The sequence below is a fragment of the Apostichopus japonicus genome, chromosome 9, assembly GCF_037975245.1.
Source record: "Apostichopus japonicus isolate 1M-3 chromosome 9, ASM3797524v1, whole genome shotgun sequence".
In the NCBI taxonomy this organism is placed as follows: Eukaryota; Metazoa; Echinodermata; class Holothuroidea; order Aspidochirotida; family Stichopodidae; genus Apostichopus; species Apostichopus japonicus.
Genome location: NC_092569.1, coordinates 24,340,866 through 24,409,856, shown reverse-complemented (window position 1 = coordinate 24,409,856; position 68,991 = coordinate 24,340,866). Strand labels below are relative to the sequence as shown.

Sequence of the window (68,991 nt, the reverse complement as noted above, 5' to 3'; positions counted from 1 at the left end):
CTCAGAAATGTTTACAAGGGGGGGGGGGAGTCAGTAGGTCATAAAGGTGTAACAACACTACTTGATACTATCTAAGCGGAGCGCCACCATCGGTTGGCGCGGAGCGCACAACAATTTCTTTGCCAACAAATACTCCTATATCGTCGGAAAAGACACTTCCCGTTCAAGTTGCATTATTTTACACATCGGTTATTTTGAGATCTCATGTCTTAGGATTTTGACTTTCAGTTATGCATTATGGGTCCGTACGAAGACCTAGAGAGGACATGGTTAAAAAAAAATTATTACGTACGTACGTAGTAATACTACGTACGTACGTAATAATTATCACGTACGTACGTGATAATACTACGTACGTACGTAATAATATCACGTACGTACGTGATAATTACTACGTACGTACGTAGTGTTATTACGTACGTACGTAATAATTACTACGTACTTATGTAGTGATTATCACGTACGTATTTGATCATTATAACGAATGAAGGCCTACTTATAGGCCTACCGACTCTAAAAACAACCTGGTGAAATTTCACCAGTTCCTGGTGAAATTTTCACCAGGAGTTGCGTTTATATGCTACCCTATATATCCTGGTTGTTTTCACCAAGTTGCCTGGTTAATGAGATTTTAACAAAATCCTGGTAGATATAACCAGGAAAGCACGGTTAAATTTCGTGGTGAAATTTTGACACTGTCCTGGTTAATATCAATGGGTATTCACCTCATTCCTGGTGATATTGACCAACATTTCCTGGTTGATGCTAATACTGTCCTTGTTAATATCAATGGGTATTCACCTCATTCCTTGTGATATTAACCAACATTTCCTGGTTGATGCTAATACTATCCTGGTTAATATCACAGAATGTTCCACCCCTTTCTGGTTAAATTAAACAACATTTCCTGGTTGATGTCACCATTATCCTGGTTAATATTAAACTGGAGTCCACCTCATTCCTGGTTAAATCACCCCTTTCCTTGTTAATATGCCACCTTATTCTCCATGCATTTACGTTGCAATGCATTCAAATTGAGAAACAGCAAAACATAAATGATAAAACAACATCATCAATGTTACTGATAGCTAACTTTATTTGCATCTCCATTACTTTTGAATTTTGAGTACTAAGTGAACTTTTGCAATTTAGTTTAATTAATTCCTCAAATATTAATACAATGAATTAATATAAGAAATGCAATACTGAAATCAAAATTTTGAGAACATATTTACAGCATAACCATCGTCACATGCTGAAGCTCTGATTGCTCAACATCAACTGTGAAATGTAACAGGGATACCAAGACCTTGATCAGCACTTTTGCACAAGGATTCAACTTGGAAATCACTTGAACAGTTTTCAGTACAGAACAAGAAATGGACCCTATACCTGTCTCTTGAAATACTTGATCAAAGCCTCTCTCCCAATAACCTTTGTTACGACAAAATTCAGCCCTGTGTCAGTAGCTTCTTTTCTTTAAAGGTATGCTGTATTAGCCCCAAATATGCTAGATATTCAAATGTGGTCACCTTTGGTCAGAATTCTACTGTTTTTATTACAACCTTTGAGGAAATTTTCCCATTCAGTCATCTTGTGTGTCCTTAAAAATGTTTGAGAACAATTGGAAGGTACTTTTTGAAAACTTCTTGCCATTATAGTGTGCTATAATTTGGGGCATATACTGACAACCATTAAACTAGATAGGAAGGTCTTAGAAGATCTTTGTTCACATTGTTAATGATAGGGATGACCTAATACCAAATTGATTTGTTTAATTTAATTATTTACTTATTGGTAATTATTTCATATTTTTAATTTAATTACAATTATATTTTACCACTTTGCACAGACAAACCGAACATCTGCAAGACAATAATTAGGCTTCCAACGATACCATAAATGTTTTAGTAATAAGCTCATCCTTGGACCTCACATACTTGTGCAAATTATTTTAACTCCAATAGAAAGTGGTAAGTTAAGCTTATTATAATCACAAGAAAGATTAATTTGAAAAGATTTTGAGCTAACAGTTAAGTAGTTAAAGTATAAACCAAAGTGTCCTTGAACATGAAATTTCTGATACTCAGAGCCCGAATGACCATAATTATGATCACGTTTTGCATACATCCACATGTCCGTCCGTGGACTCAGGAAGAAGCGTTTCCAAACAATTAACTAAACCGACCCCTAAATGACCTTTGACATAAAATTCCTGAGCACTTCCACAAGTCTTTTCATCACAGGCCACCTCTATGCAAGTTTCATTGAAGTTGTACCAACAGGTATTATCAATTGTGGACAGAGAGATGAATTGAAATGCAAAACATCGAATTGTTTCTCATAAAAACAGCGACAATCACATTCTTGATGTGCATCATCCAAGCTACAGACATCCTTCTACTATTGCAAAGCTGTGTTACTTGGTAGCCTCTCTCAATTTCTCATTTTCACCTCTTCCAGTTTGTACCAATCTAGGAAAGGAATGAAACAATTAAAGTATTAAATGGTGTGTTAACGAACTAGAATGAAAAGAAGATTAATCGCTTTCTTCAGTCTAATAGTTTGTGCCATGCTTTTTGAAAACCTAACCCTTACCCTAATTTAATCTTGGAATAATTCTCTGAGTTGGTCAGTCTTATTTCTGTTTGGGATTGTTTTCCACAGGGCATTTTATGTGGTTTTTAACCCTAGGCTCCTTTGACATTTAGTAACCTGTTAGGTTAGGTTTGTGTGTAAAGTAGGCTAACATTATACTAATACTAGCTGATACAATGAAGTGATTTGAGATTAGCAACTAACCTTAATTGAATTGAATTTGACGTGGTAGTTATTATAATAAATGGGCTAGCTGTTGATGCAGGAGGGCTACACGATATGATTATCAACATACAATTCCACGTTTATACTTTCAAAATCAATTTCAAGGCTAAATATAAACCTCAAACAATTATCTGTAGTGTAGGGTAGCCCTTTCCTACCCTTACCTAGCCTATAAAATGTGAGTTCAATCAGGGAGTTGTTCTAACAAATACCTTCGCCCATCTATTAGTATTACCCTGGCTATATGTGCATAGGCTGGGGAGTTTAAGTGATCTAGCAGGGAGTTGCCGTAACATCATCTTGGATCGACAGCGGCAATAGACACTACACAGGCCTTACTCACTGGCCTAGCCCATGACCTATCCACGTGAGATTCAATGAACACAAGCTTAACGTGAGGCCTAGGTCTAACATACGACAGACCTATTTATGCATTAATTGAGCCTAGGACTAATGATCCGGGAATGAGTTCCAGCACAAAATTGTGGCGGCTTAAGTACAGGCATACCTGTGGTGTTACTGTTAGTCGAACGAACGTACCTTAAATGTCTGTCTCCGGCATTTTTGAGTTAACTAGTCTATAGGCTGCATAAGCTTGACTTCTGACTTCTTGCATGTAGACAAATGTGTTACAGTATATACGTACCGCGTACCGCCACTTCTTACTATCTTCGGTATAGAACGTAAAATTATCACGTACGTACGTAATAAATGTTACGTACGTACGTAATAAATATATTTTTTTACCATGTCCTCTCTAGGTCTTCGTAGGTCCGTATGCAATGAACATAACTAGAGAACTTTCGGTTGGGGGAAATGATTGAAATGTCAAATGCTTAACTTTTTTTTTAATTTGTGATTTTCCAGGGGGAGTGGGCAAGTGCCCCCCTATACTGTATGGAGTAAAATGGAGACTACTGTACAAATACAGTAATCAAACCTTAGCATATACCTAATTTCGGCTGAAACTTTGTCTTCATCTAAGCCTAATTTCCCGTGCATTTTTACTTACCAGATACACCGAAGGCATCTTTATTCTTACCTTTTATATTATATTTATATGCAAGCCCTGCCTTCTTTTTCAAATGAACGCAGTTTCAAGTCTGTTGGGTGGTGGGTTATTGTTTTAGAATTTTTCAAAAAATCATATGTCCCGATGTTGTACTCAGTACAACATTGGCTGGAATTGGTTTTAAATTATATACTTCGTTTTCGATTATAATAATAAATTAACATAACTAGCTCGACACAGACATTAATACCCAATGAGCACATGATCATGATGTCCGTATTCCGTATCACGTGAAAATATGTATATTGTCTTGTTCAGTCTTTGCATGAGTTTTTCTTTCCCAGTAAAACGGGCCCTCCCTATCCAAAGAGGTATACCCTTTTTCTGTGCTTCAGTATAGCGGGCCCCCTTTTGGTCGGGGCCACCTGGTTAGCACGGTCTGAGCCCATAGGAGTTAGGCTACTTTGCCCCACATTCTTTTCGTTTCGAAAGACGCACAGTTTCAAGCTCATTACACACTGAAGGCTTCGATTCTTTATCTGCCTTCAGTTAAGGGAAGATCTTAGGATTTTCATCCCTATCGCTAGATATTGCTAGATATCCATACAGTACAGTGCCCTTTGGATTTCTTGGATTTTTCGGGGCCTGATCTTGGGAAATTGCAAAGTCGGAAGTGGTCACACTCTATGTAGGTCAGTTGCACGACCTCTAGACGTCACTAATATACCCGATCACTTGTTATCGATGATGTGGTGTGTTGTCGGATTTTTTCAAGGTCTTGGTACTACGGGCGAAGGTCATTAATTAAGTTTCGTAACTCTCGGGAAGCGATTAGAGGGGTGGGCGTATGTTTGTGGGCGCGCGTTTTCATGCAGATGGGAACAATCTCAAGAAGTGATGGGTTTGTCATGTTCCCCGACGACTCGGTCGAGTTCGAGACCAGCCACAGTTGGTTTCATAGCACAATTGTACAATTTAAGGCGTCCACACACTCGTTATCATATATTGTACAGGTATATATATAGATATCTACATTAGTGAGAGAGGAAAAATGGAAACGTCAAACTTGGAGTTGGTCGGTGTAAGGGGAAGGGTGAGGCGCACACCCCCTCCGTAATCCTCGATTCGTCACTGGCTACCCTGTGTATATAACAGTGATCAGCGCTGTAATTATGACTTTTCCTCTGCTCTTCCCGGTATCTTGGCGTTTATCTTCTACTCCCTCCTTTTCTCCCTTTTCTCTCTTTCTTCTTTTTCTTTTCCCTTCCTTCCTCTCCTTCCTCCTCTTTTTTTCTCCCTTTTTTTTCCTTTTTTTCTTCTCTTTTTTTCTCTCCTCTTTTTCTTACCCGGGGGGCGCGCGCCCCAACGCCCCCTGGATTCGCGCCTGAGTAGAGGGAAGTATGATGAAGAATGGTGGTCAGGGAATTTTCGAAAATTCAGACACAGTTTATTTATTGGTGTACAAATATTAAACCTCTAATAACGGCTACTATAAAACTTCGTTGAAGGAAATTAAAATATACCAGATATTTCCGAAACCGAACACTACGCACATCTACAGTTTGGAGGCTGTTCATCCCGGAACGCCATTTTCATGCTCACTGATATGATGTAGTATCTGCAGTTTGCTTTAAAAATTCGAATAATTGAAATGAGACTGAAATAAATATTATCTCTTTATTGTGCAATGCTCCACCAGTGGCGTAACGATAAGACGGGGGGGGGGGGCTCCTGGCCCAAAGGGGCCCTATCAGGAGGCCTAGCAAGGGCGTCCGCAGAAATGTAGTACAAGGGGGGGTCAGTAGGTCATAGAGGTGTAACACACTACTTGATACTATCTAAGCGGAGCTCCACAATTGGTTGGCGCGGAGCGCACAACGATTTCTTTGCCAAAAAATACTCCTAGATCGTCGGAAAAGACACTTCCCGTTCAAGTTGCATTTACAAATCGGTTATTTTAAGATCTCTTGTCTTAGGATTTTGACTTTCAATAATTTCAGTAATGCATTATGGGTCAGTATTTTTTAATTTTCCAGGGGTGAGCAAGTGACCCCCCTACTGTATGGAGTATAATGGAGACTACTGCACAAATACAGTTATCAAACCTAAGCATAGGGCCCATAGGAGCCCATAGGAGTCGCGCCCCACATTCTTTTCATTTCGAAAGACGCACAGTTTCAAGTTCATTACACACTGAAGGCTTCGATTCTCTATCTGCCTTCAGTTTAGGGAAGATCTTGGGATTTTCATCCCTGGATATCGCCAGATATTGCTAGATGTCCATACAGTACAGTGCCCTTTGGATTTTACGGGGCCTGATCTTGGGAAATTGCAAAGTCGGGAGTGGTCACACTCCATGTAGGTCAGTGCACGACCTCTAGACGTCACTAATACACAACCCAATCACTTGTTATATGTAGACGAAGTGGTGTGTTGCCGGATTTTGTCACTTTTTTTGGTTTTAGTACTACGGGCAAAGGTCATTAATTAAATTTTGTAACTCATAGGGCGGTGATGAGAGGGGTGGGGCGTAGGGTTGTGTGCGCGCGTTTTCATGCAGATGGGAACAAATTCAAGAAGTGGTGGGTGCGTCCTCTTCTCCTTTTTTCTCTTTCTTCTTTCTTCTTTTTCTTTTTCCTTCCTTCCTCTCCTCTCCTCTTTTTTCCCGTCTTTTTTCCCTTTATTCTTCTCTTTTTTTCTCTCCTCTTTTTCTTACCCGGGGGGCGCGCGCCCCCAACGCCCCCTGGATACGCGCCTGTATAGGGTATAATAACCCTATTGTCTAGTGTATTCAATACAACGTACATCTTCAAATGCCAGAAAGAATAGAATGCATGAGTCTGTACTTTCACAAAAAGTCAAACTGATTCTCTGCCTGATCTGGTACAGCCTGCAGATACCAGACGTGTACGCAGACCGTGTACATATCTTGCCTTCAGGCAATATAGATTCCACACACACACAAAATAAAAGATAAACTTTGAAATCTTTCACTCTATATGGAGTCACAGTTAGACCTTATCTGGCGACTTTTTAATCCCTACATTGTCATATGAAAATGAAAATGAGAATGAAAATCGATTATAGTTTAATGTTCACTCTCATCTTATAAAATAATCACATAGAGATTTAGCGGAAGACTTCCAACATGCTGTGACCAGGAACATACCTTACGTATACATATAATATTCACATATGCATATGGGAGATGTAAAATGGCTAATCTATTTGCTATCCCAATCTTACAGTTGTAGCTCAGTTTGGACTATTTTCGTAAGACCATTTCAGATCTGAAAACCGTGGATTTCTCTGGGATGAAAAACCCACCTTATACTTTGGCGACTTAAGGGGTCGAATCCACGACCTCCCAGAGGATACAGTAGGTTACGTTGCTGCTGTATATAACGTCACCGCATTAACATACTCGACCATAGCATTGGTATTCGATTAGGCAACGCTGCAAGTGAACTCTTGTAATATTTTCCAAATTTTTAGAGTTATGTCTTATTTACCAAAAATGCCAAGCTTTTGTGTTGTTTACCGAGTCATCGTAATTGTGCTTTTATATGTCATATAACATTTTCTGACAAGCTTGAGTGAAATTGTTCAAAGTACAAAAAACAGTGAGTTGTAAATATTTCGTCCAATATTGTTTTAAAGAAATTGTCACAGGTTTGTGTCAGTGAACGATAACAAACTGTATATCATGAGGACATAGGGGTTGATTTAACTGTTGCTCATAATATTTCGTAAAAGTTGCAGAGAGTCAGGGAAAGACCCACTTATTGTGGACATTCACCAACATTTCCAAAAAGGGAGTAGGCCCTATAAGTCTAAGGGGTGGTGCAGAGGGAAAAAGCTTTACGAGTGTCTTTGTGCACAATTCTCCAATATTACGATACACCCCCACCCCCTCCAACATATTTTGGCATACTGGAAATTGCTACAAGTATTCGAGAGCACTTAACTGGAGTTCCAGATAATTTAAATCACCCTCAATCATTTAGATAAGTATGTTTAAGTAGACAGAAAACAAAAACCGTAACAGGCAGGGTTAAATGCTTTGATGTTGATGGTAATATATTTGTTGAAGTCTGTTAATGTGTAGCCTATATATATATATATATATATATATATATATATATATATATATATATATATTATATATATATATATATATATATATATATATATATATATATATATATATATATATATATACTCTACATAACACCTTATTAAGGGTTTACTGATGTCGATATACCTGTTACCGTGGAGGTAAATCTGTTTTACCACCATGCTGTTACAGAGGGACCACAGGTACGCAGGCACAGAGGTGAACATAGTAATCACATGCGTTCACCGCAAAGAAGTCTTAAAGAAACTCTAATACTTTTAATGGAATTTCTTTAAACATTTAATATGTAAGCCTACTGCTACATTGCACTGCTACGCAGTAAATCAATGCATGATGAATTCAGAAGAAGGCGTTTTCCTAGTTAGAGAGAAAGAGAACTCGAAGAACGAATCGGATCTTGAGACACGGTGGATTAGCAATAAATTGTAAGATCGCTACTAAAACTTGATTGTACCTGCATCGTACAACGCGTAGATAGGTGTGCAACGGTACAGCTTCAGTTTACACTGTGGTTTCTACACGACTGTATTTGCTAAACTTTGCTTACGGTGTACCTGTTGCAGCGTCATGCATTTACACGAAATGTGGAAATATTATTGAACGTGATTTGAGCTCAATATAATAAATTTATAGATGACCGGCGCGTGCGCAGCTGAATACAATGATAAACGCATGCACACCCACGCACATTCTGTGGAAAATACAGACTGTTAGAAAAGAAAAGCCCCCCCAAAAATACACCTCTTTTCTTCTTATCAATAATCATCGTAAAATAGGACGGGTTAAGGGGGGGGGGTCGGAGGTGGCGTATTTGAACTTTGTTTAAATTTATAATTAAAAAAACAAACATTCATGATTTTCGGTGAATAAAACTTTGATTGATCACTTTTAACCCAACGTTAACCCTTAGCTATGTAAAAAAAAGAAAAAAAGGAAGCGTGCAGTACTGAAAAAGGTTTCACAAAACACTATTCTTGCAAGCAGTAGATGCCATGGCTACACCTGATAGTACATATTACCTTCATAACTATATCCGTTGTTATTGGTGTTACATTGTAACAATTTTTATTTATTTATTTAAGTTTAATGTCAATTCCTACTCTAAAGTCACTGCATCCCTTTAAAGTAGCCCTACATTAAACATACATTTGTCATTGTTTGGTGCGTAATGAATTAATGTCAGGGAAGTTGACATTCAAAATATAACATGACCAAAAGATCATAACCAGATTACCAATCTACTTCTGGTATGCCTCGGCTGACAGGGTCAAAATCAGACAAAACACACCCCTGGTTGTGATACATGTTCATAAAACTGTTAGAGAATTCTACATTTCATTCTGTGCCACACAAGGGTTATTATTTTTGGATTTAGATGGGGTGACAATCTGGCAACCCCGAAACTTGCTATACTCCTTTCATTGTGCTCTGTATTGTGTTTTACACATTCTCTGAAATGAGAATATATGAGTATTGAGCATATAAAATTCTTTGGAAATCCTCAATACGTATATAATTTTAACAATAATATCAGTACCCAGGCTGGGAACGTTTATACCACAGTGAATTCTGTACTACATCGCAATACACATAACAGTGGAGAGGTCATCTGATGATCACTTGTGCGAAGTGCAATGTTTATTAGACCTACGAAAATTTGACTTCTTTTGATGGGAGCGTGAATTATAATGATACCTATAAAACTTGTGTTTACTCGATAGATTACACCTCACGGATTGTCCAACAAGCGGAATCACGGAGAGAGATAACAGAACTATATAGGATAGCCTAGGCTTATTTGGGTTCAAACCTCTGTCCTTCTGTCCCTCGTTCAAATAGTCATGGCTATGCAACCTATGTTACGTTTTCATATTCGTCCGGTAGCCGGGAAAATAGACCAGTATCATAGGCAGGCAACGTACTTGATGCCTGTGGGCTACAGTGACACTTTCTTACGCAGAATTGGTACTAACGGCTAGCATCCCCTAACGTATGCTAATTGGTGAAGCCCATTAACATCGGTTAACAAGTATATAGAAACAAATTATTCCAATCTTATATCTTCTAGAATGATAATGAATTATACATTTTGACATATGATTATACGCCTCTTATATTACACTTACCTAATTAATTCCGTTCAGTGCTTTCAAAACAATTAATTTGAGCTACCTGTTACAGGAATACATGTGATGTATTGTAATTCTGTGTTGTAGACTCGTTGGAGATTACGTCATGTTGAAGAAACTGTCACTGCTATCGAACGCCAATCAAGTGAAATGTCGTTGAATAGAAGTCATTGTCGTACAAGAAATGTTACAATATTTATCGCAAGTTGTCACGAAAGTCAACATAAATGTCGTTGACTATGTCAATAAGAGAAATTAGGTTGAACAATGCATCAAATGCAGTTGCTGAATATTTGCCGTCTGGAAAGATGTATACATGCATCATGTCGTTACTGATCGTCTTTAGTTGTTGATGTATACAGTTGCAAACAAGGCGAAGTTTCTTTTAACGTTGCCCTTGAAAAGTTGTTGCTAACGATACTTCATGACGAGAAATTAAAGTAAACTTTTGAAAGCCAGTCTTGCTCGCCTATTTAAAACATGGTAAGGCAGACAACCCCGAAATGACAATTTTGCAGCTTCACTTTGTTGCTCCACAAATGAAAGAAAGTGAACAGCATTTATTAATCAAGTACGAAAGAATACAATAAGAAACAGAAAGAAAATAGCAGCAATTTGCACCTTGGAAAATAGAAAGTGGTCATCGACCGGTAAATGACACAACAATATAAAGCTTCGATATAACTCAATATTAAGCAGTAGTTCGTCGTTAAATCGCATATTAATAATTTTCTTTTCTGAGTACCAAGCGTTTGTCAATATTTGTATGAGTGAGATTTTATTGCTGACTGAAATCAGGTATTTCTGCGTGTAAAACAAATCATTCGAAATTTTAAATATATCATCTAGCAAAACACTTTCATAATTCAATCAGGGTCGATTTACTAAGGTTATGGACTGCCGTACTAAGGAGGGGGCGAGGGGATGGTCTCCCTCTCTCCTCTGAGAAGTTATTGAATAAGCGAGGGAGTTTAAATGCGAACTGGTGCGATTCATGCGTCAGCTTGTAAAGAAGATTTATATTAATTTTATATTACACATCTCATCACTACACAAAAAACATATTATAAGCTACATCTCGCTGAAGGGTGGTGATGGTCGTAAATTTGTTCTCCCAGTATAGTCCGTAGAAATTATCATATCAATTGTATCCTTGAGCAAAGTAATTGCGTTACTTTCTTTCAAAATTATAATACCTTACTAACAGATTTATTATGGCCTACATTTTCTCCTTTCATTGACTACCTAAACAAATTTCCGTGAAGTCGATCAAATACACAACAAACCCATAAATGTTGTCGAGCATCATCCTGACACTCAGCAGAACTAAGCTGGCATGCACTATGAGTTAGTCACCAAAGTAGACTACCTATATAGTGCTCCATCTGTATATCTAACAAAAAAAAGATGGAAGAATTTAACAGAAATTAATCTATTTAAAGTGATTTGGAAGATTAAAATCTATTAACTTGTGGTTCTAAATAGAACCCTCCACGCTTCCTTTAATGTCCTGGTATGATACTTCACAACTTCTGCCTACGTCTAAATGAGGATATGTATTTGCTATAGACTTACTGCACCTATTTTTGCATCCAAATATCTCTTAAAACAAAACTGTTGATTTTACATTTGCGAATACTTCTGCAAAATTTGCCTGCAATCTATTCAAAGTCTATTTGAGTTTGCATCATCCAATGAGAAGAGTTTGCGACACAATAACATATACATCCTAGTCATACCCATTCCCCTAATTGTTCGATTATCTGTTTGTTAGAAATGTTTTAAAAATAAATAAATAATGCTGACTGGAACATTTGTACACAATTGAAAAAGCAACGAAATGTATGGCTAGAACGCGATCAGGACCAGTGACCTCTGGAATATAAAGTCAGTCAAAATAAGCAAACAAATAGCTACACAGTGACTGCCACAAATATAGGCGTAGGAGCCTAATTTGATTCGGGGGTGGGGCTGTAACGGCTTGCCCGAAAAATACACTGATAGTGATAAAACTATTTCTATTTTCTTTCTTTTTTCCGTCCAAAGATAAAACAAAACCTTTATGTGTAAGGTGACCTACTCATCCAGGCTGTATAAAATAAGGAAAAATTCCCGAATCTTCTGCATCTTTATCTGATTTTGTTATGCTGAGGCTACGCAGTATTGGATAACAATCCCAAGCTAACACTTAAAAGTAATATTGTTATAAAATAGGCGCATAATGATGATATTCTAAATAAAGATCGCATTGGGAACCAAACAAACTATTGAAATCTATTAACGTACATTACAACAATATATTAATAAAGCTGTTCAAGATATATCTGCCATGGTGTCACCATACATATCGCAGCTATATAGAAAGGAAGGGTTTAAATCAAAGCAACTTGAACAACTTGATCGCATGTATACAAATTATTAAGTAGCCTTAACATGCCTTACTATGTAAATATGTGTCTAAATATTTGTTTTAATTTTCGTAGAAGAACACCACAATCCCCTATACTGGATTCGGCCTCAACGAATTCGCCTTACCCCCTCCTAGCTGCTTACAGGTATGTTTGACAACTGGTATTTACAATTTTTTAATTACAAAGGCACTCCTTGGTCTTTTATGCAATAATAATATGCTAAATCATATGATTGGAAATTAAAAAAAATCGAGAGGAATAGTAGTGGTAGACTAGTCTAAACCTTTTCGTTTTCTGGTTTAAAATTAAATGCAGAGCTCCCAACTGACCCGCAATTCGCGGGAATTAGACCCGCATTCTAACCCAAACCCGCTGACCCGCACAAGCGTCCGAAAAAACCGTATTGTAATTGTCAAGTATACATAAAAAAATTTGCATCAATTTTTGACTTAGCAACCATCATTTCTTTAGCATTTAGCATAATAGAGTATAAAACCTCCTTTACAGCATCATTTGAACCTCAAATTATATATATATTACTATATTTCTTTTCACTGGGGCGAGCAGCGAACATTTTCATGTCACGGGAAAGAATGAATTATCACCTACTATTCAATTTATTGATGTTACACACAAAAAAATGCATAATTCTCAGAAAATTTTGAGTGACAAAGGCCTTTCTAAGTGCCACCATTTTACATGTAGGCATCACCAGGATTCAAAAAAAAAATCAAAAGGGGAGGGGGACACCCCCTCCCCTTATACCCCTCCCCAGGGCCCCAGGACGGCGATTCGTGGCATGGACCAACATTTGCCTTCTCAATAGTTGGGAGCTATGTAAATGTATGAGCATGAGGATTTACAGTTTTACACCATTTTGCAGTTACAGGCTGGTTGTAAGAAATTTATAACCTAAGAGAAATAACATTTCTTGAGAAAGATGATCCCAACTTTGTTTTATAAATATTTTAGAAAATTACACCTGGGAAACATTTTTTTTAGAAGTAAATTAACATCACCATTGTACACTTTTGTCGCACCAAATTGCATCTGAGGGCATTCAGCAATAGAAAATTTTCCAAAGGGGAGGGGGGCACCCCCTCCCCTATACACACACATATATATATATATATATATGTAAATAAGGGGAGGGGGTATATATATATATATATATATACACACACACACACACATATATATATATATATATATATATATATATATATATATATATATATATATATATATATATATATATATATATATATATACGGCTTTGTGGGTGAATATGTAAGCGGACCATGCTAATTAACTCAACGATCGGGTAAAAAGCAACAACCCACGTTACAACTCCACGTTACCACTGAATACCAAGATGACATATAGTCACATGGTTACAGCAGAGGAGAGGACAATATTACAAATATATTGTACACTAAACGTTGCTTCAAAATGTTTTGCTCGGATATATACGGACCAGCGGCGATTACTAAATCTCCGTATCAGCATTGTCATTAGGTTGACTATTGCCCGTCATTCGATCAGTTTCTCTGTCTCCTCCGTCGTTTCTATTTTCCTCCTGATTTGTAGAACGTCGTGCTCTTATTTTGTATACTAATACGACAACGACGGCGGCGACGACGGCGGCGACGGCGACGACAATCCAATGTAGGCAACCTCTGTTGCAATCCTCTGTTGATAAAATACAATGAATCAGTTCCAGAAAATGTTTCAACATCATATCTCATTAAATTATAATAAAAAGATATACATAGAATATAACGTTATAGTTATACCGATGATTCACAACAATGGGACTTGTCGAGTGGGCGCGGGGTCGTTGCAGAAATCGCTGAAAACTGTTAACATTAGTTTAGGCCTTTCTGAATGCCGACAGAAAAAGTAATATTGTACTGCGCGATATCCTGAAAATCAATTGGTCGAGACTGATTGCTAAAAACATTGGCTAGTTCGTGGCCTGAAAAGGTTGCAGACCGCTGGTTTACAATAAATTTAGTATTAAGTACGGTATATCACATCATATATTTGTGGAAACATTCCGAATATCTAACAAATAATTTCTTGTACATGATACGGGTAGAAATCTAGGTGCAAGTGTTGCTACAGTCCTTTTATTTGATTAGTGTTATGATAACGTTTTTATGGCTACTTCTTTACAGACATAATGTTTAGTCTTAATATGCCTCGCAATGCACCCTTTGACCTATAACTTTTCACTTTTGTTCCCGGAGGAGGAACCCCAGCCCCAACTTCATCAACCATCATTACTTTAAAAGAAGAGCATCTAATAAATTGCTGCACATTTCCAAATTGGTATAAAGTCATATTTGATCTTACCTGGTTTTGTAGTTTCCGTTGTGTATGCAGTAGTAAATTGGGGCTCTGTGGTCATACTGCATGAATTATCAGTCTCTGCAATTATGAGTAATGGCGGATAGCAATGAGAATTTACTATTTAACTAACATTATTAAACGTATTTTTGGTTATTCTAGGTTGTAAAATGTGTGTGATACTATGTTTATTTTGCGCCTTTTAAACACGAATATAAAGCAAACGGTTGGTAAGTCACTGGCACAATTTTAGCACCGTCGTTCATACCATCATCATTATAATTTCACATACACTTTCCAAAGTAGACAATAAATGTATTTTCACAGTGGTGCTTAAATTTCCAAGATCTGGACATTACATAGGAATGCACATTTTGCAGATGAAGCTGTGAAAATTGAGTTTGAAAGGTATAAGACAATTTCAAGGGGGTCCTTTGTCACATTACATCTTTTCCATCTAGGACGAGACACTTCAGCTTGTCTTTCATAGTTTTAAAGTTCAATGTTAGATGGCTTATGTCGACAAGATTTCAAAATCTTATATGTACGAGGTCAAATTTTGTGTTTAAAGGTCAAAGAAAATGTGAGGTGTCTTTGGTTAATTTCTGGTATTTTTCAATATGCTTAGTTAATTATGATCTGAACATATATGATCCGATGATCTGGTTATGTCAGGTTGTGATATCAATGTTTAAAGTCTTGTAGAAACTCTGCAACTTGTCTATACGTACAGTGGATAAAACGGTCTTGTTTGCTTTCAGTTATCTAACTATCCTTTACTTAATCGACAGATGGTAATAACTCAAGATATCAAGCATGCAAGGACGTCTCATTTCTGTGAACGAACTACAGGAGACAAAGCTTTACTCTTCCGTTGATGGTGAACCTACAAGAAGTTTAACAAATCTTTACTGAAAGATATGTTTCACATGGTAATCTAATAGCAGGAAACGTACATTCAACAATTGGCCCAACCGCTAACCCAACCATCTGGCAACGTTTGCCCCCAAAATATATAATAGGCAAAATATTGGCTCGGCATTGGAACCAATTGTGTGCCCAACTTTTCCCTACGAGCAGTCGCCATACAGCACTCAGTGGCTCAACATTTCAAATCAATTTTGACAATGTTGGCCCAACGTCTTTATGCTATATGGGACTAGCATACACCTGTTGGTAAAACTCAAGGATTCATCAGGTATTGGAACATCCTTGATAAATTAAAGTTAGTTGAAATCGTCAAGTATTTGTCTTATGTACTGTCTCTGCTATCAACATTGAATCTTGACCCCTTTGGCGTGTTTCTCTTATCAATGTGATACATATATGAATACAAATAAATTATATGCCTTTCAGCCGAATGGAACATGGTGGGAAGGAACATGAAAAGTTCACATATATATATATATATATATATATATATATATATATATATATATATATATATATATATATATATAAATATATATTTATCCTTACCTACTTTGGCAGATTGTACAATACTGGTCACTTCACTTGGTAACGTGCTACGGCTGTTTGAAGTCGTTGGACCTTTCGGTTTAAATGGACACGCAAATAAAAAGTATGTATTTATATGTGACAGATAATTAAAGGCAAGTAACATTATTATAGGTTGTACACACCATACGTTACGAAGAATGAGAATTCGTTTTTTGGTGTGTTCGAGATGAATATTAATATAAATTATATGCCTTTATATATATATATATATATATATATATATATATATATAATTATATGGTAAGTAATTAATAACTTTACAAATTTTGAAAGTTGATACATGTGGGATCATCATTCACTTTGAACGTTCCTGAACATTTGAAGTTAGTTGAGAATATTACCGAACTATGAATGAGATTGTCGGCACACAGTGACAACCGAAAACTGCTGATGGTGATTCCGATTAAATAAACACGAATGTACATGGTTCAAATGTTAAAGCACGTTTTATTTAAAAATAAGATAACTTCTCTGAAAGGAGAGAAAATTGGTCCATCAGCACTTCATTAGTTTTAAAGTAGTATATCAACCAATGAAATGATTGATATTTTAAATTTATTCTTACCTACTTTGGTAGATTGTACAATACTGGTCACTTCACTTGGTAACGTGCTACCGCTGTTTGAAGTCGTCGGTCCTTTCGGTTTAAATGGACACGCAAATAAAAAAGAAGTGTATTTATATGTGACAGGTAATTAAAGGCAAGATACATTCTTATGGGTTGTACACACCATACATTCAAAAAATGAGAATTCGTTTTTTTGTTGTGTTCTAGATGACCTAAATATACTAAAGAAGTGGAAGTCGCTCTTATCAGATGGGGGGGGGGGGGGGAGGGTGACTTCATGTCTAACAAAAGTGAATGATTTTACTCTTTCAGAGCTAATTTTACTCAGACCAGCTTATAGTGGTCACCCTGAACACTCTCTAAGATTGAATTCCCATCACTTGTGAATAATATATAATAGGCAATATGTTGGCCCAGCCTTAAATGACTGTTGGCCCAACTGTTCGCCTAGGAGCACCAGCACCTTGGCACAACATTTCGGCAATTAAAGTTGACTATGTTGGCCGAACGGTTTTTGATATTTCAGACCAGCATACAGACGTCTCTTAAGATGACCCGATCCATTAATTGGTATATTCAAAGGATTAGTTTTAAAGTCTAAGAACTAATAAAGTAACTATACTTTCAATCAGGCAGAAGTTCAATTTTTACCTTACTGTTTTGGTAGATTATGCTTAACGTGGACACGGAAATACTAACATTGTATTTAAGCTCGAATGGCACATAAAGACAAGTAACAATCATAGGGGATGTACACACCATAATTCGAGAAATGAGAATTCTTTCTTTGGTGTGTTCAAGATGATCATTACTGACTAAAGAAGTTAAAGTCACTCTTATCAAAGAATGACTTCATGTATATTAATGTCTAACAAGAGTGAGTGGTTTCACTCTATCAGAGCTAACTTTACTCAGAACAGCTTGAAGTGGTCACCCTGAACACTCTTAAAGATTGAATTATCATTACTTGCTTAAATTACGTGTTTAGGAGATCATTTTGTATTACTTTGTATGGTGTTATATTAATTCAGGCGATTCTTGGAACCATTCTGATCATGGATACACAGTTTATATGAACTTGACAATTACTCACCTCTGACAATAAAGTTAACACGCAGATTGACTTCGGGTTCATTGACAGAAATTTGAAATGTGACTTGGTACAATTGTTCATGTTTGCTCTGTACATTCCTGATAAAAACGGATCCATTTTGTAATATGTCGTATTCATTACTTTCTTTACCAGATCCACTTATATATCGGCACTCAATTCTTATAAATGGATCATCGTCAGTGTCAGTGCCAATATACCAATATACGTTGTCTATGCCTTGATCGATGTTGCAGCTAATGATGCCTTCTTTTCCGAGGTAGCCATACTGGGGAGATGCGCAATGATTCTCTGCAAACACTAAGATTTGAAATTTTATATGAGAAATACATTGAAATAGAGTGAGACTACATCGTCAGTGACATCTTGAAATCTCATAATGTACCAATCACAGTTTTAAAATAGATTAGGGTTCCAAGTTAGAAGCGAGGAAAACAGCAACGTTTATTGCAGAGCAATTTAGAAATTCAGTTATATGAAATTAGTAGGCATACCCGACATTGACTGCATTTAGGATGGCATCACAACATGTGAAATTGCACCAAGGATTGAATGTGAGAGAAACCACGGACAGAAGAGGAGAAATGATTCATGAGATCCATATAATCTACTTCTTACCGTTTCCCGCAGCTGCTTAATCTGTTAATAGCTGTTCACATATATCTTAGATATTTCTTCATAAGTCAACGGCTCCGCCGAAGAGAAATGCGAAGAAAATAAATGCAGAACGAAGGCCTTTTTTCTTTTCGCCTCCCCTTTTCTATGGTGACAGGAATGCAAACATGTTCGAACTAAAGGACTCACAATGTGACTGGAAATACAGAGGGTTGCATAGAAGATAAGATCCATCGATGAAAGCAACAGGATGTTGGGCAAAACCCACTGGGCAGTATAGCACAGTACCGGGGGACAAGCTATTCCATTACAACGCCCTTCCAAATGGCCGGGTTGTGTCCCATAGATGTGCTTTGACTCACAAGTAATCTTTAACTCGTTGAACATAATGTCTTGAGTATATTCCATGTAATTTGTAAGCTCCTTAATATTGATTTATACTGTCAACGGGAACGTGGCTACTCGTGTATTCTCATGCCTCAAATCTAAATAAATTATATTTAAAAATTCGTTTTTTCTCTTGACCTACATTCAATTGTTCTAGAACAATTACACGTTAGCCACACATTTTCTAATTCTAGACACACATGTCCAATTTATAGACGCACTTGTTCAAATTATAGACGCACATGCTCAATGTCTAGACGGTATCCGTTGTTTACACTTGGATATTTCTTGGCCGTTCTTTGAATTGGCACTAAATTGATACTTTTGTAGGTGTGTTGTTGTTCGACATATCCCATCATTGTAATTCTGTATCGAGTCTATAAGCTCTGATTTGAATTATCACTATAATAATAAGTTATATTGCTAGCGTTTTACATTCTACATGTGATGCAACTTACTTTACAATTGGTTGAACTTAATCAGTTTTACATCTATATCACATTAATCTGAGGGAAGAAGAATGAGTAAATCTAATGAAATTAATTTGAACTTTTCATCGTTTACTTGGAGTGACGAATCGCAAATTTATAGTCTCCGCAGTCAAAAACTTATTAAACCCCTTTTCAATGCTACTGGGGCAAATGAAAAAAAGTCATATGTAACATATGTACAATGAACTTTTTGTCTGTGAGACGTTTCCTTCAGACTTACCGTGGGATGACTGAATCGAGATAGTAAGTGTAAACACTACACTCCAGACCAAGTATTTCATAAAGCGTTGATTACCCATAGGGTACCTAAAAAGAAATTAAAATCCAAAAGTAAAGTAGGGAATCAGAATTAAAATACATGGAAGCTATTAAGCATTGAGGCCCGCGAGCTGGCTAAATAAAAATCACTGTGGCTGCAAGATTGATTTCATGTCGATTATCAGCATTCTCTCGCAACAGTGCCCTAACAGGAGCAGTGTGCTAGTTCGCATAATTCATAATCTACGTAAAGTGAGAGTGTTTTTTCAATTTTTGGAGCTGCAAAAAAGTCATTTAGCTGCGTATATGCAGTGGCGTAGTTGCAATCTACTTATGGCTTGGGTTGGGGATGGGGAAGGCTGATGAAGTAAAGCAGATGGAACAGCTTATTTCATTAGCGCATACTGCGTTACATGTGTTTTGTAACCTACTGCTACGTCCAGAAATGCATGACACATTAAAAGAGCAGACGAGATTCTTTCCTTCAGTTTGGCAATTTTACTTTCTAATTTCTGTTCCTTTATATGTTGCACTTATATAGACACATTACAATACTGTCATGAAACATCTTCGATAAATATTGGTAACACAGTTCTTTTATATAAATTGGGAGATTTAATCATGTTTTTAATTTAAATTCTCTTCCTCGTTAATGTAGGCTATGTTTGCGACTAAGGCTCTTTACATATGTCGTGGTGTAAGCTTTTAACGTTCTTAACTAAGCCATTTCATCCCTAATCGGGTTTTCATATTCTCCAAAATAGTTCTAGATGATGCAGGCGTCACACTATCCCGAAATTGACACCAGGTGGCCATACGAATATGGAATTTTGAATTTCGCACGAAGATGGCCCGAACTTGATAGCAGCAGTCACACTGTCCCAAACTTGACACCAGATGGCCATACAAATATGGAATTTTGAATTTCGCACGAAGATGGCCCCGAACTTGGTCAACAGCCAATCAACAGCCTAAGCTGCGGAGGTGCTGAGGAGGTGCTGAGGCTGTATGTTCTCATGTTCTCTGGGGTGCATTAAAAGAAGCAATGTTGCTGCCTTCTTTTTCCTGGTTGTCTCATCACCAAAGTATGCTATTCTGCAGAGACTGAATTGTGATTAATTGTGATTGTAGCTTTGGGAGTTACACACGCCTCTACTCTGTAGAGGGGCTTAGAACTGACTGAGTAAGATGCTCTGAGGATGGCCTTTATATGTCCACGTTACCATGACACCTTGGAAACGCTTGAGGTACTCAAATTCGGCTGTCTTTGCCGAAACCGTGTTCCCATCTCGATGTCATCGTACTATAATGCGATGGCTACACGACGGCACTGCTAGGGCTTCACGTAGTCGTGTTGCCTTCCTAAGACAATCGGGCAGCTTCTTGTTTCCTTCGTATTGTCTTCGTGAGGCGAAAAAGCCCGATGGCAACGATTATCACACGAAGTAAAAGCGAAGATGACAGGATTTGACAAGATGCCCTCACGACGGCCTTACGAAGGGCAAAATGGACACACGAATTCAACACGAAAATGGTCTTCTGGCAACTTTTTGGGCATGTCAAAGATTTTGCCACCGCTCACGAAGTTGCTGCCGGAGCCTGAAACACTCCACCAGCGGTCATACGATGGCTCAAGATACCCTCATGAATGGCCGATGTTTTACGATCAGAGCCAAATTTGAACATTTCCTTTAACGTGTGTCCAATATTCCTATCATATTGTTTTTAAATTTTATTATTGCCATCTTTAATGAGGTTAGTCCTGCTCAGAGGAGCCATCAATAAATAATACATATACAATAATATGCAGGAGAAAACGGTAAACAGCCAAACGCACAAAAAGGACGGCAAAACTATAAACAAACAAATATCAGATATCTAAACAAAATATATAAGTTTTCATATTGCGTTTTAAAATATTAACATTTGGCAAGCATTTCAAATTTGTGAGAAGACTGTTCCACGACCTGCCTGTAAATCTAAAGGACTCTTTCTATTCCCAGATCTTACTGGAGCTAGTAAAATATTATTAGAGCAGGTATATCTAGTTTTGCACCTCTCAGTAGAATTGGATTATCAGTAAGGTAATCTGGGGCCAGGCCGTGGACACATCTACACATAAGAATATTCCTGAAATATAATGCACGTTGACTGACATTTAGTCACTTCAATTCAGTTAAATACTTGTAGTATGTACATCCTGAAGCCCACATCCAAGGACTAATCTAGCTGCACAATTTTGAAGAACATGAACCCGGTCAAACAATTTGTTCGTCGCCGTAGTCCATACGACTGAACAATAATCAATATGGGGTACAATTAGAGCGTTGTACGGAGTATTGCGTGTATGCTGGTCAACACACCAACAACGTCTTTGAGAATACCCAGTTCTGTGATATTTTTGACTAGGTCTAGGCTCGTCATTGCATTGGCTATGCAATTTTGTACTGTAGGGACCTTGGCTAGACTAGCTTTATTACCTACACAATCAAAGAAATATAGGAATGTAAGTTGTCATGCACCCATAACGTGGGCTGGCTTATACTTGTATTAAAGAATAATACAGTAGTCTAAAAACCAAGTGATACAAACTTATCCCACAACAACTATGCATAAACCTGATTGCCAATACATTGGCTACCTTTAGCGTGTGTCTTTATCGTGTCAGTTATTGAACAACTTTGATAATATTTAAAAAAGCTCTTGTGCATGACAGCAGCACAGTTTAACTTCGATAGGCTTACCAATAGTATGACACGGAACGAATCATGGCAGGCTGGCGGAAGGTGTTTTTCTCTCAATATGCCGTTAGTTCTGAGGTTCAATGTCTCTTCTTGGCAATCCAGTCTTCTTCAGCAAAGTTCCTCTGTATTCTCCAAGTCTGGTCACGAATAATAAAAAAGATACTGTTGTACGGTTCGATCATGTTATGCCTTTATCCAGAGCTTCTCTTGATCATATTTGTCTGGTTGACAAGCAACATGTTTTCAAATCATAATAAAAATGGTTGGATAATAGCTTATGGTACTATATACAGTGTCCAAAAAATATGTTATCAAATAGTAGGTTCAACTAGGCTGCCACCATTTTGTGGTGTGATCTCAGATTTCCCACACTAGGTAACATGGAGGTATTCCTCTTATGAAGGAAAAAAAGGGAAACATTTCACCACCTTTAGAGGTAACTTTAGGTTACCCCAAAAAGTAGTGGCAACATAAGTTGCATCCGTAAAAGCAGCGTAAACTCTACCTTACCCTATAGTGAGGGAAACTTCAGATTTCCCCTAAAACACAGCTATTAATTACACCAACATGAAGGAATTTATTTTCCTTCTATTGTTTGGAAACGTAGTTTATTGCCAACAACTGTTCAAACAAAACTTCATGAATTTTAAATACAAAATGCTGACATAAATCTGAGAGTGGAGCCTGGCATTGGATAGAACGATATATTTTATTCACAGTGAAGAATTTTCTTAATTGCACGGGTAAAATGCCCAAACATAACAAGACTTAAAAAATGGGGTGGGGGGGGTGGGTTGGGGCATGAGCTAATTGCTCACTATTTGGCCCCCAAATAAAAGTTGACCATAGCTGTACTCTCAAAGACGAGTTTAATAATAGACCTACACATCTCCCTAATTGGGTGGGGCTCAACCATCCATGCTTCTGGGATGAGACTGAGGCTCGCATAAAGTTCAGGGGGATAAATCATTTCTTTTTCTTAAACAGTTGCAAAGAAAACACAATTTTCATGTAAGTACATTGTACATTGTTCACTGTACATTGAAAAACAAGCAAAAACAAATTGCAATAAGGTTGGGGTAACCCACCATGCTTAAATAATATTGAATAATAAAACTAATATGTAAACATTTTTAACCCCTAAATTGCAGAGATAAAATGCACGGGGACAAACTAAACATAACAAGACATTAACAAATGGGGGGGGGGGGGGTAATCAAACTAACATGTAAATATTTTTAAACCCTTAAATTGCAGAGATAAAATGCATGGGGACAACCTAAACATAACAAGACATTACAAAATGGGGGGGGGGATACTAACACTAACATGTGAACAATTTTAAACCCCTAAATTTCAGAGATAAAATGCATGGGAACAGCCTAAACATAACAAGGCATTAAACAATAATGAAATTGCAATAAGGGAGAGGAGCCCACCATGCTTCACCGTGCTTCAATAATACTGAATAATATAACAAACATGCAAAATAAATTGTAAACATATAGCCAACATATGAGAATGGTGCTAAGTAAACAAATAGAGTAGGCAACCACTATCAATGCTGGATTTTGGTACGTCCTCAAAGGTCAATAAATGTGTCGTATCACTTTCTCATTTTTGTCAAGAAGGGAAAAAGCATTGCTTTTTGCCTTTCAGTCACTGGTGACAATCATTAACCCAACACTGTCTTACCATTACTGTTTGTAAGGAGTTTTGACAGAATAAACTGCAAGTAACTATTTAATTACCATTAAAGATTTAATTAATAAAGTTAAATAAATATTGAACAGTAATAATAACAAATGGAAACGTTTCTGTTAGCATTACACCATCATATGACATAGTGGTACGTGTAATACAAATACTGTGGGCTCCCATAACCAACACTGGATATATGGTTTGTCCTCAAAAGGATAGTAAATTTTACTTTCTTATTTTCTCATCAAAGGAAATTATCTTTCGTGGTGTTTTCTGTCTGTCTGTTATAACCATAAGGGAATTTATGGATGAAGGTGTCGGTGTCTCTGGCTTCTTCAGGGAATTCTAGGTTACAAGCATAATAAACCCCAAAGAGGCAACTACAGCCTTTACTACCGAATGAGTATCCATGGGGTTTTGCTGTTCTTCAATTATATAACAGGTTTTGAGACTTGTTACTCTACCAACAATAGCCACGTAAGGGTTCGATACAGAGGCTTCAACAATATCATCTCTAGGGCAATCTTCCTATGAAAAGGAAAGAGTATGTTGATTATGTAATCAATGACTAACTTATAGGTTACTCAATGTAGGATGACATTATTTTACTACGACTATGCTACTGGTAGTACTGATCTTAAATTGCTTTACCAAATCAGTCTGGTTTTCAAGCATCTGGGGCAGTATAATAAGTGCTGCAATTGGAGGATTAAAGTTGCTGTTCTCTCTTCTTTGTAGAAAAGTAAAGTCCATTCTTTTACTAATAATCTGAACATCTGGTACACTGAAAACTTAAATTGGTTCACCGACTAACATAACGTTAGTCCATCTGGTGCCTCTCCCGACTAACATAGCCTTAGTCAGTTGCTATACCGACTAATTTATTCCTTAGTCAGTTGGATTTCTTAGTCGGTCATCTTAGTCCGTCAGCTTAGTCGATCAACAATTTCTTAGTCGGTAAATGTATATTAGTCAGTTACATTAGTTGGTGACATTAGTCGTTCTTTACCGACTAATTTATATGAGCCACCGACTAGTTTGTAGCAGGTTTTACATTAGTCAGGATGGTGCCTCTCCCGACTAACCTTTCTTAGTCGGTATCGACTGACTAGTTGCACTGACTAGAATCACTGAAAGAATTAAACCCGACTAGTTTCACTGACTAGCATCACTGAAAGAAAAGAGAGCAGAAGAAACACAAATAATGTGTACGTTGGCAGTATTTATTTCTGATAAAACTTCTGATGTCTACAAAGGCTGACTTTCGACAGATAGAGAAGAAATCACTGTAAACAAAAATCTGAAAATATGATTTTATTCCAACGAAGTTAAGACAAGTTAATGGATCAAACATGAATCGCAAAAGTATAGCACTGCACAATAATGCAAAGTTGAATCTTGGGCAAGGGTTCCTCATGAATTTCGTTTTAAAGTGGTACCTCAAATCGACACCAGTTAAGTCTTCACGAACAAAGAGTGTTTCTCTTAACTACAAATGGCCTCCCACTTGTCTTCAGGAAGCCAAAATCTGCACCATTATTGACCTGTGAACAGAAAATATGATATACGTGTAAGCACAGATACAGATATAGCACATGATAACTCACATTATCATAAACATACATTTACATTAAAATTTTATAACATATTGGGAGGTATACATTTAAATCTAGGTCCCTCAAATTATAAGCCAGGAATAGCAGCTTTACCAAATAATTATTAGCTTTGCACAGCATAACACCAAGTTATTTTTCAAAGCTTAATAATTATGTTAATCATGTTAATAATGATCCCAATAGACCGGGAGCCCAGAGGGTTTGGTAAGCTGGGAAGGTAACCAATTGCCTTGTACATCACAATGTTCACAGTGCATTCCTGTATATGAAACCAGACGACTGGCAAACCGACTGTGGTGGGTGTGGCTGGGAGAGCAATTTTAAAGTCACTTGACAGCTAACCTAGATCAGTTTTCATGGTAACACATCAAAGTAAGTACAATGTGTCAGGTATGGCCCCAAGAGCAACAAATGGCCATCGCCAGTAATTATTGGTGGTGGGATACCCCTGCCAGTGATCTATAATTGACCCCTCAAGGCTGACCTACAGTACTGTACGATTGAAGGTCTAGCCTTGCTTATTCAATATCACAAAGCCTACCCATTTAGATTCACATGGGAAATTACAGGAAATCTTTACCAAATGAGTGTAGACTTCAAATAAACTATTGAGACTTATAGTTCCAGCATTTGTTTGGGAATAAATTAGAAGATTATGTGCCACTGTTCAATCTAGCACAATACACACATAACGCATTGTTAATTGGTGTTTAGAATGCACACTTTAGTGTTGAGAATGCACTGCAGTACCCAGTAGAAGCCTATAGGCTACTCACTGTCATTGCACTTGTGTATTGCTAAACGCCAGCGTGACAACGGTAGCGTTACACTAACCATAATACAGTACTAGTGCCAGTGGCCTAACAATTAACTTTAATTTTACCTTCAAGTTAAAGGAATAACAGGTAGGCCGATGATGGCAGTTAATACCTCCATTCTTCTAAAGACCTTCTTGGACGATTTACGGTTGAAAGTTGCTTAGAGTGATCGTATGAAACTATGCCAAGTCCAGCAAGCTGCCTCTCGGGTTCCAAATTGAAGTGAATCGAAGTGGGTTAAAATACATTAGACCATCGACACCGACTAAGCTACGATTATGGCGTAAATCGGGTGTCCGTATCGTTCTTAGTCCATGGGTTAAAATACCTTAGTCCGTCACCACCGACTAAGCTGCGATTATATTTTCCTTAGTCAGTGTAAACTGACTAAGAAGCAGCGATGAAACGAAGATTTTTGCTAGTCCGTGTGCATTGACTGACGTTACAGACTAATTTAACGTTAGTCCGTGGCAATATTGACTAGTTTATTTTTTCAGTGTACTACTTTCTAGTATTCTTTCTTCATATCTTCTTGTTGTTTTGCAAATGTAACATAATCCTCCCCATCTGGTATCACAAGGTTCCAGTTAGTTTTCCCTCTCTTGTCTGGAAATAAATACAAGAGACAACGATTAAGCATATAGTGACATGTGAGTAAGCAATATTTAAAAGTGTTCTGCCCCCTGGAAATAAGCTGCATAGACATCTTACATTATGAATACCCAAAAAGGCTTATGGAAAAGGGTTGGAAGACCAGATAACTCTCAGTAATTTTTATTTTTACGATATTGCTAGGAATTTTTGTGGGCTAACGTATTTCTACAGAATCACTATGATGTAAGCAAAATATGTAAACACTTTTCAGACCTGCCCTCCACCAAACTCAACTTTCTAGTCTGAACACCAATGGTGTAGTGGCTCATATGCTAAGTGCTCTTGATCTACAAAACATGAACCTCTGAGCACACATTACCAAAACGACTAAATGAACATTACCCATGGATCATGATACAAATGTATGGACAATACGTAACTACTTCTGCGAGAGAATAAGCATTTTACATCATGTAAGATTAACAGCTGAAAGGTTTTGTTCAAGAATCCTCTGACCCTCTGAAAAAAAAAGCCAGTCACATCCACTACTGAATGATACACTGTGTCCATGTTGCATCAAATTTCTGCATATGGGAGCGACCCTGGGAGAAGGCTGGTAGTGACTTTTAAACACCATAACCCCAATAGGCCTACTTAAACAAGACCCATGAGTAAATGTGAACACTCTCTTTTGCATTTTTCATGAAGGTGAAGGTAATGATTTGTTTGTGCATGTAATTTTTTATAAATGCAAGCACATGTGCATGTTATTTTTATTATCGTAATTCGAACATTGGTCCAACTACTGTGCTGATATTATGCAGTGGAAGTTGTCTAGGCTTTTGTACAGGGAACTATGAATTTGCTATGTGTTACATTTATTATATGCGATAGAATAATTCAACTCGTCTAACAATTTTCCGCTATATACATTTAGTTACATATATGCCTAGGCCTATGGGCTAGCCTTCGACAGTACGAGCGTCTCAGTACTTAAGATAGGCCGACAAGGGAAAAGCGTGGCCTCTTTCGTGTTTTAAAAAGAGTGTAACTGTGGTAGGTTTTGAATAACACATCCGCTAACTGACTAACGAATCCTGTCCGTTATTCCATTCTTATAAATAATGTGAAATAACATACTTATTCTTTACAAAATGTGCTGAACTTTTTTCATCAAGACGGCTGTGTCTTGGCGTGGCCAGAAGTACGAATTTCGTGGTTTTGCATGTGACGTGTAAACAAGTAAACGCTTCTCATTGGCTAAGTTGAACGATCTCATTGGTTAACAAATAACCACCGCAGAGGCAAAACTTTCTCCATTAAATACAATTAAAGAAAACCCTTTTCGCGGGAAAAGTTTACTATGCTCAGGTCGTGAGGCCATCCTGTCACCAAAATTGGTGTAACGTTTCATCGCATTTTTACAGTGTACCTATGATGATATTTCTATTCTTTACAGTCCTACATAACTAAAGGACGTAAAGTATTTAAGTACATTACATTAAATAGCTAAATCAATCACAAGAAAAAGAAATCGGACAGATTTTAAGAACTTTACAAGTTTAAGGCTCTGTAATGCAAAGTGTAGTCATCAATGAGCAATGTATGGCTCGTAAGTTGTTCCTTCTACCCCACACAATATAGATTTATCAAAACTCATTATTTACACACCACGAAGAGCAAATTAAATCTCAGCACCCGCTATTTGCTATCTTCGACTTACAGTGTCTACCAACACTTACAGTCTATCAACACCCTCATATGGTCGCCAAGGGTTACTTAATGACACCCATTGACAAAATACGTATCAAAAGGTAAGTTTGTCAATTTGAGATATGCAAACAATACAGTTTTTCCATGGGAGTTGCTTTATAATACTTTGTAGGCCTAGGGCGTTGACACATAATGTCATTTCGACGCAATCAATTAACCTACACTATAGCATGTTTTATAAATATCCTTATTACTCAATCAAAACATGTTCTTCGTAACTAAATAGGAAGAGCAGGGTAACATTAGATGGCATTCAACATCGTTTACATTGTATTGCAAACATGATATTTAAGGTTATAACATGAGTCTTTTGCTTCCTAATGGAGCTTTTGTATTAGATTTGAGGAGCTCATGTAAATTATAAACAATAACTATTACCATACATTAAGCAGACTTTACTTTAAAGACAATATAATGATTATTCCCTCTCCTTTGTTCTCAGACAATTGTCCAATTATTTATGGTACATTGCCTGCATACTGTATGGCAGGGTTTCCCTAACTTTATCCCACACAAACCCCTTGTGAATGTCAGAGTTGTCCGCACGTCACGACACAATCTGAGCTATTATTATACTATATTACGAATAACAGTGCTTCGTAAAAGGTCACGTTCATAGTGTAATATTGTAATGATAAGAAACAAGAGATGAACAAATATTTATTTGGAAACTTCAAGATCAGATCAGCACTTTATCTTCACGACGTATAATGTCATGCGTACACCAACTTCACCAAAGTCATTCGGCCTGTGTGTATTTATCACATGCACGGTACGGTACTACAATGGTAACATATGCTTGTGGAACGCGAAAAGAGCTTGTCGATAGGTACGACTTGTGTACATTAGTAAATTATATGATATATCAGATTTTAGTTCAACAAAAAGTACTCGTAACAAATTATATAGCAAAAAGTGCGGGGCAGGACAGACTAAAGAGGAATATTTAAAAAATATTGACCTTATGTTACCGGTCATAACCTGGCCTCGGAGTGGGAGGACAACAATACAAATTACAGGCCGACTATCATAAACATATATTCAAAAACGTTGGAATGTTTAGTGCAAGATATCGTTGGCAAGTGATTTTTTTGTGAATTTTGTTGATATTTTGGTCGTAACAATAGGTAACACCGCATTTAGTTTTAACGACGGAACCATATGTTTCGCCGTTAGTATGTACTCTGTGTACATGTTGACAAATACCTAAATTTGCGTAAAACGCTGACCTGTATGGTAATCTATATGTTATACGCTAACTTCGATGAAAAAGAAACATTCTGTTTACATCATTTCTGTTAGAAGTACTTATGAGGCAGTTTCTCCTATTAATACTGTTAAGGACGAAGTGTTAAACATACATTATTATCATTAGTATAATGATAATATTCAACAACAATGAACAACAAAAGTTAAATAACGTCAAATGAAAAGTAAATTAAAATCTCAGTTGTTTACTTTGAGACTGACTTTATCGTTTTGAATATCAAAGTAGATGGTTACGTATTAAAGGTCATGTTTGAAGTTTGATATGATGAACAACTATTTAAAAATGAACTCCACAGCGAAAAAAAAATGATAAAATTCTCCATTTTAACGAAGGTTTTCATGACACAAGTACCTACAACATTGGACCTTCCCTAACGAAATTGGAATGATATCGATCGAGTTTTTTAAAAGGTTTTAAATATGGTAGCTAACATTATACAGTTTAGTTTCGAATGAAGTTTACCATGCTAATCACATATTTAATAGCAATGTGAATTTTGAAAGTCAATAAACCTTGGATGAACATGATAGCTCAATCTTACCTTTTGAGACCTAAATTAGACAAACACTCACAAAACGAAATGTAAAAAAGCAAGACAAAATAAAGACAAAATAAAGACGTAAGACAAATCAGGTAAAACTAGTACACAGGTTATTACGGGATGAACGGGACTGTTGTCTTGAATAGTTCCTACTTTGACTGCGATATCGTACGTTGGTTGCTTAGTGAGGCGACCTTATTTGTTAGCCTGGAGGGTAACTTGGATACCATATTGCGTAAGTCGTCTGTTTCGAACGGAGATGTGATTGCAGTTGCGACTGGAAGGGTAACGGTTGGTATAGCTGACATGGCTGGTCAACTACCATAATCTTGTCGGATATGGCCGCAGGGCCATCTATGTCGAATGTTGTACTCTCAGTGTGATAGGATGATTACACAATGAACCTCAGTTAACGCGTAGTAACTAAGTAGTCTATAATTCATAGAAGCGATCCTATCTTCAGTAAACATAAGCTAAGTCGTGAACATTATATAAGCATTCTCCTCAAAATATTGATCTGAAGGTTTCCTTAACATCCTGTCCGTTAAGACTGAGGAATAAAATAAGCCCATGTAAAGATAAATATAATGTAGTATGAAGCTAACCTTAATGTAATATGACTAAGCCATGACGGAAGGGCGTAGCGCTCAACTTAGCAGCGTGTCGAGTACTGTCTCTGGGCCTTGACAAACGACGTGTTTTGCTAATCATATAATAAATACTAGTTGAATAATAGTTGCTAGATACATGTTGATTAATATATCTCGACAAATAACAGTCCTATATAACTAAAAGAGTTTAAGTATTTAAGTACATTTCATTGTACAGCTACAGCCATCACAAGAAAAAGAAATCGGACAGATTTAAAGTACTTACCAAGTGTAATGCTCTGAAATGCAAGTGTAGTCAATAATGGACAATGTATGGGCACGCCGAATTATGCCTTACACCGAAACATTATAGCTTTATCAAAACTGAATATTTAAACAAACCGAAAGAGCAAATGAAATCTCAGCCTTTGCTATTTGCTTTTCTCGACTTACAGTGTATAACAACACTATCATAGGGTCACGAGAGGTAATCCATTAAGGATACCCATTACAGATATATATAAGTACCAAAGGGTATGTTTGTCAAGTTTGATAAAAATTACAAACAAAACGCATCGATGATATTACAGCGATTCCATGGGAGTTTTATGTTTTATTTAATAGTTTGTATAGGGCGATGACATATAGTGTAATTTCTACACATTCTTTTATCCTATACTAGTAAAGTAAAAGCATGCATGTTCTATCAAGTATTTCCATATAATGTCACTCTTTGCAGGTAAAATAAATGGTCACGCTGTTATACGATTTTCATCAATATGACTCTGCATACAATGAATCACATTATATTCATCTCGAAAGAGGTGTTTTTAGGCAAATAATGAAGACTCGCATCTCTCTCTATCTTTATCTCTCTTCCATCTTGGAACAATTTTTATCTGCCTAAGGCTGAGTTATCAAAAACTCTCAGAGACATTTCGGGCTTCATGGCATAATGTGGCATTTTCAACTGTGACAATGGACCCCAATACGTCAGTGAAAATTTTGCCATATTCGCCAATAAACGGCGTTGTATGACCTATGACAGAAGAGATGTAGATTGCGAATACTATCACTACTTAAATACAATCTCTCAATTTTACACAACTATTGGGAAACGGACAATTCATTTTATCCATTGATATAACCACTAACTAAGATCGTCACCGAAACTGAGAGCTACATTCTAAAACTCGACGATACTGAGTGGAGGATGCGACTGATTGATTACACCTGCACATGTTCAAGTTATAATACCTACATGCTTGCGATATAAAGTCTTTATCACTTTTAAAATATGACAAAAACAATTCCATGTAAACGTACCGCCCAGCCTCCTCCACCAACGTCGTTGTTGCACAAAACATGAAATGATTCTTCAAATCCAGCTGGCTTCATAATGTACATACTCCGCTAACATGAACACCTGAATATTAAATTTGGTATATATCATTTTCTGTGTTAGATTATGGTGCATTCATTTGTGTGTTTAATATTATAAGACATGTCATGTAAGGAATGATACAACTAAATAATGCGACAGTTATCCTCGTTTCCATGCCTTACATTGTGTATGAAAATCCCCCCGTGGATACAACGTTTGGAAAGGTTGTCTATATTCTAAAACAATTGCCAAAAGTAATTAAATTGCCTTGCTTGCAGTATTATTGATCAAATTAAGTCAATTGGTTTATGTATCTTTTGAAAATTTTCCGTATTAATCTTGTAAATATTCCACATTGCCACATCAGGTGTGCGAAAATCCAAGTCGTCTATGCTTCATGTTACTATACCAGCAAGAGTGGAAGTTTAGCAGTTATCATTGCAATAACTCACTCCGGTCTCGTAATTTCAGAGGAGGGTACAAGACTTCTAAAGACTTCTTAAGACTTAAGACTTAAGAGTGATAAGATTGTTTGAAGGTAATTGTTCATTTTCAAGAAGGTCATTCTGAAATGAGATTTGATTTCTTTATTGACAGAATTGTCAAGGATTACAGAAAGCCGCTTTTTAATGTACAAGAAGCTTTAAAGCAGAATTTTACGAACCGTATAAATGCTATTTGTAACTAACAGACAGGAATGTAAGCTATATTTTTAATACTGTAGGAGTTTTCCAATATTTAGGACAGATTTTGAGTGAGTTTTTGATTCGCCCTGTCATAACACAATTAGCATTTCAGATAATATATTATTAATATTTATATTATAATTTTTTAGGGTGAGGGCTTTTATGTCTTGAATACTACATACCCGGATTTTGAACAAGTCAATTTCGAAGGATTAACCTCTACAAAATTTGCTACAATAAACAGACTGAACTCCGTTATTATTCATTATTTATAACACTAACGCAAACTTTTTATAACTGAATTGGTCAGAAATTTATCACATGGTTAACCATCTCGATCATTTGAAGCTTATTGTAGGCTATATGCTCCCATCTTACGTTATTGTTTTGTGAGTATAGTATACGATAAGGAACTTCAGATGTATATTTCACATAATATATAAAACACATGATGTTATTATACAAACGCAAGAGGATAATATAAACTACGCGAAGAAGTTTAATATAACTATATTTGAACAATACCGAGGCATTTATTAGAAGTTGAGCCTAAAGAATCAAAGGCTCACTGTTGAAATAATGACATAATCAGAAACGATTTTGTTGTATTATGAAAAGGCTGGGGAGAAAATTTCTTAATTCTTCAGCCGACGATTGCTCCATACGCCCTCTTTCAGTCTCGTCATTAACGGAAGAGAAGACAAATTAAATGACGAATATTAACATCCTCTGATATTGTTTCCCAGGCGTGGCACAAACATACGTAGGGTCAGTGTAACTCAATATTAGTACATCCTACGTGGATATAGTACAGCAGATATGTATACTTGGTAAACTGCATCTCGAATAAATATTGTCATACAAAGCACAACACTACTAATCATGTGAGTTCAGACGCTTTTGCCTTAAGTCAATTGAAGTGGATGTTGAGTAATGTTTCACAACTTATTCCATTTAGTCATGTATGGGAGTGGTGTGGTGTACCAAATATACGAAAAAGGGTGGGTTCTTTGGCACATTTAGACTAAAACTGATGTAAGATCTACTCGCAATGTTATGTTAATAACTATTTTTAAATTTCGACTTGTTTGGTGTGTACGACTGTTGTCTCTGGTTCTCTTTTGACAAACTTTTACAATTTAAATGAAAACTCGAAAAACTGTTTTCCTGTTATATTAATTGAAATTTGTTCAAGTCTTTTAGTTATTTGCAGTGACGAACGACTCGCCGGTAGAGCAATGAATATTCTATTGGGCTTTGCTACGATTTTACAAGTTGCCATTCACTTCCACACAATACATTCTATTGTGAATGTTTCAATTTTCAGGTATAATGTTTTCTTACTGTCATAAAATGTTCCCACCTGGAACATTGGGTTGAATATGTACAATTCACACACAAAAAATGGAGATAGACATCAATTATAGCGCAAAGCTACATCCTTAATTTATTGCAAGTCTCTATTTCAAAGGTATGAATAATTATCGGACAAGAGTATAACAAAAGACTACATCTCTGTACCATTAGCTGAAGTCAACCTTCTACCAGAGTAATTCACTAACTAACACTCCCCTTCCTTCGTCTTCCCAACCACTCCTCCCCAACAGGTCTTGACTTGTTCTTCCCCAAATAAACCAAATTAAAACGCTAGTGTCTTTTGTGACCATGTGATGCACCATGCATCTAAATTAGGGCGAGTAATAGACCCAGGTCAAAGGTCACTGGATTGTTACTATAGGCAGTTAAAAACAATAGTGTCTTTGTGACCATGTGATGCACCATGCATCTAAACAAGGGTGAATAATATACCCGGGTCAAAGGTCACTGGATTTCCTATAGGCAGATGTTCGTCCTCTGCCCACCAAGAAGAAAACTACGGATGCCTTTAGGTGATACATCTTTACACTTATGTTGCTAAAGTATATTCCAACCATGCTCCGTTTGGTCAGACTTCTTTAACTTCTGAATTATTACGAAAAAATGTTTCGTAAAATACTCAGTTTCACAGTCATCTTGTTCATCAGCTCAAGAGGGTGGTCGAATGTTTACCTCAACGAATTGGACGTTGCATTAATTACTATAATAAGAGCATATCATTTCCCCATTGCCTCCATTGTACACACCGTTTAGGTATTCATAAGTACAGAGTGACGTGCAGCAGCTGTTGTATTGAAAATAACAGCAATAGCTATAACAGTAGTAATCACACCAAATTAGCATAGTGCCACCAGCCGTTTCTGTGCTTCTCTGCGCAGTTGAATCTACCACATGCGTCATTGTCTCGGTCATGCGTACTGAATTGTTTTCCTCTGTTAATATAGAAATGAAAACATGTGAAGCAAAGCAGCAAGAACCATCAGTGTTAAACACTTGGCCATTAAATAATAATCTAAGTATCCTGAAATATTGCACAATTTGTTGGGACATTATCTATGTCTCGGGTTGTCTTTGCCTTGAAACACGGTGTACGGCTCTTCTTGGTGTAATGATTTCATAGTTGTTATAAGAAACATTATTCTGCTAGTAATATGTGTTCACTGCAAGCCTAGAATGTTTAATTCTCTTTTACTGGTTCATTGAAGATATATGATTGTATTTCTCTTTCATAATATGTCCTGTTCTTAGAGTGATGCTTCTTCATTTTTTCAGCATACTTTATTTTCATCTGCTAGTTGGACCAACTATTTTCATATTGTGTTTTTGATGCCAACGGTATCCTATTGATAGGGTGATAGGATAAATATCTCACACTATACGGTCTCTTTAAAGTAACGGGCCCTGATGGGACGAGATATTTGCAATTGATGTTTAAAGAAATCTTGGGATCACTGGTTTTAATCACGTTCGAAACAAAACCTTTTTTGTTCTTTCAAGATTATAAAACCAAAACTGGCGAAATTAAAAAGGTTTCTTCACATCAATTGCAACAAATTATGATGATTAAAGAGAGAGACAAGTAAACAGCATATGGTATTTCAATTTTACATTTATTCCTCATATGTTAGTACAAGATTAATACAAACATTATTATATAGTGTACAGTTGCGAAATGAGGGGGGGGGGGGGGTTGTTACACCGAACCCTCTTTGTCAGGGTTTCTGATCCAGTCTATAGGTAATATTTAACATCAAGATGTGCAGAAATCGTCACGACCATTTTCTCATGAAGTTTATTGTGAGCAGTCTAGTAACTTTAATTTTGAACTATTATCGATAGCAAGGCGCAAATATCAAAAATATCAAAAATGCAACAAACTTGTATTCCCACTGCCCAGTTTATTCATTCTGTAGTTGTTGCTTGCAGATTCTATTCGAAACTGGATATTTAGCGTATTCAGCTGATCCATTAGAAGTAGTGATGTCAAACACCTGAAAATGTAGCTGATAAAGAAAACATGACAGAAAGATCTGGTAAAACCGTAAACAGAAACTCGTACTCTAGTACAGTCTGCATTATAATAATAACAACATACAGAAACATAGTTGAAACATTCATATTGTTTCAATCAAGACTTACTGTCTATCCGCCATCGTCTTCCATTTTACAAGTTACGTTGAATGGTAAACCAGGCCACCCAGTTGGCATGATTGTATAAACGCCATCTAGTCTTGTCCAGCGTCATAAATATCCTGACAGTCTGTATACGGTAAGGATACACAAGTTTCACCGTCACCTTCATATCCCTCATTACAATAACACTGTCGTAGTTCATTCTTGATATGAAGATAAGAGCAGTTTAGCATTGACATATCATGATTATTATTTCTTGTTAGATACTTTCATATAGCAGCATCAGTATGTGGTATGCTAATTGCGACTTCAAAGAAAGCATGTAATTTAAATAAAAGTGCACATTAATATATACATAATTAAAGTGATTTCTTATATTATCATATGAATTAGTACTGCGCGTGTTATGCTACGTGCCTTACAAAGAGTCGTGCTTTGTGGTTCAGTGGTCATTGCAGTAGTTCCTTTGTTTCTTGCATTGTCTTACCTAGAAAAAAGGATAGGAAGGATGTTTATGGACAATTTTGTATTAACATTAATGCTGTTAAGTGCGTTCAATAAATGGAAATAGAATTGTGTTGAATAAAGCCCTCTTTCTGATTATTTTTCACTACAGTTTGGACTATAGACATACATATCTTGTTTCGCAAGAAAATGATATAAGAAGGTGGAAAATAAGAATATCATTAACAACAAAATTAAATTAACAGCTAAATTGTTAACGTATTTCCCTTCAACCAGATTATAATATGTCCGTGTATCATAATTTACTAATCTAGCGGTCTTTATCGTCATGATGTTATCTTAACAGACCAAAACGAAGATAAGCGGATGTTTAAAAAGGCTGTCCTTATACACAAATAATGTTGCTGATATGCGAAAATTGTAACAAATAACAAAACAAAACAGAGACGAGACGTCAAAACAAATAAATTAAGTCATTGGTATCATTGGTATCGACTGAGCAAACTAAACCAAGACATGGGTATGACGTTAGGGAATATTTCAAGTCTTCAAACATTTGAAAAAAAAGGTTGATTTTTATCGAAATTTGTCGAAATTATCTTTGGATGACTGGTGTAGACATTCTCCCGTACATAGCGACATGACCACCGACCCTTAACAGCAGATGAATCGATTCATTGGATAGTCTGCCTAACTTGATACGCGATAACAGTTAACCTAAAGTTAGACTTAGCCTTGAGTCTGAACTAAAGTTTCGTATAAGTCTACGATTAAAATAAGTCAACTTAACACTTTAACAAACCCAAATATCGTACGCGAACTACAGTGTACTCTGTATTATATATCTTATAGATCAAAGGGTGATGAAACACTCAAACTCTGCCATCAAGTAACATAGGATTGTCCTATATCAATAGCCCTAGGAAATGTTAATACTGCACGTATTTATATACCACGCGGTGAGACTATAATATCACAACAACTCCAATTAGACGTACAGATGTTCGTAACAAAATATAGATAGGCCCATCGATAGTTTATATTTTCCAATCAGCTTACTGTTATCTAGACCGCAATATATGTAGGGAGGAGTAATTATGTAATTATTCAAGCAGCTCAAAGCCCAATAAGAGTGAATTAATCTCGAAGAATCCTTGCTCGAAATTTGCAAGAATTGGTGACAGCTGCCTTTCTCACGCTGCACTTATTTCACATGGTTGACAATATAAGCCATTGGCAAAACTTCAAAACTGATGCAGTTTGTCTGAGAATGATGTGATATAGAAAAGTGGAATTCTACATAGTTAACCGAACAGAAACAAACTGAGAACAGAACAGAATGTACTCTTTGTATGTAGGCCCAAACCCATCGACCAATACAGACTTACAACTCCACGGGAGACTTAAAAAGTCTAAACATATTATTTTTTTGTTGATGATAAAATATGACAAAATAGATACTTCCGGCTTCTGTCGTATCGATGATGATAAGTGCCAAATTGAAAAGCTGAAGCAATTTATTTCTCTTCATTGTGTTCTTAGTTGACTGTTCTATTTGTCATTGATGTTCTCCGTTAGGCTTTGATTGACCGAGTTAAATGCTGTGATGTCTTTCATATAGACTACGTAACTTTGTCTCAACAAATATATGCATGTATTTAATTTAAAGCTGCTTAGACGAATCGAATAAGTATCAACACCAGACCATAAGATGTACAACGATATTGTGATTAAGTCATAGACGGAAGATCAGCTGTTGTCACTTAGGGTTACATTTAGCTATCTTCATTAGAATTAGACAATAAATCAATCTTTCAGCAATATGTAACGTATTCTTATACATGATATGAAGCTTGGCGTATAGCGTCTCCCTTTCTATTCAGTAAATACATTTTCATCATCAGTTTTTTTTTTTGCTTTACGTGATAACCTTTTATTTATTCCCAGGTACAGCAGACGCGCTATTGATACTAGAAAGACTCTTTATGAAGTCGAAAAGTAATATAGAAAGATATTGAATCTTCACAAAATATCACTGAAAACGCATATGCTAGTTTTTGAAGCACTGAATGGAGTTGAGGTGTAAGCATTGTTATGACTCTGAATAAAGAGACTGGTTAATTACCTACCTTACTGTAGATATATTTATGATAAAATTGATTGAAGCAAATCATTAAAAAGAAAATTGACTGGGAAGTTTAATGAAAATTTTTCAATGAGCATATTTTTTTCTTTGCACTTTCAGTTCATTCTTATTAAACATATGTAAGTATACTAATATAATGTAGATAGAAAATTTGTTCAAAATTTTGTTTATTAGCCTTGGATCAAGATTTATAAATTTCAATTCAAAGTGTGAATATGCATATATGTCAAATGAAATGTATTAATGAAGTAGTGCAATAACTATATTACCGAACACAGTTACTGTGGATACATATCTCGACCTTTAGTTTTCTCTATAGTTTCAGTGTTCAAAAATGTAATTTGATTATGCTAATGTTTGTGCTATTTGTAATAAATCATGCCTTATATTTTGACGGTGGGGTATATTGTGGGGTAGCTTGATGTAACTTTCAGTTAATTGGTTAAAATAATTACAAGTGATTATCCTTTCATGTAGAATGGTAGTAAGCACAACTACCTTCTTTGATGTCCAAGTGACGTTTTTTTAGTGTTGTCTTTATAAAAATAACTTTACATAAATGAATTGAATTTTTAACACACAATCAGTATTTTAAAAATAATCTATTTGGAATTGCCAAAAGTATTAAAGATCTTATTTTGTTCCGATTGCTGCAACGAGAAAATACACTAAACTTGATACTTTTTCACTAACACAACAATGTAATATTTTTGCCATTATCAATATCCTACTGTCACGAACGATTTGCTATACCTAGTAACTAGTCTCATTTAGCATATTATGTACATATTTAAGTGAACATATTTAAGATAGATAGATAGACAGATAGATAGACAGATAGAAAGATAGATATACAGATAGACAGATAGACATATATATAGACAGATAGACAGATATAAAGACAGATAGACAGTGATATTTTAATGTATACAATGGAACGTCGTACTTAGTACACTCAAGCCATATGCAGCTTATAGTATATCAACTAACATACGCATTAGTTTGTTGAATATTAGTTAATATTATGGACAGGTTTCTTTTGAATCATATCTCCTTTATTCACAGTGTTGAAAACCCTGGTTTCTCCTAGCAACCAACGATTTATTTCCTTTTCATTAATCTTCTATTTTGTTTTTCATAATGGCGTCTTGTATGAACTTTTCTAGCAACTGTCGTTTTTGTGTTTGTTTGTAATATTCATTCCAGTTTTTATCGTCTCCTCCTTTTCATCGATTTAGTTTATATGCATTATGTACGGCTCATATGCAAACAATGCATTAACCAAAAGGGAATCAACTAATAGTTTCAATTAATACGAAACATAGATTGTTGGCAATATGGTTATTAAAATATGTAAGAAAATACGACTGTACACAATCCGGAACAATAGTAGCATATAGATAGATAGATAGATAGATAGATAGATAGATAGATAGATAGATAGATAGATAGATAGATAGATAGATAGATAGATAGATAGATAGATAGATAGATAGATAGATAGATAGATAGATAGATAGATAGATAGATAGATAGATAGATAGATAGATAGATAGATAGATAGATAGATAGATAGATAGATAGATAGATAGATAGATAGATAGATAGATAGATAGATAGATAGATAGATAGATAGATAGATAGATAGATAGATAGATAGATAGATAGATAGATAGATAGATAGATAGATAGATAGATAGATAGATAGATAGATAGATAGATAGATAGATAGATAGATAGATAGATAGATAGATAGATAGATAGATAGATAGATAGATAGATAGATAGATAGATAGATAGATAGATAGATAGATAGATAGATAGATAGATAGATAGATAGATAGATAGATAGATAGATAGATAGATAGATAGATAGATAGATAGATAGATAGATAGATAGATAGATAGATAGATAGATAGATAGATAGATAGATAGATAGATAGATAGATAGATAGATAGATAGATAGATAGATAGATAGATAGATAGATAAATAGATAGATAAATAGATAGATAGATAGATAGATAGATAGATAGATAGATAGATAGATAGATAGATAGATAGATAGATAGATAGATAGATAGATAGATAGATAGATAGATAGATAGATAGATAGATAGATAGATAGATAGATAGATAGATAGATAGATAGATAGATAGATAGATAGATAGATAGATAGATAGATAGATAGATAGATAGATAGATAGATAGATAGATAGATAGATAGATAGATAGATAGATAGATAGATAGATAGATAGATAGATAGATAGATAGATAGATAGATAGATAGATAGATAGATAGATAGATAGATAGATAGATAGATAGATAGATAGATAGATAGATAGATAGATAGATAGATAGATAGATAGATAGTTACCCGAAACAATACAAGACAGCGCTGTTTTATATATTAGCAGTTTCAGAAGGTAGTTTTTTGACTTACCACTCATCCTTGAGTAAGGTCGTATTTCATAACATATATAATTAATTTTATTGGCAAACAATCTATGTTTCATATTGAAATATCTAGCCAGCCAGCCATATTATTGTCTCCTCCCATCTTATTAACTGATTAACATATTAACCTCCCACGATTCTTTCAACTTCCCTACTGCGCAGAGATTTGAAAAAGAGACCCAAAATTTAGTGAATTTATGAATATGCATGTGTCTCTTAATAGCTCGACAACATATGGCAATTTGAAAACCATTATATAGAAGAGCATAACATGTACCGAACGTTTTGAATCAGACTCTGCCCAAATCTGAGAACAACTGAAAAACATGGCTGTTAAAGGAAATAGCATATGTTTTCAACTCCTTCTTATTTTCATGGCATGTTTTGGTTCATCTTTAGCAGCAGGCAGTGAGTATTTTTTCGTTTATTTATTTTGTCCGTTTCCTTATCATGCATTTTGACGTGTTTCTATGGTTACTCAAAGTTAAGGTATACCTTGCAGTTATGATTGTAATCGGAAATTTGGCACGAGCATATCAAGGTATTAAAAGAGTTAGTATGTAGACGGTAACCTATATCTCAACTTACGTAATAAATAATAACGAATAAAAAAACACTTTTATGAATATTAAAAAGGAAGAAATCAAAGCAGCTCAGCTCTTTGACTGCATTGGTTATGTGCACAATAAAAATAAATATACGAAACAGATCTGGAACAACTCTGAATTCAAGAAATGAGTTAGAAACATGTAACTACACTTTCTACAATTTGAATTCAACATTCTGAAAAAAAATTATGCTGAAGCAAATCTAATCCTCTTGAAATGGTAATCAACCCTTCCGCGCCCACCCCAATCCTCCCGAAACGCGGACATGCTCCCGTGACAAACTGGTAATCATTAGTAACGTCCCATGTGCCTTTTGTTTTGTCATTTCGCTTTTAGGATTGTGTAAATTTGCGGAGAAGTTTCCTGGTGTAGGAGGAAGTTGTTACAAAGGTTCAACAGATGGTAAGACTTTTGTTATATATATATATATATCTATATATATATCTATATATATATATATATATATATATTAATATATATATATTTATATATATATACACATATATATATATATATATATATATATATATATATATATATATATATATATATATATATATATATTCAATTTGTATTCCAACAGAAAGCAGCATAGAAAGTTTTAAAAATTTTGTTTGTAAGATGGGTGGTAGGGCGGGCAATGGGTGGTTTTCGTCATTCCTAACTTTGTCCGGCATTCTGACGAATTCACTGCTAGCAGCTGCTTTCACAATTTCTCTCAATGACTAGTAATCAATATTCAATATTTGTGACGTATGCTTAATTAATTTTACCATTCTGTTCTGTTCAGGTAAAGAATATATAATATCGGCAAAATGAGAGAGCTGAAAGCTCTTTTTTTTGCAAACTTGTTAAAAATGACACAATATAAGCTAAAGTAGATTCCATATCATACACTCTGCTTAATATCTTTCATATTAGACAATTGAACGTCAGGTTATCGCCAATAGATTCACCTTATAAGTAGTCAGTTTTCGATGATATTTTGTTAACACTGTGTAAAAAAAGGCCTTCGTGTTTTATTTTAATGTTAGCAAAACATTTTGTTGATTGTTTTTGGTTCATTTCTATTAATATTCCCCACCCCCACAAAACAAAAAAGCAATTTGGGTAGGTTAAATCATTTAAAGAATAGATAAGACTAAAGACCATCAGTTGCATATTGATGTACATATATGTTTATTAAATGATAAAGACATTATTCTTTCCCCCACCAGCCCCTTCTCCAATTCAATTATTATTTCAATCTGTTTAGAAAATACCATGTGCTAAATATTCACAAATCCAAACTCTGAAAACGTGAGCAAGTTTAAGATGACGACACACAAATCGAATTCTAAATATGTTTTTATATCGAGACGGAAGAGGAGGAGGGAGGAGGGGGAGTGGGGGGCGGGTAGGGTGAGACAAAAGCACCTACTTAGCCCTACATTACTATATCAGTGACGGGCAAAACGTCCAACCGAAGTCGGACCAATGAGGATATCCCTGCATTTAAGTTTCCGGTCCGTATTTGAAGACAAAAAAGAGCTTAGAATTGTTTTTCTTTTAGAAAATTTAAAACAAAATGGAACCTTAGTCGGGGCTACATTACCATAGAACATTCTTAGTGAAGATATCAAATGAAACAAAGAATATTTGGAATACTATTGCTATTTTGCTGCTTCCTTCCCTTTGTTTACACACATTCTAGTTTCTAGTGGGCCTGGTTCAAGTAATGGGGGTGACAATAGTGCAGTTGACCCCACATCAATGACTGCTACCACAAAGGAGAAGGAACCGGAAATATCCACTACAAAGGATGGTAAGCTAGTCTGTTGATTTTTTTAGTTCATTTATCTTAATATCCCCCCTCACCCCCCCCCCCCCCCAAATGCAATTTGGGTAAGTTAAATCACTTAAAGAATAGATAAGACTAAAGACCATTAGAATCATATTGATGTACATACATGGTTATTAAATGATAAATATTTAATTCTTCCCCCCTTCCCCCTCCCCAAAATAATAATTATTTCAAACTGCTTAGAAAGTACCATGTGTTAAATATTCACAGATACAACACTCTGAAAACTTGAGCAAGTTTAATATGACGACACATATACACTTGTTATCGAATTTTAAATGTGTTCTTATATCGAGACGGAAGAGGGGGGGGGATATTAATAGAAATGAACTAAAAAAATCAACAGACTAGCTTACCATCCTTTGTAGTGGATATTTCCGGTTCCTTCTCCTTTCTCATATTAGACAATTGAACGTCAGGATCTCGCCAATAGATTCACCTTATAAGTAGTCAGTTTTCGATGATATTTTGTTAACACTGTGTAAAAAGAGGCCTTCGTGTTTTATTTTAATGTTAGCAAAACATTTTGTTGATTGTTTTTGGTTCATTTCTATTAATATTCCCCACCCCCACAAAACAAAAAAGCAATTTGGGTAGGTTAAATCATTTAAAGAATAGATAAGACTAAAGACCATCAGTTGCATATTGATGTACATATATGTTTATTAAATGATAAAGACATTATTCTTTCCCCCACCAGCCCCTTCTCCAATTCAATAATTATTTCAATCTGTTTAGAAAATACCATGTGTTAAATATTCACAAATCCAAACTCTGAAAACGTGAGCAAGTTTAAGATGACGACACACATAGGGTAGACAAAAGTGAGACAAAAGCACCTACTTAGCCCTACATTACTATATCAGTGACGGGCAAAACGTCAAGCCGATGTCGGACCAATGAGGATATCCCTGCATTTAAGTTTCCGGTCCGTATCTGAAGACCAAAAAAAAGAGCTTAGAATTGTTTTTCTTTTAGAAAATTTAAAACAAAAAGGAACCTTAGTCGGGGCTACAATTACCATAGAACAATCTTAGTGAAGATATCAAATGAAACAAAGAATATTTGGAATACTATTGCTATTTTGTTGCTTCCTTCCCTTTGTTTACACACATTCTAGTTTCTAGTGGGCCTGGTTCAAGTAATGGGGGTGACAATAGTGCAGTTGACCCCACATCAATGACTGCTACCACAAAGGAGAAGGAACCGGAAATATCCACTACAAAGGATGGTAAGCTAGTCTGTTGATTTTTTTAGTTCATTTATCTTAATATCCCCCCTCACCCCCCCAAAAAAAATGCAATTTGGGTAAGTTAAATCACTTAAAGAATAGATAAGCCCAAGACCATCAGAAGCGTCTTGATGTACAAGCATTGTTATTAAATGATAAGGACGTTATTCCTTCCCCCACCCTCCAAATAATAATGATTTCAATCTGTTTAAAAAATACCATGTGCTAAATTTTTCACAGATACAACACTCTGAAAACTTGAGCAAGTTTAAGATGACAACACACACACTTGTTATCGAATTTTAAATGTGTTCTTATATAGAGGCGGAAGAGGATTGGGGGGGGGGGGCAAAAGCACCAACTCAGCCCTACATGACTATATCAGTGACGGGCCAAACGTCAAGCCGATGTCGGACTAATGAGGATATTCCTGCATTTAAGTTTCCGGTCCGTATTCTAAGACAAAAAAGAATGCTTAGAATTGTTTTTCTTTTAGAAAATAAAAAAACAAAACCAAAGGAACCTTTGTCAGGGTTACCCTACCATAGAACATTCTTAGTGAAGACATCAGATGAAAGAAAGAATATTCAGAATAATATTGCTATTTCACTGCTTTTTTCCATTTAATTACACACATTATAGTTTCTAGTGGACCTGGTTCAAGTAATGGGGGTGGCAATAGTGCGGATGAACCCACGTCAATGACTGCCACCACAAAGGAGAAGGAACCGGAAGTATCCACTACAAAGGATGGTAAGCTAGTTTGTTGATCTTTTTTAATTCATTTCTATTAATAACCCCAACACCCCCCCCCCCAAAAAAAAGAATGCAATTTGGGTAAGTTAAATCACTTAAAGAATATATGCGACTAAAGACCATTAGAATCATATTGATGTACATATATGGTTATTAAATGATAAGGACGTTATTCCTTCCCCCACCCTCCAAATAATAATGATTTCAATCTGTTTAAAAAATACCATGTGCTAAATTTTTCACAGATACAACACTCTGAAAACTTGAGCAAGTTTAAGATGACGACACACATACATTTGTTATCGAATTTTAAATGTGTTCTTATATCGAGACAGAAGAGGGGGGGGGGGGGAGCACCAACTCAGCCCTACATTACTATATCAGTGACGGGCCAAACGTCAAGCCGATGTCGGACCAATGAGGATATTCCTGCATTTAAGTTTCCGGTCCGTATTCTAAGACAAAAAAGAATGCTTAGAATTGCTTTTCTTTTAGAAAATAAAAACAAAACCAAAGGAACCTTTGTCAGGGTTACCCTACCATAAAACATTCTTAGTGAAGACATCAGATGAAAGAAAGAATATTTGGAATAATATTGCTATTTCACAGCTTTCTTTCATTTAATTACACACATTATAGTTTCTAGTGGACCTGGTTCAAGTAATGGTGGTGACAATAGTGCGGACGACCCCACGTCAATCACTGCTACCACAAAGGAGAAGGAACCGGAAATATCCACTACAAAGGATGGTAAGCTAGTCTGTTGATTTTTTTAGTCCATTTCTATTAATATTCCCCCCCCCCCCCACTCACCCCCAAAAAACAAAATGCAATTTGGGTAAGTTAAATCACTTAAAGAATAGATAAGACTAAAAATCATCAAAAGCATATTGATGTACATACATGGTTATTAAATAATAAAGACGTAATTCCTTCCCCACAGCCCTCTCCCCCTTTCCGGATGATAATTATTTCTATCTGTTTAGAAAATACCATGTGTTAAATATTCACAGACACAACACTCTGAAAACTTGAGCAAGTTTAAGATGACGACACACATACACTTGTTATCGAATTCTAAATGTGTTCTTATATCGAGACGGAAGAGGATGGGGGGGGGGGGGGACAAAAGCACCAACTCAGCCCTATATTACTATATCAGTGACCGGCAAAATGTCAAGCCGACGTCGGACCAAGGAGGGTATCCCTGCATTTAAGTTTCCGGTCTCTATTCTAAGACATAAAAGAGCTTAGATTTTTTTTTTTTTTTGCATTCTTAGTGAAGCTATTAGATCAAAGAAAGAATGTTTGGAATAATATTGCTATTTCACTGCTTTCTTCCATTTTATTATACAAATTCTAGTTTCTAGTGGACCTGGTTCAAGTTATGCGGGTGACAACAGTGCAGTTGACCCCACGTTAATGACTGCCACCACAAAGGAAAAGGAACCGGAAATATCCACTTCAAAGGATGGTAAGATATTCTGTTGATTTTGGTTAGTTAATTTCTATTAAAATGGCCATGACACGAAAATTTCAAGTTCCTGTCTTTTTGAGATCCATCTAAGCATGCTCTCTAGAACATATATCAACCATTCTGCCAGTTAAAAATTTGATTTTTCCCTTCGAAATTGAGATTTAATTTACCCTCTTCGGGCTTGAAAAGTTCGTTCGGCTGAAAATGTTCCCAATCTCATGACGTCATGTGACGTCATGTTATGAACACGATTCGGCTCTCGCTGATTCCTTCGAACACATATCATACTTACAGTACGACAAGTGTGCATAAATACACAAAACAATCGATAACAAGTCGGCGCGAAATCAGATCGAAATTTCCCGTGGAATGTCAGATTTAGAACCAAATGCGGCAACCGAAGTTCAAAGTGATAGTGGTTCTTCACCAGGCAGTGAAATTGGGCTATAATTAGAGTGCCCTTTCTCATATTCGAAGCAGAGAGTGAAGGCGATGATCATGCCAGTATCGAACCGAACGTTGAGGGTGGACCTGAGGTGTTAGAACCGTATCAGTTCGAGCCTGTTAAACGAGCCGAAATTGAAGCTCCACAACATATCGAAGAACAAACCCGTTCGGAACTATTGCAAGGAACATACAACGTGGTAAGACTTCATTAACGAAGCATTTAAAAACAAAATCCAGTCCAATTTGGGCATGTGTTGTGGGAATTCGCGGAACTCCCTAAACCGTAATGTGCGTTGTGTTACGGTGACTTACAACCCATATGTACAGTGTGTTGGCTATGTATTCATATACATGTACAAGGATCGCCACTTGCCCATTGGAGGTTTCCTGTTCTCCAATCTGGTCTTCGTAGTTTTTAATGTGGAATACTTGACAGAAGAACGACTCGTTTATGTCGACCCGTTAAAGCCCATTTGTTTTATTTCATAAAAAAAGGAGGGATCGTTGTATGCTTCCGTGAAGTGTTCGCTACATACGGAGCTGTAAACTGGCTAGGCCCAGTGAATCGGCGCTGGTGTTGTGCACTAACTTGGTCATAATCGCCGTGTTTTTTTTTCGTCCTTCGGCCATCGATGAAGGCTAATTGCATGGATTTTGACATTTGTGCAGCCCCCAACAACACAACGGACCGGCATTTCTCTCGGATATTTTACAACATGTTGTAAAACAAACTTGAAATTTCTAGCGATATAGCGTAATACAGTAGTTGTTCTCACAGTGTAAATGTGCGTGTATGTGTGACGGTAAGATCGTCGCGCATCCGGTACGTGCTTGGGTTTGGCACTTGTATTCCTAACATGACGTCATCATTGTCTTGTTTTGAAATCGCATTTTCAGATACCTATTTTCGGATGCGAATATTAAAACGCTAATTTCTAATTAGTCCTTGAGATTTTCTCATAGATTCAGAGGAAGTTACTATTGATTAGTTGGATTTTCGTGTCATGGCCTCTTTAATATCCACTATCAACACAAAACAAAATGCAATTCAGCTCAATTTATTATGTTTCAATACGGTACTTATTGTTGACCACAAGTCAAACACTGCTGCCGCAGGGAGGAACCAGAAATTTACACTACAAAGGATTGTAAAATAGCATGGTAAATTTTATTTAATACGGACAGAGTTGGTGATTGTTGTTGATCCATTAAACAAGCTTTTAAAATTTCCTTATACCTACTCTAATAACAGCAATAACAGTGTTTATTTTTACAATGAAAATGTGACAAGGAAGAAAAATTAACTAAAACATTTCACGTCTGGAAGTCGGTCTTTTTGTTAGCCCTTAACACAGAAGAAATTCAATAGATATTAGGCGATCCTTTAACGCAATAGCTAAGTAAGAGCGCGCCATCGTTAACAAATTGCAATACAACGGTATTATGTAACATATTATCGAGCATTAAAGAAAGTCATGGTTAAAACTTCGAACAAAAATGTTTCGAAACTCGTGAAATGTGTTAATTGTCTTCAAAATGTTTAGATCATTCGCATAACTTTCCTCTTCTCATTTGTCAATATCTAGATAATGACAATAGGTAAAGGAACACGTAGTGACACATGTTACCAATATTGATTGGTAACATTTGTTAGTACGTGTTTCTTTACCTATTGTCATAATCTATAGCTTTTCCATATACAAGTTAGAATATTGTTGTTTGTGTTAAGGAGAGCTAGCACATCTGCAAGATGTTCTATACTAATCAAAAATGGCTAATCACAATCGTCTCGATCACATTGCTTTAATAAGTGTAAATGTGTCTTTAATTGTTCATTCTTCATGTTCGTGCAAATTAATGCAAATGTAAATAAATCTATGAAACAAATGAAAATGTATTATAAATCATGCATGATGATTCCCACAGTATCACTATTATTGGACTTGTTCACGTTTGAAAACGCATGGAAACCAGGATCTTCATTTCCCTCGGAGAGGTTTACAAACTAATCTATGACGTATCCATATTTGAGCAGGGACCTGCAAATGGCAGTTCCTAGAGTTCCTAGAGAGCAATAGCGAAAAGGTCACCTTGATTGTTTAAAATTCAATCGGCTAGTTGTTATACCAAGGAGCTGCTAACGTTAGAGTAGCAGCTCCCTGGTTATACGACTACGGTACTCCAGGCCTTAGAATCACGTCCGTCTTTGTTCACGAGGAACTGGCCAGGGCAAGTAACCTGGTCGCATGATCCCAATAGCGTTCACACTGTTATTTTGATTTCCGTTCCAGGCTCAGATCCCCCCCCCCCCCACCCCCGAAATGTATTAGTACACGAGCGTTCACACTAAGACGTTTATCGACGTTGCGTGATCAGATCCGACCAATGTATTCTCAAATGTGCAATAAGGGTAAGAAGGTTACATCGCAACTTTCAATAGGGTCTTCTTGTTTTATATAAAGGTCCACCAGGGTTTGAAGAGTCGTTTGGAGGTTCCTACTACAAGGTTGTGCACATCCATACCCTTAATCGCACAACCGCTCAACAAACCTGCGAAAGCTTTTCGTCTCATCTCGTATTCATTGAGAGTGAAGAGGAAAACAGCTTCATAAACAGCTTGGTCCATTCAGATCAGCACGAATATTGGATTGGATTACAAGGATTAGAACAGAACTTACACTGGGATGACGGAACTCGTGAAGTCTACTACAATTTTGGAGTAAGAAGCTTTGACGACAACAGCGGATGTTATAGAATAATTCAGCTTTTCGATGGTCTTAAATGGCGCGACTATCTTTGCTCAAGCTTGTATGGTTATATCTGCGAATACGAATAATAGTTGCATATGAGCAGACAAGAACTCAAAACCGACTGTGAAAGATTAAGCCGTGAAACAAAATTGGGAAAATAAAACATGCTTATTTGTATCGCTCTGAGATATTGAAGAAAAAATATCGGTAGTTGAAGCAAGGAGAGGATCCAGGAAATGAATAGTTTCATCTTGATGTCTTTTCAGACGACTCTTAAGTAGTATGGTCTAGGGGCACTGTTTCGCGTAAAAAAATAATACAATATAATATATCAAAAAGTGCATTCTGTGGCATATTAAGCCTCTAAAGTAGGCTTAAAATGTAGTCTAAACTCTGTGCCAATAACTACTTGGTGGGAAGTTGGTAGGGTCGAGGGGGGCATCCTGGAACCGCACCTGGTAAGATTTATCTATCTCTCCCTTACAGTTTGTTTATATCAATTTACCTAAAGCGAACAAAGTGTGTTACTATTCGTGTCAATTCTGAATATCTGTTTACCTTCTAACCTTTTAGTTTTATGAACAAGCTTGAATCACAGAAGATATGATGTTAAATGCAAATATATATATATATATATATATATATATATATATATATATATATATATATATATATATATATATATATATATATATATATATATATATATATATATATATATATATATATATATATATTTATATGAAAGAGCGGATGTTGACATGCTTGGTGTATATGATGAATTGTAGAAATTGAGACTTCAAGCACAGTAAGAAAGTATACAAAGTTGTATGTTCCAATATTTCGCCGGTTAAGGCTTTATCAAGGAATGAGGTGCAACTACCGACTCCGTGTATAAAAGTAAAAACTTTAAAACCAATTCCCCTGAGCTGAAACGCACCAGCGAACAAACTGTATTCGGAGCGCACAGACGGACCAGCAAGATGTGAAAAGCTTAAATATCCAATTGACGTCCAGCACAGCCATTCATTAAGTTATTACTGGCTTTAATGGTAAGGGCTTCGATTATTTTTCTTTCGCTGGTATTGGGTAGGTTGTGATGTAGGATTTGCCAATTGATATTTTCTCCAGATTTCGGATTTATATTGTGAGTTTGTAAATGAGTGTATATGGTCTGTTTAGTCATACGTAGATGTTCTTTTATTCTCGTTCCAATGGTGCATCCCGTTTCGCCGATGTATGTAGACGAGCAAAGATTGCATTTAATCTTGTGAACACAGTTTTTGGCTAAACAGTTTTTGGCTATATATATATATATATACATATATATATGTATATATAACCGTTTTATATATATATATATATATATATATATATATATATATATATATATATATATATATATATATATATATATATAACTGTTTTAACCAAGTGTAGTGTTAGAGTCAATCATGGTTAACATTGTAATGAAATCTGTTTTACATATACTGCCATTATGAAGCCTCGTGTGTTAACGTTACAATCTAATTTTAGGAACAATGGGCCTGCAGTGCGGGTATTATTTCACCCTTATCGATCACTGATCAAGTTAAATGATGTTTGCCTTAGAATCAACAACTGACGTGTTTTTTCTTATTAATGCTAGATTTTGTATGAATTTTATATATGAGAGATAGACAACCTCTTCAATATATTCATGTTATTTGTTAAGGTATAATGCCTATACATATTGCTTTGTTGTGTGATTTTATCATGGATGCCTTTAAGTCAACAACTGACGCGTTTTTTCTTATTAATGCTAGATTTTGTATGAATTTTATATATGAGAGATAGACAACCTCTTCAATATATTCATGTTATTTGTTAAGGTATAATGCCTATACATATTGCTTTGTTGTGTGCTTTTATGATTTTGAAGTCAACAGCTAACGTGTTTTTTCTTAATAATGCTAGATTATTATGAGTTTAATATATTAGGGATAAAAAAGTTCTTCAATCTTTTCATGTTATTTTTCAATGTACCATTCATATTCTCATTTGCTTTAAATTGTTTTTAATATCACGAGTTCACACAGAAGTAGCTACTGGTTGTATTGTTGATTGGTTTGCCCAGTTTTTTTTATATTAACATATTTGCTTTCGTTAGATTTGTCAAAATCGTATAGTACTAAGTGTGCAAATCATTAGTTTTGGTGATTTTATGAAAATGTAATGACCAATCTATATGCTCGAGAAAACAAACTCGCCCCGTAGCTCTTGTTTTGTAAATGATATATTCTTTAAAGAACAATAATGCCCTATAATACCTCATCATAGATACGTAGAAAGACAAATACACAGATGAATGGTTTAATAGATTGATGGACGGTTGGATGGATTGGTGAATGAATAAATGGATTGGTAGTGTCGTAACATGGATTACTAGTTAGGTTAGATAAATGGATGAGTTGGTGGGCAGACGTGCAGGCGAGTCAATACATCAATGGGTGGGTAGGTGGATGGAAGACTAGAGAGTTAATCGATAAGTGGGTGAGGTGGGCGGTTGGGTGGATGGGTGGACGGATGTGCGGATGGATTGATGGGTAGGTAGATGGTAGGATGGATGGATGTGTGGGTGGGTGGATGGATGGATGTTTGGGCGGGTCTGAATGTGACTGGGTGGGTAAATAAATGAAAGGATGGGCATATGTATAGTTTATGTGTATTTATTATATTATCTTTTAAGTTTTTAGGGGGGCCCTTCATTAATGGCATCAACCTTTAAAATAAACCAAAATTGAAATATAATTGCTACTGTATAGTATTAATTATATACCTTTAAACCAGCTTAGGTTTCCCGAAATTTGTTAAGAAAACCAAGGAAATTTATCTACGGTGTGACGATGGTTGTAATGGTAATGGTAAAAATGGATACATTATATTTGTAACAATACACTAGTGAAACTACTTAATAAATGTGATTAACAAGTTGTATTAACACGTGTTCATTATTTAATTTCTTGAAATTTCCCTTAATCGCACAACCGCTCAACAAACCTGCGAAAGCTTTTCGTCTCATCTCGTATTCATTGAGAGTGAAGAGGAAAACAGCTTCATAAACAGCTTGGTCCATTCAGATCAGCACGAATATTGGATTGGATTACAAGGATTAGAACAGAACTTACACTGGGATGACGGAACTCGTGAAGTCTACTACAATTTTGGAGTAAGAAGCTTTGACGACAACAGCGGATGTTATAGAATAATTCAGCTTTTCGATGGTCTTAAATGGCGCGACTATCTTTGCTCAAGCTTGTATGGTTATATCTGCGAATACGAATAATAGTTGCATATGAGCAGACAAGAACTCAAAACCGACTGTGAAAGATTAAGCCGTGAAACAAAATTGGGAAAATAAAACATGCTTATTTGTATCGCTCTGAGATATTGAAGAAAAAATATCGGTAGTTGAAGCAAGGAGAGGATCCAGGAAATGAATAGTTTCATCTTGATGTCTTTTCAGACGACTCTTAAGTAGTATGGTCTAGGGGCACTGTTTCGCGTAAAAAAATAATACAATATAATATATCAAAAAGTGCATTCTGTGGCATATTAAGCCTCTAAAGTAGGCTTAAAATGTAGTCTAAACTCTGTGCCAATAACTACTTGGTGGGAAGTTGGTAGGGTCGAGGGGGGCATCCTGGAACCGCACCTGGTAAGATTTATCTATCTCTCCCTTACAGTTTGTTTATATCAATTTACCTAAAGCGAACAAAGTGTGTTACTATTCGTGTCAATTCTGAATATCTGTTTACCTTCTAACCTTTTAGTTTTATGAACAAGCTTGAATCACAGAAGATATGATGTTAAATGCAAATATATATATATATATATATATATATATATATATATATATATATATATATATATATATATATATATATATATATATATATATATATATATATATATATATATATATATATTTATATGAAAGAGCGGATGTTGACATGCTTGGTGTATATGATGAATTGTAGAAATTGAGACTTCAAGCACAGTAAGAAAGTATACAAAGTTGTATGTTCCAATATTTCGCCGGTTAAGGCTTTATCAAGGAATGAGGTGCAACTACCGACTCCGTGTATAAAAGTAAAAACTTTAAAACCAATTCCCCTGAGCTGAAACGCACCAGCGAACAAACTGTATTCGGAGCGCACAGACGGACCAGCAAGATGTGAAAAGCTTAAATATCCAATTGACGTCCAGCACAGCCATTCATTAAGTTATTACTGGCTTTAATGGTAAGGGCTTCGATTATTTTTCTTTCGCTGGTATTGGGTAGGTTGTGATGTAGGATTTGCCAATTGATATTTTCTCCAGATTTCGGATTTATATTGTGAGTTTGTAAATGAGTGTATATGGTCTGTTTAGTCATACGTAGATGTTCTTTTATTCTCGTTCCAATGGTGCATCCCGTTTCGCCGATGTATGTAGACGAGCAAAGATTGCATTTAATCTTGTGAACACAGTTTTTGGCTAAACAGTTTTTGGCTATATATATATATATATACATATATATATGTATATATAACCGTTTTATATATATATATATATATATATATATATATATATATATATATATATATATATATATATATATATATATATATAACTGTTTTAACCAAGTGTAGTGTTAGAGTCAATCATGGTTAACATTGTAATGAAATCTGTTTTACATATACTGCCATTATGAAGCCTCGTGTGTTAACGTTACAATCTAATTTTAGGAACAATGGGCCTGCAGTGCGGGTATTATTTCACCCTTATCGATCACTGATCAAGTTAAATGATGTTTGCCTTAGAATCAACAACTGACGTGTTTTTTCTTATTAATGCTAGATTTTGTATGAATTTTATATATGAGAGATAGACAACCTCTTCAATATATTCATGTTATTTGTTAAGGTATAATGCCTATACATATTGCTTTGTTGTGTGATTTTATCATGGATGCCTTTAAGTCAACAACTGACGCGTTTTTTCTTATTAATGCTAGATTTTGTATGAATTTTATATATGAGAGATAGACAACCTCTTCAATATATTCATGTTATTTGTTAAGGTATAATGCCTATACATATTGCTTTGTTGTGTGCTTTTATGATTTTGAAGTCAACAGCTAACGTGTTTTTTCTTAATAATGCTAGATTATTATGAGTTTAATATATTAGGGATAAAAAAGTTCTTCAATCTTTTCATGTTATTTTTCAATGTACCATTCATATTCTCATTTGCTTTAAATTGTTTTTAATATCACGAGTTCACACAGAAGTAGCTACTGGTTGTATTGTTGATTGGTTTGCCCAGTTTTTTTTATATTAACATATTTGCTTTCGTTAGATTTGTCAAAATCGTATAGTACTAAGTGTGCAAATCATTAGTTTTGGTGATTTTATGAAAATGTAATGACCAATCTATATGCTCGAGAAAACAAACTCGCCCCGTAGCTCTTGTTTTGTAAATGATATATTCTTTAAAGAACAATAATGCCCTATAATACCTCATCATAGATACGTAGAAAGACAAATACACAGATGAATGGTTTAATAGATTGATGGACGGTTGGATGGATTGGTGAATGAATAAATGGATTGGTAGTGTCGTAACATGGATTACTAGTTAGGTTAGATAAATGGATGAGTTGGTGGGCAGACGTGCAGGCGAGTCAATACATCAATGGGTGGGTAGGTGGATGGAAGACTAGAGAGTTAATCGATAAGTGGGTGAGGTGGGCGGTTGGGTGGATGGGTGGACGGATGTGCGGATGGATTGATGGGTAGGTAGATGGTAGGATGGATGGATGTGTGGGTGGGTGGATGGATGGATGTTTGGGCGGGTCTGAATGTGACTGGGTGGGTAAATAAATGAAAGGATGGGCATATGTATAGTTTATGTGTATTTATTATATTATCTTTTAAGTTTTTAGGGGGGCCCTTCATTAATGGCATCAACCTTTAAAATAAACCAAAATTGAAATATAATTGCTACTGTATAGTATTAATTATATACCTTTAAACCAGCTTAGGTTTCCCGAAATTTGTTAAGAAAACCAAGGAAATTTATCTACGGTGTGACGATGGTTGTAATGGTAATGGTAAAAATGGATACATTATATTTGTAACAATACACTAGTGAAACTACTTAATAAATGTGATTAACAAGTTGTATTAACACGTGTTCATTATTTAATTTCTTGAAATTTCCCTTAATCGCACAACCGCTCAACAAACCTGCGAAAGCTTTTCGTCTCATCTCGTATTCATTGAGAGTGAAGAGGAAAACAGCTTCATAAACAGCTTGGTCCATTCAGATCAGCACGAATATTGGATTGGATTACAAGGATTAGAACAGAACTTACACTGGGATGACGGAACTCGTGAAGTCTACTACAATTTTGGAGTAAGAAGCTTTGACGACAACAGCGGATGTTATAGAATAATTCAGCTTTTCGATGGTCTTAAATGGCGCGACTATCTTTGCTCAAGCTTGTATGGTTATATCTGCGAATACGAATAATAGTTGCATATGAGCAGACAAGAACTCAAAACCGACTGTGAAAGATTAAGCCGTGAAACAAAATTGGGAAAATAAAACATGCTTATTTGTATCGCTCTGAGATATTGAAGAAAAAATATCGGTAGTTGAAGCAAGGAGAGGATCCAGGAAATGAATAGTTTCATCTTGATGTCTTTTCAGACGACTCTTAAGTAGTATGGTCTAGGGGCACTGTTTCGCGTAAAAAAATAATACAATATAATATATCAAAAAGTGCATTCTGTGGCATATTAAGCCTCTAAAGTAGGCTTAAAATGTAGTCTAAACTCTGTGCCAATAACTACTTGGTGGGAAGTTGGTAGGGTCGAGGGGGGCATCCTGGAACCGCACCTGGTAAGATTTATCTATCTCTCCCTTACAGTTTGTTTATATCAATTTACCTAAAGCGAACAAAGTGTGTTACTATTCGTGTCAATTCTGAATATCTGTTTACCTTCTAACCTTTTAGTTTTATGAACAAGCTTGAATCACAGAAGATATGATGTTAAATGCAAATATATATATATATATATATATATATATATATATATATATATATATATATATATATATATATATATATATATATATATATATATATATATATATATATATTTATATGAAAGAGCGGATGTTGACATGCTTGGTGTATATGATGAATTGTAGAAATTGAGACTTCAAGCACAGTAAGAAAGTATACAAAGTTGTATGTTCCAATATTTCGCCGGTTAAGGCTTTATCAAGGAATGAGGTGCAACTACCGACTCCGTGTATAAAAGTAAAAACTTTAAAACCAATTCCCCTGAGCTGAAACGCACCAGCAAATAAACTGTATTCGGAGCGCACAGACGGACCAGCAAGATGTGAAAAGCTTAAATATCCAATTGACGTCCAGCACAGCCATTCATTAAGTTATTACTGGCTTTAATGGTAAGGGCTTCGATTATTTTTCTTTCGCTGGTATTGGGTAGGTTGTGATGTAGGATTTGCCAATTGATATTTTCTCCAGATTTCGGATTTATATTGTGAGTTTGTAAATGAGTGTATATGGTCTGTTTAGTCATACGTAGATGTTCTTTTATTCTCGTTCCAATGGTGCATCCCGTTTCGCCGATGTATGTAGACGAGCAAAGATTGCATTTAATCTTGTGAACACAGTTTTTGGCTAAACAGTTTTTGGCTATATATATATATATATACATATATATATGTATATATAACCGTTTTATATATATATATATATATATATATATATATATATATATATATATATATATATATATATATATATATATATATATATATATAACTGTTTTAACCAAGTGTAGTGTTAGAGTCAATCATGGTTAACATTGTAATGAAATCTGTTTTACATATACTGCCATTATGAAGCCTCGTGTGTTAACGTTACAATCTAATTTTAGGAACAATGGGCCTGCAGTGCGGGTATTATTTCACCCTTATCGATCACTGATCAAGTTAAATGATGTTTGCCTTAGAATCAACAACTGACGTGTTTTTTCTTATTAATGCTAGATTTTGTATGAATTTTATATATGAGAGATAGACAACCTCTTCAATATATTCATGTTATTTGTTAAGGTATAATGCCTATACATATTGCTTTGTTGTGTGATTTTATCATGGATGCCTTTAAGTCAACAACTGACGCGTTTTTTCTTATTAATGCTAGATTTTGTATGAATTTTATATATGAGAGATAGACAACCTCTTCAATATATTCATGTTATTTGTTAAGGTATAATGCCTATACATATTGCTTTGTTGTGTGCTTTTATGATTTTGAAGTCAACAGCTAACGTGTTTTTTCTTAATAATGCTAGATTATTATGAGTTTAATATATTAGGGATAAAAAAGTTCTTCAATCTTTTCATGTTATTTTTCAATGTACCATTCATATTCTCATTTGCTTTAAATTGTTTTTAATATCACGAGTTCACACAGAAGTAGCTACTGGTTGTATTGTTGATTGGTTTGCCCAGTTTTTTTTATATTAACATATTTGCTTTCGTTAGATTTGTCAAAATCGTATAGTACTAAGTGTGCAAATCATTAGTTTTGGTGATTTTATGAAAATGTAATGACCAATCTATATGCTCGAGAAAACAAACTCGCCCCGTAGCTCTTGTTTTGTAAATGATATATTCTTTAAAGAACAATAATGCCCTATAATACCTCATCATAGATACGTAGAAAGACAAATACACAGATGAATGGTTTAATAGATTGATGGACGGTTGGATGGATTGGTGAATGAATAAATGGATTGGTAGTGTCGTAACATGGATTACTAGTTAGGTTAGATAAATGGATGAGTTGGTGGGCAGACGTGCAGGCGAGTCAATACATCAATGGGTGGGTAGGTGGATGGAAGACTAGAGAGTTAATCGATAAGTGGGTGAGGTGGGCGGTTGGGTGGATGGGTGGACGGATGTGCGGATGGATTGATGGGTAGGTAGATGGTAGGATGGATGGATGTGTGGGTGGGTGGATGGATGGATGTTTGGGCGGGTCTGAATGTGACTGGGTGGGTAAATAAATGAAAGGATGGGCATATGTATAGTTTATGTGTATTTATTATATTATCTTTTAAGTTTTTAGGGGGGCCCTTCATTAATGGCATCAACCTTTAAAATAAACCAAAATTGAAATATAATTGCTACTGTATAGTATTAATTATATACCTTTAAACCAGCTTAGGTTTCCCGAAATTTGTTAAGAAAACCAAGGAAATTTATCTACAAATGCGTTCTGTTCAAACGTGAGAAGTGATTGCGTTTGGGTCTTCGATAGGAAACTACCTGCATGAGCTGTCAAAAGAACCCTAATATTTAAAAGACTATACCTAAATCGGGAAAATCGGGAACATAGGGTAGTCATTATCGATGTCTTGCATGTTAAATATATTTATCGTTTCTAGATTGATAGCTCATCTGATCAATGCTCTCTGGATAGACAACATAACAAAGTCTCTTCGTGTGACGATGGTTGTAATGGTAATGGTAAAAATGGATACATTATATTTGTAACAATACACTAGTGAAACTACTTAATAAATGTTAATAACAAGTTGTATTAACACGTGTTCATTATTTAATTTCTTGAAGAAATAAGCCAGCCCTTTCATTGTGGAAAAATGTCATTGCAATATATAACATCAATTCAGACCAATTGAAAACGTAAAACTATAATATTCCAATATCGAACCACTTTAAATACAACATTGTCCTATGGTTAGGCGAGGACGGGGTGGGGACATACAATTCTTTACAAAAAAAACGACAGCTATAACGGTATATATATATATATATATATATATATATATATGTGTGTGTGTGTGTGTGTATATATATATATATATATATGTACATATATATGTATATATATATATATATATATATATATATGAATACAGTAGACAAATGTAGACTCCTGTTATCTAGAAAAACGACGTCACATGATGCGGTTGGCATCGGTTTCTCCGGTAATAACATTGTCCAAAACGGTAAGGCTGAACGATAGATGGATGGATGGATGGATGGATGGATTGATGGATGGGTAGTACTATTTTCTATTTCACATCGTTTGAAACCGTCCTTTATCTAATAACAAATTAAATATATGTCTAAAATTGACTGTGAATATCAAGTCAGTTTAATCCAAGATAACGTTTCTCCTCAAATATTCACAGAGAGGCATGCTTTTCATATACAGTGTTTGCACTACTTTACACACTGTAAACATATCAACCATCGCATACCCTAAATGCTCATTATTGCGTGGTAATACCCAAAAAATATTAAGACCTAAAGCAGGAACGAGTTGAAGGAATTAAAACAATGATTTTTTTTTTTTTAAATACAAAGAAATAGTTTTTTTTTTTTAATGTACATTCATAGAATAGAGACTGTGAAAACAAGTGAAACTAATATGTCCTGAATTTGCAAAGACACCAGTCATCAAGTTACTCCTAAAACAATGATCACCTTTGATACAAAGAATTGAATACAGATATCTATGGAGTTGTTCAGGAAATATCATATACATATACCTATAATGGTACGTAAATAAATGAAAAAAAAAAACAGTAGGAAAACAATATTCCAAAGATTATGATCGCAATTTTCGAAATATCATTATTGAAATTTTCGTGTGTGAATGAAATTCAAGTTTAATAATGGCCAGGTTGGCTTGATTGGATTTTCTCCTCTAAAAACACCAACCTTGGAACTCAAAAATGAAGAATATAAACAAAAAATATTTATTTGTTTTCCACAAAAGTATAAAGAGAAAGGAAGCTTTCCATAAAGCTGAAAAGCTTAACAATGTGGAAGACTCCCCGAAGAAATAAAATAAAAGGGAAAACAAATATAAACACATAAACATAAATATAAATACAAGTTTATTGTTCATTATATATAGTAATTACATACAGGTATAATTTGGTAGTAGTCAGTAACTAGCTATTATTTCCATACATAACTACTTCTTAAAGGATGTGCGTGACTTTTTACTTTTTAATTCGTTCGTTAGAAGATTCCATGTTTTTGTTGCACGTTTTTGTAGGCTTAAAGTTCCAGTGGTGGTATTGCAGAGATTATACTGGGCATGATTAGCATGGCTCGTGTTATGATTATGTACATCTCTGTTACTGGTTAAACAATAGTCAAATGCAGCTGGTAGTAATCCATTCCAGGTCTTCTAATTATCATTGAACCAGGTTTCTGTGAATCCAATTGCCGTAAATTCATTATTTAATACAGATATGAAGGTGTTAATATCGTCAAACTTATTGTTTAGGCTACGACTGTTGTAGTGGTACAGTGATATACCGTAATGAGGGGGCAGATTGTTATATGAGTATATGTTATGGTACTTACACGAGACATTATTTTCCCTGAGGCCGTTATTATCGTCGAGTAAAGGTGACGCGATCAGTGATAACAATAATATTGGTAAGATAATATAAATGTTATTTTAGTTCTGATCGTTCCCTTTCCCTTGGATGATATCGCATGGTGGTTGTGACGTTGGGCCTGGGGATGTTCTTCCTCCGTTGCTGACTTGTATTATTCTTCTTTACGACTGTCCAGTCTGCTCCGTCATTCGATGACAGTGTTCGTTTTATCTTTGCGTCGACTTGTTATTACCTTCGCTCTCCTTTCTCGGCTGAACTTTAGTCAGGTTAGCATCACCTTCCATAACTGTTGACTCGGTCCTAGATTTGTTCATATCACGGTATTGGTCTGTTTTCTTTACAGAAGAGTTCTGACTTCTCTCTTTCAGGTCCGTTTTGTTAACAGCAGGCGCGTAGCCACGGGGGGGGGGAGGGGGTGAAGGGCCAGCCTCCCCCCGCGAACATATTTTTGGTATGTTTTTATGATATCGCTAGTAATTTCAAAAGAGAAAATGCTAAGATGCAAGGCCTGGGAAGTGCCATTTCCAGCAATCTGGGAGGCATTTTCAGCCAAAATTGTACGCTTCGCACCTACCCACGGTGGCGCTACGCTTAGATAGTTTGCAATGCCGTATCTACGGCTCTGCTTGTTTACCTACAGTTTCGACTCTCCCTTGGCAAATTCCTCGCTACGAGCTTGGTTTACAGGAGGCTGCTGACTACTCCCTTTCAGGTCACTGATACGTTTCTCGTCTTTATCTTTTGCTAATACCCCAGTATTCTACGGTCTCGATTCACTTTCCTGAGCTTCATAAGTCGTTGGCTTCTCTGTGTCGTCATTAGTCGTTGGCTTGTCAATTGGGTTCTCGATTTCTGTGTCTTCATCCATTGTTTCCGTGTCGTCCTTTACATCGCAGGGATAACTCCTATGACCCAGGTTGTTGCATTTGTAACAAAGGATTTCAGGGCAGCGGTTCGTTGAATGCCCGTGTTGATCGCACTCTCTACACGTGTATTGTGGGCATTATGTGATCATTTGATAAGCAGAGATTACACACCCGTGATTGTCCATTGTGCTTTAATCTTAAGTGAGTTCCCTCTATATTGATTGCGTACGGTAGAGACTTGACACTTTTTTTGTAATCCGTGTCTAACGTATCTGATGCTATTTTCTATGTTGGGATAGTCTTCGTAATATTTAAGTACCCATAGGGATCTTAACCTACATCCGTATTCTTCCAATTTCCGGAAATTTCATCATCGGTAATGTACATTGGGACTCTAAAAACACTAACGGTTATTATGGTCTTGGTCACTCCCATGATGTCACATACCTCATTCCCTATTTTTAATCCAGTTTCTCGAATAAGTTCTGTATCTTCTTTGTTTTTTACCGTTAATATCCACTTACCTTGAGTCTTAACACATCCGAGAATTTTTTTTCTTTCCAATGTCGTTGGCCGAAGACTAAAATAAGCATCAACAAGCTTCACATTCTTGGTATTCAACACGAAACTATTCGGCGGTATTTTCGCGGATCCGGTACTCATATTGTTATATATAGCCTGGCGCCAAGTGGCGCCTTGGCACTACAAATTACATCAATTTGATATGCCAAATTCGTTATAAGATCCTCCTGTTTCACATGATAATGTTCAATGCCTCAGAGTGGGCCAAACAAATGCACGAAAGACAGAATATAAGAAAATAATTTAGAGAGTCGTTGAAGATATGTTTCCGCTGAGATGTTTACGCAATCACTCACTCACTCAGTCCCATGACTCCATGACTGTGAAGTCGTCGGGGAGACATAACGGTTGCTGCTGACATCGTTCTCCACGCAGATCTGTTAGAAGCAGTGGCGAGCAGGTCTGGCATGTCCAAGCCGGTCCAGTCCTTCACGTTGTCGGACCAGTTTCTCCTCTGACGTCCTCGTCTGCGACAGCCCTCCACAGTGGCCTGGAGTATTACCTTGGAGAGGCTGTCATGCCTTGTTACGTGACCAAACCACGCCAGTTTCCGGCAATTGACTGTTGACAGGAGTGGTTCGTATAGGCCCACCAGGTCTCCGACCGTATGTCGAACATAGTCGTTGGTCTTACGGTCGGTGTATAAGATCCGGAGCAGTTTTCTCAGGCATTTGGTCTCGAAATCCTGGATTCGCCTCTCGCTTTCAGCCAGAAGTGTCCACCTCTCGCAATCGTAGAGTAAGATGGAAATGACCAGTGACTGGTAGAGCCTGAATTTGGTGGATAAGTTGATGTTACTCTTCCAGATCACATTTAGCCTGGTCATTGCTGCTATAGGTGAGGCAATCCGAATCTGGATCTCTTTTGCAGAGGTGCCATCCTTGGTCAGAGTCACTCCCAGGTATTTGAAGCTAGATACTTCCTCTAAAGCCTCGTTGTTTATAGTGATATGAGCATTGATGTTGTCCCTGCTGTTCACTGGGATCTTCGATTTCTCTGTGCTGATTTCTATGCCAAATTTGCCGGCTGTTGTAGCAAGTTTGTTGGTAAAGTCTTGGAGCTCGTTAATGTTGCCTCCCATCAGGTCTATATCATCAGCAAACCGAAGATTGCAGATTGGCCGTCCACCAATGGAGATAGAGGTGTGGTCTTGGAGAATTTCCTGCATGATTCTTTTGAGGAATAAGTTGAAAAGAACTGGAGAAAGTAGACAACCCTGTCCAACACCCACAGTTGTCTGGAAGAACTCTCCTAGCTAGTTGTTCAGAGGAACTGCACTGCTAGAGTGACTGTACAGTGAATGGATGACTTGGCTTGAACAAGTCCTTCCTCGATGTTGAAATCTCTGAGGACATGCGAAAAGGCCATCATGCCAGACTCTGTCGAAGGCCTTCTTGAAATCGATGAAGTTGTGACAGAGGTCGTGCTGATGCTTGAGATGTTTCTCAGTAAGTACCCTGCAGTTGAAAATTTGCTCGGTGTTACTCCGACCTGCTCTGAAACCTGCCTGTTCTTCAGATAGTAAGTCCTCGGCCTTTGAGTTTAGTCGGTTTAGAATGACACGGAGCATTATCTTGCTGGGGTGGCTTATCAGGCTTATGGTCCTGTAGTTTTGACAACGCCTGAGGTTTCCCTTCTTCGGTAGTGGTATCACCAGTGATTTCATCCACTCATTTGGCCATTCCTTCTCCTCCCAGATCTTCTGACAGAGGGCAGTTAGGGCCTTGGCTAACTCCTTGCCACCGCTCTTCAGCAACTCGGCTGGTATGTTGTCCACTCCAGGAGATTTACCTGGTTTTAGGCTGTGTATAGCTGCTTCAACCTCGGCTTTCAATACATTCAGACTGTTCTCCCCTCCCGCAGAGCTATTAACATCCGTTCCGGTCTGGCCTTGGTCCTCCGTTCGGGGTTGTTGTTGGTGGTTCTGCAGTATGGCAATGTCAGGATTAAGCTCGTAATTGTAGAGGTCGTTGCAGTACTCAGTCCATCTCTTCAGAACATCATTGTTGTCAGTGAGGAGGTTGTCGTATCTGTCCTCGATGATGGCTGCTCGTGGTTGTGTAGGCTTGGTGGGGGCTTTGAGGGAGTTATAGGCATGTTTGCTGTTCCCTGTCTTCATTTCGCGCTCAATAGCATTGCATCGTTTCTCGATCCACCCTTCCTTTGCTGATTTCATTCTATTCCTTATCGCCTTGTTCATCTGTTGGTACTGCATCCGTGCCCCTCGCCCACGTTCTTTTTCCCCTTCAGCTCTCGTCCCTTATCGCACAGTTCGAGGATGTCATCTGTAACCCATGGCTGGATTTTCTTCCGGTGTTTACCCAGTACAGAGTCGGCAGTGGTTAGTAGAACGTCCTTGATGTTGTTAGCAAGCGAGTCTACGTCACTGTCAAGCAGGTTCAGTGCTGCAAACTTCCCTTCGACTTGGGCCTGGAATACCTGGGCGATATCAGGTTCCTTTAGCTTTTCTAGATCAAAACGGATGCGCGGATATGCAATCTACGCAATTTACGCAATGCAATTTACTAAACTCTCTCGACAATTAATACGACAATTAATTCGACAATTAATTCGACAATCTTTGTAGCAAGCTGCATTAACATTAATTTGAAGTCGTAGTCTGGCTCCCAAGATTACACCCCACCCCTTACTTTGACGGCCATGTCTTACCAAATGAGTTTCCTTCTTTATTAAAACAGGGACAACCAATTCAGCACGTATGACCGAGACAATGATGCATGTGGTCGCTGTCACTGCGCAGAGAAGCACAGAAGCGTCTGGTGGCATATCGGCTATAGTAATTATGGTAACGGCTGCTATTATAGTTCCAGCCATTGCTATTGCTTCCAATACAACGGGAAGTGCCACTCATATTGTACTTATTATAACCTTAATGACGACTAACATGAAGGCAATGGAGGAAACATCTTCTCTGAATGGTATAATACTGCAACGTCATATATGTTGAGATGAAAATTCGACCATCCTTTTTGAATGATTAAGCCAGTCAGCAGATTCCTCTCGAAACAACAATGTGAAGACTGTTAACCAAAAATCATTGACATGGCTGGTGTTAAAAATTCAAGAAAGAAGCATAGTTATTATCTAAATAAAGCACATGACTATTCTTTTAGAACCAAACCGTAACTTAGTAATTTGAAGAGGTTTTAGTACTTAAATATTGACCTCACCAACTTCTTCATGATTATGGTGCAAGTGACTTATCCAGGGCATCAATTTTGTTCTACGTAAGTAATAAGTCATTCGATTTGTAAAATATCGGTATCAAATATATCTATTGAACGAGATATCTATATACGATGTACATCATTATTTACTTCAGTTCAGATCACAACGCGTATGTAATGTTGATTCCACCCCCTCCAAACAGACAATAGCTGAGAAGATTAGTATAATTACTGAAGTGCCATACCAAAACTAGAGTCCAGATCACTTCTGCGTATCAGTGACTATAAACTTACTGAGCTTAGTGAACACTTAATTATGGTTTCTAACTACATACTAAGCTGACACAACAGTAAACTCAAAGAACAAAAGACATCCAATTTCCACATTTATGAATTTTGATCGGTCAAATCCCTTTAAATGTTCTTCGGTTAAAACTTTCGATGTTACTTTGACGGCCGATAAATAATTTCGTCCAATATTTAACCGGTAAAACATTTGCTATAACTTAACGCAACTACTATGCCGTAGGGTACACTAACAAGAACGCAGCTAGTAAAAGTTGTATAACTGGAGAAAAGGTTCCTCTGTCAGCGAACTTAGGCCTGCAAAGCCAGCTACAAAATTCAAAAACCCTTAGTCCACCTTGGTTCGGAATTGATGAACAACTTTCTTAACTTCTGCCTCAACATATGTATAATTAGTTTACCATACACTTGGTAACAGGTGATATTTTCAACATAATAGTTTAATAATATAATGAAATGTGTAAAACTGGATCTCTGTTCGCTTGATCACATTCAAAAACATACATATAATTGTTTATATGACTACTGGTGATATGTTTTTTATATTTGTAATAGACCGAATTTTTCGCAGTGCCCATAACTATCAATATGGTTCTCAATTGGGGAATGGAAACTCCCTGAAAGCGAACCCCAACTAAGGAAGACCTTGTTCGAACAAAATGTACCCTTCATCTACCATGTGCCTAACAGCTGGCAATATATTTATCAGTAGCAACTCCTCCCCCTCCCCCCCCCCCCAGCGTGATTTATAATAACTGTTCTTTGTGAATTGCAAAAGATCACACAATTTCACATGTTAGCACCCTTACTTTTCACAGAAGTGAATCAAAAGAGGAGAAGACATCACGTCCCTTGAAAACCCTGATAAAGACAGCGCATAGAGACCACATACAAAGTTGAAAACCAGCATACGACTAAGAAATGTTTTAACACGTGCTCTGGTAATGATGATGGAATCGAAACCTCACTTGGTACATGGTTTGCAGAATGTGATATGAAATAGTAAGTAGTTTCAAGATATGGCAGGGACCAATACCATTGACTAATGCAATGACATTATTGCAGCACAGCAGTTTAGTAGGGTGAGGTAACATGTAATTTATACAGATTGACCGTGATTACCGTAAATATTGGTAGGCCTATTACTTGATTCTTTGCAGAAACCAAAACTAACTTTTTTATGGCAAAAGTTTATAATGAAGTACATAAAAATATAACAGAAGAATGGAACGAGTAGTAACTGGGACGTCGATGTTGTTATGGAGCGAAGTGCACTTAACCATAATCTTTATACATAAGAGATATGA

General features: G+C 36.2%; 1 protein-coding gene and 1 long non-coding RNA gene across 2 annotated transcripts; one reads left to right on the top strand and one right to left on the bottom strand.

The window, feature by feature from the left end:
- Positions 1–16,883: 16,883 nt before the first annotated feature.
- LOC139973276 (uncharacterized) lies at positions 16,884–31,906 on the bottom strand. Its single transcript, XM_071979841.1, has 5 exons — positions 31,750–31,906; positions 22,561–22,697; positions 19,779–19,864; positions 18,048–18,365; positions 16,884–17,023 (listed from the first exon to the last, which is right to left on the bottom strand). Exons 2-5 carry the CDS (start codon positions 22,584–22,586, stop codon positions 16,899–16,901), a joined length of 555 nt encoding a protein of 184 aa, XP_071835942.1. The 5' UTR covers positions 22,587–22,697; positions 31,750–31,906; the 3' UTR covers positions 16,884–16,898.
- A 10,261-nt stretch (positions 31,907–42,167) lies between these two features.
- Positions 42,168–44,526, top strand: LOC139973435 (uncharacterized). Its single transcript, XR_011795215.1, has 3 exons — positions 42,168–42,522; positions 43,059–43,124; positions 44,416–44,526. It is a non-coding gene; the product is annotated as an uncharacterized lncRNA (long non-coding RNA).
- Positions 44,527–68,991: the final 24,465 nt, after the last annotated feature.

What these genes read in the sequence shown, in the direction of transcription:
- LOC139973276 (XM_071979841.1), bottom strand. Translation starts at nt 22,586, where the DNA reads ATGATTCGTTCCGTGTCATACTATTG. An exon ending in CGTTCCGTGTCATACTATTG is followed by an intron (nt 19,865 to 22,560) that starts GTAAGCCTATCG and finishes ATTTCTTTTTAG; the next exon opens with GTACCCTATGGGTAATCAAC. An exon ending in TGTTAACTTTATTGTCAGAG is followed by an intron (nt 17,024 to 18,047) that starts GTGAGTAATTGT and finishes TTAAACCGAAAG; the next exon opens with GACCGACGACTTCAAACAGC.